Genomic DNA, 70,199 nt, shown 5'->3' on the forward strand with positions numbered 1-70,199 from the left:
TGCCACCAAAACCTGACAAGGAAATTATAAGAATGGAAAAGAACAGGCCATGCTAATTAACAAGCACAGAAGCCAAAAATTCTAAATGAAGTATTAACAAAGTGGTTAATATCTACAAAGGATAACATGATCAAAGCTTTATCTTAGAAACCAAGGTTGATTTAACATTCCAAGTTCAATTGGAATAAGCTACCTCATTCACTGAATAAAGAAGAAAAACAACATTATCATCTCAACAGATGCAGAAAAAGCTTTTGATAAAATTCAGTACCTGTTTTAATGAATTTTTTTTTTAAAATCTCAGTGAATTAGGAGTGAAAAAAATTATTTAATATAATAAGGGGTACTTACCCTAAACTTATATTCAGCATGTCACTAGAGGTCTTTGCCACAGTGATATGGCATGGAGAGGAAAAAAAGTTTATAAATATTAAAAAGGAAGGGGGAAACTGGCATTCTTTGAAGATGACATAACTAAGTACCTAAAAAATCAAAAAGAATCTACAAAATATTAGAATGAATAAGTGATCTTGGCCAAATTGTTGGTTATGATGTCAATATATGAGAATCAATAATATTTCTATATACTGACAACAAATGGAAATAGGAATTTTTTTAAACTATAGCAACACATAGGAATAAACTTAGTGACAGAAGTACAAGACCCTGAAGCCACAAAACACTACTAAGAGAAAGTAAATAGAGAGATATACCATATTCATGGAATGGAAGAATCAATATTGTTAAAACTGACCTATAGATTCAACATAATCCCCCCAAAACCCCAGCAGGCCTATTTTTGTTGAAAATCAGCATACTGTTTTTATTGTTCTTAGTATTCCTTCCCTTTCCTTTGTAATATAAATTTTATTGAGGTTTAATTTACACACCCAATCTGAGGGTTTGGTCCAGTCGGTCTTGAAGACCTACACATCCTTATCAGGATAGAGGACATTTCCATCACCCCCAAAACTCCCTCAGACCCTCGCCTTGGGCAACCACTTACCTGTTTCCTGTCCCTGTAGTTCAGTTTTACCTGGTTTTAGAGTTTCATTTAAGTAGAATCATACGGTATATATGATCTTGAATCTGGCTTCTTTAAATCAAAACAATGTTGTTTGGAATTCATCGTGTTCTCTCACGAGACAGAAGCATTTTGTTGCTATTGACAAGGGTTACTCGTGGACCAAAGATGCCATAACTTACGTAGGCATTCAGCAGTGGGTGGATTTCTGGATTCCTTCTAGTTTGGGTCTACTGTGAATAAGTAGTAGTGTGGGCCATCGTGGCCATTCACATAAAGTCTTCATGTGGTCCCACCTTTTCACCTCCCCTTGGTAGATAGCTAAATTTGTAGGTTTGTCACGGAGCAAATGTATGTGGAACTGTATGAGGAACTGTCCAAACGTTTTCCAAAATGCTGGGACAATGCCTAAGAGCTCCAAGCATTCCACGGCCTTGTCAAAATGTAGTCTTGTCGATCTCTCCAACTTTTGCTCTTCTGGTAAGCGTGTTGGAGCTCTGAAATGCAAACCCCATGTGGGAACGGGGCTGGGGGATGCCATACCCCAGCACCCTGCAAAGAGAATTCTGAAAAACCAACATCTCATGCAAACAGGATATTAGCTATTGTCAGAAAGATCAAAAGGGCTTGAGGTTTTTCTTCACACTCTCAGGAAGCCTTGCCTGTCTCACTCTCTCTGGCTTTATCTATTCATTTCTGTCCGCAGGCAGGAAGAGATGGCAGCTGCGGAGACTCAGCTCTACGCCAAGGTCTCCAACAAGCACAAGGGCCGCGGCACCACCTCACTCCTGGACCCCCTCCTGGGAATGGGCTTCCCGGCACACACAGCGTGAGTACTGTCCCGGGGCCGCAGGCCCCAGGGGGTGTGTCCTAGGCCCCCAACCCTTCTGGCCTTTGTCACACAACTGCAGGGAGCTCAGGGTGCTTGCTTCCTGCCCAAAGAGTGCACCTTGCAGGGCAAGATACTGTCTCGAAATAGGGCCCTTTTCTGCTTCTTCTAAACGACATGATCTGGACCTTTACAGACAAGCTCTGCTGGCTGGCATGTCGAAGGACCCTGAAATATAAAAAAATTAGGAGTCATGTATTACTGGGGCACCTCCATTTTTCCGGGTTTGGAGGAGTGTGGGCCTAGTTGTGCCCTCTCTGAGATGACACTACAAGTGTTTCTGACTCCCCATTGAAGGGGGCTGTTGAGAGAACCCCCAACAAGGACATATTGCTAAACGGTGCAGGGCAACCTTCATCTACAGGGAAAAATCTCTTCAATGTCTCTGATCAGTGAAAGAGATGGTTAGAAAGTGAAGAAACAGCATTGACTCGATGCTGCTTACCCAAGGAGAAGGTCCCCACATGGAACATTTTAACCTTAAGAGCCACCCTGTCAGATAGAGAAGTGCCTAAAAGCAATGAGCTATGATAAGGGCCTGGGGTACTAAGTTTTTACAGGCTTATTCACATGGGGAAATGCATCAGAAGACCCGTTAAGGGGCACTAGACTAAGCGTCTAGTCTTCAGCTCAGGTTATGATCCTGGGGTCCTGGGACTGGGCTCCTTGCCCCGCGGGGGGCCTACTTCTCCCTCTCTCTCTGCCACTCCCCCTATTTCTGCTCTCTCTGTCTCTCTGTCAAAGGAATAAATAAATTCTCAAAAAAAAATTTAAAAAACTAAAAAAAAAAAAAAAAAAAAAGTACCTGTAAGTAACTTTGGATTGGGGAGGGGACCAAAGGCTCCTTAAACATTAAAACAAAGCCTGAGCAAATTGGCCAAAATCACTTGGGAGCTACACTCCTTGCTTTTCTAACCTAAATCAGAACTTTGTTGCCTTTATGCTAATGATAAACCAGGGATCTTTGACATAAGCCGTGGAACCATGCGCCAGCCCCAGCCTGGGCATCTTCCCTCGGGTTCAGCCGGGGACATGGAGACCCAAGAGCACAGGCAGTGGGGGGAGGCAGGACCCCACTCTCAGCCCCTCTAAAGCCCGTGCTTTACTATGCTACTGTAGCTGGAGGCAGACTCAGAATCCCTCGAACTGAAACCAAAGTCATCGCCGTCCGTGTCCACCAGCAGCAGCATGGGGCCTTGCCATGTTGCTTTGCTCATTGACTCCAGAGACTTCCCGGCTCTGTTCCCGAGTGAGCTGCCTTAGTGAGCCGGCGTCCGTTCTGTCCAATTGGTCCCATTCAGCTAAACTTAATTCAGCACGTGTACGTCCTGGGTAACCGTGATGGGCACAGCTCTGCTGGGCCTCGGGGACCGTGCGGGCTGGTGGAGGGACAAACAGACACAGGTCTGTAGAGTTGAACCACGGGGCCCGGACGTGCAGTGGGGAAACAGGATGGGCTGCCCCGTCCACCTCCCTGGCAGGTTTGGGGAAGTTATCCCGGAGGAAGGACGTCTGAGCCAGCTTGGGAGGATCCGTGCCATTTCTCTAGGGGTGTGTTGGCACATGGCTGCCTTTTGTCAAGGAGGTACGTGTGCAAGCCGGGGATGCAGCCCCGCACGGCCACCTTCTGGACCCGAGAGTGGGTTCACCTGGCTTCGGGGTGGGGTGCAGGGGCTGGCCAAGGAGGCAGGATTGCCAGCAAGGTTGGCAGTGGTGCCCAGAACCGAAGGCGGGAGCGCCTGAGTGAGGAGGAATGAGCAGGTGTGCATTTTCAGAAACCACAGTGATGCCACACGGAGACAGAGGCCCGGGCAGGGCATCCAGCTGCAAAGTCCAGCCGTCCGGGCCCTCATGGGGGCCACCCCAAAGGTCCCCTGTGCTGCGGGGCCACCCCAAAGGTCCCCTGTGCTGCAGGGCCTCCCCTGCCTCTCCCCTGCTTTCCCAAAGAATGGAAGGCAGATCTCTGAATGCTCCTCTCATCTCCTGCAGGCTGAAGGCGTTGGCAGCTACGGGAAGAAAGACAGCGGAGGAGGCATGTGATTGGTGAGTAGGGCTGTCTCTGCAGACCCGCGGAGTACTTGGCTTTGAAAGCTCTGTAGGGTGGACACGGGGAAGTGCCCCACACATGCCAGGTGGCCAGGGACGGAGTCCCTGCTTATCCACCCAGAGCCAGAGAAAAGGAGAAAAGAATCAGCGTTTAAAATGGCAAACAGTGGAGAGAGATTGAAATTTGAACAAGCCTTTCTTCACCTTAAAATTCGAGTTTACCCAAATGTGACGATCAAAAAAGAAAGACGTCCACGTAATCTGTTGAGTAAATAGGGAAGATACAAAATAGAGGTCCCCACTCTCTCAGGCCACCTCTGATGGGGAGAGAGTTTGCTGCTGGTCCTGGATGCCCCCTGAGGCATCAGGGGCCAGGGAGTGGGGCCTGGGGGAGGAACTCGGGGTTCCAGGGGGCTCTGCCGTCAACCAGTTACGCACTCGGAAAGCCACCCACTGCTTCAGGCCTCGGCTTTCTGCTCTGGGAGAACAGGTGCCCTGTTCTCTAGCACCCAGCCTCCTCTGAATGTGCCACGATGCTCTCATTCGGCCCCAAGGCGGGAAGTCCCCTCACGCTCTGTTCTGGAAAATCTCAGTAAAAATCAAGCAGTAAATAACAGGTCTCTGCTAGCTGGGTGCCCTCCCAGAGCAGGACGGCAAATGCCGACAGTGGGTCTCTGAGTGGCCAGTATGTCCTCACCGGGAGACCCCCTTGTCCCCCCAAGATTCTACACCAAGGGCAAATGATGTAACCCCTTTGCCAGACAAAGGGAAGCACCCAGGGTCCTCTGGGCTAGGCTAACTCTAAAGTCGGGTGTTACATTTGAATTTCAAACGAAACTGACTGCCTCAAGGGCCATGGTGACTTCCGGCAACTTGCAACTCAGCCAAGAGGACCGCAAGTCCCACTGAGACTTGGGGAGACAGTGGGGTCCCCTAGGCTCTACTGGCGTGGGCCGACCTTAGCTGACCCGGGAAGTGCCGTTTCAGATACCATTAAAAATGAAAGGCAGCTTCAAGGGTCCGCATGGGTGAGCAGAAGGGGGGTCTCTCCTTGTGCGGCTGCGGGCTCGGGGTGCACCAACGTTGCTGCCCACCATGGACTTCCACGTCCATGTCCGTGTCCAGGCTCACATCCGTGTCCACGTCCATGCCTTGGAAACATAGAAAGGGCCCAAGAAACATGAACAAAGATCTTGATTCCTGTGAAATGAAACTGTTCACCGAGAAGCCAGCGGAGGCGTCCAGGAGTGGAACGGAAGAGGGAAACACCACCGGCGTGACGAGTGTGCACGGGCCTCGGAAGGGTCGTACTGACACGCCCAACCCTGCGCCTGCCCACGGACGGGGATAAATCACAATAACACGGTGTGGACTAAAAACAACGCGACCCGCAGAATAATTTAAACCGTCACTTATGATTACAAAAAACACACGCGCATGTTGTCTGCATGTTGGTTACTTAAGTTTCTGGAAGGAAAAGTGAACAGTGAAGGAGGCATCTGCGCAGGACAGGGGGGCGGAGCGTCCCCGTTGGTGTTTTGCTCCTAAGGAGACCCCATGGGTGCCTGGCGCCTGTTTCCACAGGGGCCACGTCCCGCCCACTGAACTCAATATTGCGTCTCGGGCCTTTCTCTGCATCACGAGAAATTCTTTAAAACCGTGACTCCCGATGAATAACCCCAACATAAAATACCTCGCCCGGGCGGTGTGAGTTTCTTTCCCCTTCAGAGAAGTTTCTGGAAGTAGAATTGTCAGCTCAAATGGGATGGGCCTTTGAAGGCTCTTGGGGCGGCCTGACAGTCTGATTTTTACAGACGTTCCACAGAGCCACTGCCCCTTTGACACGGGGAGCAGAACCTTCTTCCCTACAAAAATGTGTTAATTTGACAGATGAGGAAGCAGCGCCTTGTGGTTGTCTTAATTCTTGTTTCTGTTATCGGTGAGAATGAACTTGAATTTGGGGTTGTATATCATTTCTCCTTGTCCTTAAAATAACCTTCCGAATTCAAAGAAAGTATAGAATAGCCACCTACATTTTGTCTAGTTGTGTTCTGGTGGGGGGTTTGGTGGTTTTGACTTTTATACTCAATTTGAAGTCAGATGGAATGAAATGTGAATGTTTTCTACAAGTTTCCTGGCCCCCAGAACTGAAGACCAGGCCAACTTCTCTCAGTCTTGGTCTTTGGCCAGGAATCAGACCAACGTGGGGCAGAGCCAGGGGTGAGGGGACCTGGTGCCACTCTGCGGCCACACCAGCCCTGGGCGCCCTGAGCCTCGCCGAGAGGGGCTGGCGGTGACTTTGTGCAGCGTGGACGTGGCTGGCACTGAGTGGCCGCGCTCCCCACGTGGGGCGATCGTCCCGCCGTCACGGCAGCGGGCGTGAGCTCCTTGCTCTCTTGCAGGCTACGTTGTCATCGCAACGACCCATCTCTGGACGACCCCATCCCCCAGGAGTACGCCCTCTTCCTCTGCCCCACGGGATCCCTGCTGGAAAAGCTGCAGGAGTTCTGGAGGGAGAGCAAGCGTCAGTGCACGAAGAACCGAGCCCACGAGGTCTTCCCTCACATAACGCTCTGTGACTTCTTCACGGTGAGTCGGCCCCACATGCCTTCAATGCCCCTTAACACGCCGCTGGGGGCAGCTCCCTGTGACATCTAGGTGCTGCTGGAAGTCACTGAGGGCAGCCCCATGATCTGTTTCCACGGGGTGGCCCGCAGCTGTCACACTTACTGGCCCCTTCGTGTGGGACACCCTCCACTCTTCTCATCTGGGCAACTCCTACGCATTCCTCAAAGTCCCGCTCACTTAGCCCCTCCCTCTGTTGAGTCTTGTCCTGCTCCCCAGGCAGAAGGGGCCACCACCCTCTGTGAACCCACCATCGTGTTGTTTGTGTCTCTAGTGGCACTGTCCACGTGCTGTGACAATGTGTCTGGTGCTACCCTGCACCCCATATGAGACTGAATCCCTCAAGAGAAGGTAGATGCCTCCCTCCTCTTTGTACCCCGAGCCTAGCACAGTGCCTCAGAGCAGGTGTTTCGGAGATGTGTGATAATGACCTGAAGAATAGTGCTGCTGGCCCGTCCCAAAGGTCACAAACACGGGACTCTTCCCTGCTTCAGGGACCAGCCCTGGTCGAGAAGTCAGTCAAACAGGCAGCCTCACAGGGTCCAGGGAATGTGAGGAGGACCGGGGCCCGCTCAGAAGAGAAGAAGCAGGCGGGAGATGGAGGGAGGCAGGGAGGGACAGGCAGCCACTTCCTCTGCAGCTCCCCACCGGAGGAACGTGGGGACACTCCGTGGCCGGCCCCCCTCTGCTGTCAGGCAGCTCCACCCATTTCAGGGGTCCCACCAGGACCTGAAGAGTGCCCCGTCCCCAACTCCACAGCGTGCATGGGAAGGGGGCCACAAGCCTCTGCAGGAGACCTTCCCAGCAGGTGCCCCGGGAGCCTGTGCGCCATCCCCATCTGCCAGGGGCTGCAGGGAGGGGGTCCCAAGGCACAGAACTTCTGGAGCTAAAACCAGGAAAGTCTTGGGCAAACCGGCGTGAACTGATCTCCCTCCTTTGCCAGTGACAGCGTTTGTGACGGTCAGAGTCCTTCCTGGCATGTCCTGGGTAGCTCGTCAGGGAAAGGGAGGCAGCCCAGCCGGTGATGAAAGTAACCTTAGAAACGGGCGCGCTTCATCACGGCAGCCAGGGGTCTTCCCAACCCCCGGGGCCGCGTGCCCAACACGCACATATCCACACAGACACTCAGAGACACACATACTACGTGACACACACAGACACAGACTTAGATACACACGCATGCCCCTTCCTTCTCCTGTGTCAGCCGCCCCGCTGACCCCCAGCCTGGGCTGGCCAAGCCCCCTTTCTGGCAGAAGAGCGGCAGAGGGACTGAGTGTCTCCCTCCGGTGCCGTAAAAGGACAATGTTCAGCCTCACTGGCTGATGTCCCGCCGCAGCTCTGCTTGTACCAACTCTGGGCTTCCAGACCACTTACCGGAGACCCAGAGACGCAAGGTGGACGGACAGTGACTTATTCACAGTTACGCCTCCCGGGTGTCACGCACTTTCCCAGGGCCTGCAAGGGCCTCAAAGATGCGACAGACAGACGAACAGAGTGAGCTGCTAGTCAGAAGGGGACATAAAAATGCATATTACACTCTATGCATATTAATGCATATAATGCATCTTGAAACCATAATGCGGTTGGGTCCTCGGAGGAGGAAAGGGGCTGTGAGAAATTCGGAGGGAGCCCGCTGCTGGGAAGAGCAGAGCTCAGGCTGATTTCCTGTGGGGAGGGGCAGGGGGGCAGGCAGGGGAAGGGTCTGGGTTTCACCGTGGTTTCACTGTGGTCCCATGTGACCGTGTGGCTCTTCCCCACGGAGGAAGGTCTTCAAGCCCAGGAAGTGGCTTGGGCAGCGCTGAGCCCCGGAACCAGGAGGGCGAGAGGGTGTGAGTGGGGAAGCGCACCGAGGGCACCAACTGTGTCCACGGCCCTGCAGGCAGGCTGAGCAGTGTAGATAGCCCTCTGCAGGCAACAGGGGAGCGCCTGCTGCCTCGGGGCGGAGGGTGGCACGGCATTAGGTAACATGGTCAGGCAGAAGTGCGTGCAGGGAACTGGGGGGCAGTGGGGAGACTGGGTCGGAGCCCATGTTAGTCACGGCCCCCCAAGAAGCAGACCCCAAGGTGGAATTAGAAGTGCAAGAGGTTTATTTGGGAGAAACACCTGTGAATGGCAAAGAAGAAAGGGACAGGCAGGAGAAGGGAGGGGGACTGGGCGGCTCCAAGAAGGACAGCGGGCCGACAGGGAGCCTGGGAGCTCGGACCACTTCCAAGGAAACTACATCAGGGGCAGTGACTGGCTTTGTCACGGTGGGACTGTGGCCACACGCCAGGGACTTTGGCCACCGTCCTCCGCACTGTGAGCTCTGGGCAGTGCATGAGTACGGCTGCCTCAGAGTCTATGGGAAACCTCCAGAAGCTGAATGATGCAGCGCTGACCACAGCTGGGGGTTGAGTTGACATTACATGGAGGAACGGGAGGTAGCTATGGTGACAAGGGACTTCCAACCCAGACACTTAAAAGATACTCCATTCCGAAAGGAATTTTACCTGCGATCTCTAAGAAACTGAGGGCCAGGTAATAGAACAAATCCATAACCCCAGTCCGTAACGTGATGAGAGAACTGAGTCCAGCATCGCCCCCAGAAACAGGCTTGGTTGGCTGCACGATTTTTCTTAACCAAGTTCATAGTTGACCTTCTAACAAGAGGCGAGAAAACACACCCTCTGTCTCCTCTCCCTCAGTGCGAAGACCACAAGGTCGAGTGTCTGTATGAGGCTCTGAAGAGAGCTGGGGACAGGATCCTGGGTTCCTTCCCCTCGGTGGTCCCTCTGGTCCTGCACTCTTCCGTCAGCTATCTGGGCTTCTTCGTGAACGACAGCCCCGCAGACGTCATCCGGGAACTCGCCCTGACGTTCGCCACGGAAGCCTCTGTCTTAGCAGGTAGGCGGTCCTAGCCAGTTGCCCACGAAGGGCGCGGATAATAGGGACTGACCGCTCTGTGTCTGGGGCCGCGCTTGCTCCTGGGGTACGGTGGATCGGCCGCGCAGAGCGGGGTGCAGGCTGCTCCTTACTTACTTTAGAGAGCAGACCCTGAGGACCCGCGGTCCCTTTTTTCTCTAGGTGGGAATACCTTTGTTTGCATCGATGTGGTTTCTCTGAGCACTTGGCGCGTTCCAGCTGCCCGGGGAAACGGTCCCAGGAGGGGACGTTGCATGGCCGCATGAAGGCCGTGGGTTACAGGCTGGTGCCCATGTTGGGGGAGGGGGCTACCCAGCTGTAGGCCCACTTTGGGCAGATCCCCTCCTGGGGTCAGCGCTGTGTCTAAAACCAAGTCCTAGCTGGGTTTTGTTGCTGTTTTAGGAAGGAGCATACCCTTCTCTTGTTGGCCTCTCGGGGAAGGACTGTCTGGACTCCCTCTGAGCGTCTGCAAATCTCCCTTCCCCCCAGCACCTGCGCTGATCTGGAGATGGGCTCCAGCTGGGGTCGGTGGGAGGGACTCTGGACTTCGTCCCGGGTCTCTGGTCGGCGCTGGGCCTTCATCGAGCTTCATCAGCTCCATGGCTTGTTCTTGTTTCCCTGCAAATTGGTGAGGGCTCTGACCCTTCCAGCAACAAGCCCGTTTCTGTGGCCCTTCCCCATCGGTCCTGGCATGGGGAAGGCACTCAGGGCTGTGACTCCAAGGACCCTGGCAGGGAGACCCCACACTGCCCTCTGCAAGCGTCCAGCGGCCCCGTTCTCAGATGCACCTGGTCACGGATCTGGCCACATCGGGAGGTCACTGAACCCCAGCTTTCCGCTTGGAGGCTGGCCTCTGGCCTCTGGGGTCCTACTTCCTGGGTGATAATTGGCTTACCGTGTGTCTTTGCAGATCGGTGACCTTTATACGAACAGGAGTCGAGCGGTGGCTCTTTAATCTCCTTGCTCCCAAAGGACAACGTGGTCTCCTCGTGTCCTGTCGGCCCCTGGCCACAGAGCGGGCACGCCACCTCTCTTGATGCCTCGCACCCCCCCCAACAGGTCTCATGGGCCCTGTTTTAAAAGTGAAGACACAGAGGCCTGTGAAGAGTAGCCTGCCCAAAGTCACTGTCATGGAGTGAAAGGGACCCTAAAGTTCCCATCCCCCCAGAACCGTAGAGAAGGACTTTATTGGGCAATGGGGTCTCTGCAGATGCAATTAGTTAAGAAGAGGCCAGACTGGACTCAGGTAGGCCCCCCCGCTTCAGTGACCGGTGTCCCTCTAAGAGAGGACAGGATACCCAGAGACGTGGGAGGAGGCCGTGGGCGAGGAAGGCAGAGATGTGGGGACACAGCCACAAGCCAAGGAGTGCCAGGAGCCCTGGGAACGCGACGCGGCAGAGGGACCCTGCCCAGAGCCTTCAGAGGGAGGGCAGGGCTGCCCACCCCTGGGTTTCAGACTTCTGGACTCCAGGCTGTGAAAGAGCATGTTTCTGTTGGTTCAAACCCCGCAGCCCGAGGCCATTTGTGAAAACAGGCCCAGGGGACCGTGTCCCCTAAGCAGGGGTCAGAGCTGGAACGTGGGTCCAGCCCTGTCTCGCTCGGCCCACCTGGGTTCCGGCTGACCCAACCTGAGCTCCCACGGAGTGGCTGCATGGCCCCGTCTCTTGCCCAGGCTCTCCACACCTGTGCCCTGGGCTGGACCCCGCGGGGTGGGGAGCAGCCATCACCTCCAGCGTGTCCTGCCTCCCTCTAAGGCAAGTGTGTCCTCCCCCGCCACCGCGCCGTCGCCAGTGAAATGCCCCCACAGGCAGGGCCTGCAGAGAGCAGACCAGACAAGGCCCCATTCAGAAGTCGTGCGTGATTCACCGATCACTCGGAGGACAAGCCTGGGTCTTTCCCAGGCCACGCCGACTCACGTGGCAAGGTCATCCTCCCCCCAGTGCTGAAACACCTCAGGAAGGAATTTCCCTACCACCCACCCACGACCTCAGTCTTGGCTTTTCTCCCCAACAGTTTCTCGTTTGCCGCTAAAGGCTCATGTAGGGGTGGGAGGCATCGGCGGGGTCACCGGTCTGGGTCCAGGAAGCGACGGCACCAGCGGTGACATTTTCCAGGGGAGATCAGAGCCTGTCTGCTGCTGTGGGTTGCCCAGGGGAGGGGCGCCAGGGGACCAGTATTTACTAAAAGACTCCCAGAGACGGGAATGAAGAGCAGGTTTCAGGGCAGCCCCAGCCGGTGGTGGCCCCTGTCCCCAACTGTTGCTGTCAACGAAAGCTGAGTCAGGCCAGGATGCTCCCAGGGTCACCCACCATCAGTCTACCTGATGCCAAGTCTGCGTGCTCCGTTGGTCTCTGCCTCGCGGGAACGTACAGTCCTTTGTGGCACGGCAGAAAGCAGATCCTGGGCAACAGCAGGGCCCTCGGGCAGCGGGGAGGAGCTGGGGCCCCCAGAATGACCCGGGGCTGGCTACTCCGAGGGCTTCCTGCTTCACCAAAGGGACGGAAATCGTAGCGATCCTGCCATGTTCGACATAGCTGAGTTGCCTGTGATGTTTTCTTCCTGAGATTCCGCAGCCGAACCAAACCCCACTGAGCTACAGCACCAGCCTGTCGGACCTGGCTGCTGCGTAACGTGCCCATCACGGGGAACGAAGGAGACGCTGTTCACTGTGTCTGCTTTGGTCAACTGTTTGGGCACCGAGCCGGCAAATCCCCAGGCTCCAAACACCCCCCAACCCATATCTCTACCCCTTCCCTGCCGCTTGTCAGATCTGCAGTACCCAACCATGCCCTCCGTAAGCTGAACTCAGCGGATGGCACATGGGGGGGTTGGGGGTGGTCCTTGCCTTACCAAGAAAGCCCCAGTGCCTGGGGGAGGGAGTGGGCAGAGGCAGGAGGCATCATGCGGAAAGGCTTTGCACCAGCATCCTGGGTGCATGGCCCTCGTGGGTGCGTGGCCACCGTGGGAAGGCAGTGCCCGCGGTGTGGGTTAAAGCGCCCACCACCCTTGTGTTTACACGATCTCCCAGACTGCACTGTGAAGCCTTGCACCAAGCAGCTGCATCTGACCTTGGCCCACAAGTTCTACCCCCACCACCAGAGGACGCTGGAGGAGCTGGCCAGAGCCATCCACCCGGGTCACAGCTGCCAGTGGACCGCCGCGCTCTACTCCCGAGATATGCGCTTTGTACACTACCAGGTGAGCAAACCCCGGCCTGGGGGCCTCGGCCAGAGCAGCCCCGGTCGGGCAGTCCTCTCGGGCTGGATCCTCCGTGGAACAAGTGGCCGGTGAAGCCGGCGGAGCACTGACCCCCGAGAGTCCTCCTCTGGAGGTATTTCAGGAAAAGGAAAACCGTCTATTGTTTTTGTCTTCCTTTTTTTTTCTTAATCATGTCCCCTTTTGTGCAATGTGGAACTCGCATTCTTTTATATCATTGCAAGACCCCAAGTTGAGTGGCTGACATGGAAAGGAGGCAGTGCTCCGTTTCAGACCCAGGGAATTAGCGTGAATGAACCCAGCACGTTCTCTGTGGGGTGAGAAGCTACAAGTAATCCTGCCGAGGAAGGTAGATGTGAAAGTCGAATTATGCTCTGAGCTCTTTCATATTAGAGATCAGTAGATAGTGATATGAGACAGATAGATGATAGACAGACAGACACCAGAATGCATGTCCGAACCTACCCAAGAATTCTGTGCCACCTTTTAGTGTAAGTTTTATCTGTCATCGAAAGCCTTGGTGTGCCTTCAAGTTCTTGGCTGAGACGGGAAAACACTTGGTCTTTTCCAGACCCTCAGGGCCCTCTTCCAGTACAAACCTCAGAACGTGGACGAGCTGACACTAAGCCCCGGCGACTACATCTTCGTGGACCCCACTCAGCAGGAGGAAGCCAGCGAGGGCTGGGTGATTGGGATCTCCCAGCGGACGGGCTGCCAGGGCTTCCTGCCTGAGAACTACACAGAGCCAGCCAGCGAGTCTGACACCTGGGTTAAGCACAGGTGAGTGCTACCTGTGGCGGCCGCCCCGACGTCTCTCTCTGAGGTAGTGTCTGAGACTGTCCCTCCCAAAACACGGGCTGCCATATGTGTATGCTTCTGGACCATTCCATCTCTGGTAAAAATTGCCTTCTCCAAGCTGGCAACATTATCCCTGCAGGTAAACAGTTACTATTTTGGCCGATTCACGGTTTTCTGCGGATCGTGTTCGGAAAACATGAATTACTCTATTTGGCTTCTGAGATCATAATCCCAAAACGACTATAAAAGTCACCTCCTTATTATGGACATAAGAGATCACAGAGATCCTAAGCTTGGCTTTATTTATCATTCTGCTCGATGTGTCAGCTGTAAAGTACTAAAATACGTGGCTGGTCTTCCGTTGGTCTAGGGCAGATGACCGTGCACTTCCCAGCTAAAGCAACGCACATTCGTTTTCTCCTCGTTTTCATGCATCAGGAGTCTGGGCATGGCTTAGCTCTGGGTCTCACAAGGCTGCAGTCAGGTCTGGGCCAGGGCTGGGGTCTCATCTAAGCTCAGGGCCCTCTCCCAAGTTCATGTGGTGTTGGCAGAACTCGTTTCCTAGAAGCCGCAGGGCTCCTGGTGGCTCGCTTCTTCGAGTTCAGCTGGAAAATCGCTTCACTCGAGCTTTTTAGCGTCGTCTAGAGAAGCTGAGTTTGCTCAGAATCGCCAGGTCCTGGTTCCTTTTGTTCAATTTTCTCACATGTGTTACTATGAGCAATAAGAGGAAAACAGGTTATGACTTTAGTGCTGTGCTTGGAAACATTCCTAGCCACAGGACCAACCTCACTGCTGAAAGGTTCTGCTTTCCACCCACAAACTCACTAAAGTTTTCCCCACTATATGGTAAGGTCCCCCTTCCTCTGACTCCCTGTAATATATTCTCCCCAGCACCCACGTTACTTCGAACAGTCGGTCCGAGCCAGTTCCTGTATCGAGTGTCTCAAAATTCTCCCCACCTCCACCCACTGCTCAGTCCCAGAATGGCTCCCATGTTTTAGGGATCCCAGCAACACCCCACACCCAATACCAGACTCAGGGCCAGTTAAGGTTTACCCAGAGAAGCAGAACAGCAGAATAGTAATTTATATATATATATATATGTACAAATTTATATATATTATTGTACATATTTTATACATATAGATACATGTATAATATGAATACATCTCTAAAATATATACTATTTTATAGTTAATATACAAAAATGATTTCTTAGTAATACAATAGTTTCCATTCATGTCATGTTACTTATATGGTGATACATGTGTATGTTACACACCACGTGTATATGCATCCACTCAAGGATTTATTACAAGGAATTGCCGTGTGTGACAGCGGGGACAAGCAGGGAGGGAGGGAGGGGACCCAATGGGTGGAAACCATGATGGTAGAAGAGCTTGTCTCCGCGTGACAGTCGGAAGGGACTCCCCAGGCAGACGGGAGAGCAGATGCAGACACACCAGCTACTTGGAAACTCTGAGGTCAGGGAAGCCCTAAGCCTGTTTTAAGGACCTTCCAACTGGGTAAGTCAGGCCACAGGCAATAACCTTGGGATTAACGTGATCGCCGGCTGGGACTTTAAGGACATGCTCTGCAGCAGGCAGCTTAGGGATCGGTTGGACGGCCGGGGAAGGGTGTGCACGCTTCCCACCGTGACCTAAAAGTTCTGTAAAAGAGACCGAGAAATTATGAAATAATGTATTAGGGAAATAAGTTAGGATACATCCATACAATGGGGTACTCACCCGTGTTTAAAAACGGTCACGAGGAAGTAATTTATGTGCTGATATGAAAAAATCCAAGACAGGTTACAGAACGCCATGGCGAGCACAGGACTGTTGGGGGGAAGGGGGAAGTGGAACACAATCGACTATACGTGTATGTGTGTGATGTGTATTTATATGCATGCCTGTCCCTGAAAGTTCCCCGGAAAGGAGCATCTCTAGAAACTTCCAAAAGTGTGCCCAGGGGAGGCGGGGGGCGGCGTCCAGGAGTGGAAGAGAAATTGGAAAGGAGACTGCTCTCTGCGGTCCATGATTTGTCAATATTTGAGCCCTATATATTCATTACTTTTTCAAAATATAGATTCACCCCATCTCAAATTTAAGGAAAAGACTGTGAGGACATCAGGTCAAAGAGAATAAACGGGACAAGTCAGACAATCCGGAGCTGGGGTTGCACACATCATGCAGGCTGGGAGGGGACCGCCTTCCCACACCTGATGCAGAAAGGGACACGGTTTCCACAAAATGATCACAGCCATCCCAGGTGTGGAAGACCAGAGGGGACATCTCTGAGCTTGTAGCCGTGCTGTTCTGCTCGGGTGCTGTGACATCCGTCGACCATCAGCCCACCTCCAACTCAACTTCAGCCTTTTTGCAATGGTTCCAGGAGTCTTTGGATTCACTACATGACAAAATCACACCCCAAAATCTGTCTGTGACCTTGAAGAAGATGAGAGGTGACCAGCAGTGTACAAGGGGGGCGTGTCTTCATGAATCTTAGTGGCTTTCAATGCTCCACATAGAAGAACACATGTAGCATGATCTAGAACAAAGAGTGGAGAGGCCATGTGTGTTACAGCTTAGAAAACAGTCTGTCTTCTGGCCAAGTTGAGAAACTTTCAACACTGAAGCCACACCCATCTAGTAATTTCCAAAACCACAGAGTGAGTTGGTGGCAAGTATCTCAGTTGTAAAAAGATGCTGTCAGAGGCTGAATATTCGATCTGCCTCAGATTCCTGTGTTGAAGTCCTGGCTGCCAGCACCCCAGAATGTGACTGTAGAGATGGGATCTCTATGGAGGGGATTAAGGAAGAATGAGGTCACTAGAGGGGCCCCCAGGCAGTCTGACCCATGTCCTGATGATAGGAGATCAGCACACAGACACGCACAGAGGGAAACCACCTAAGCACCCAGGGAGAAGATGGCATCCACACACTACCCATTAGAGGGACTTCCAGAGAAGCCAGCCCTGTCCAAGCGTGGATCTCGGAACTTGAACTCGAATGGAGACAATAGATGTCTACTGGATCAGCCGGCCGGTCTCTGTTACCATCTTATGTCTGCCCAGGAATCTAATATGAGGATGTGGTCTGTAAAACCCCATAGACGGTAGCTACACCCCTTCTAAAAGCCAGGGAGAATTTGAATCCATCTACTCTGTGTTGTAAGTGGACCCTTAAGTCATTCTCCTGAGAAAAAATGAGAAATAGTTAAATGTTAAGTTCTTTCCTTTCTCCTCTCATTGTAATCTTGATTATATTTCATTTGAAAGACAAGCAAAAAAACAATTTGGTTTTCTCTCCAACTGTAGTTTTCACAGATGCTATTTATAGATAAGGAGGCTCTGTTGTGTGCACGGCAAGGCTTGAGCGGGGTAGCCGCCCGCCCCATCCTCAGGAAGAGGAAACCCACCGACGTTTCCTTTGACAGCAGGAGACTGTAAATAGGGCCTATGCTCCGGGAGGAGGGAGATGTCAATGGTTTGGACGTGGACGCCAGAGTTCTCAGAGCCCTGCAGCTCTCGGGACCTGGCCTCGGACACTGAGAGTAGGTGAGCAAAGGAAATCCACGTGAGCTAGATCTCGCTATGGAGAGTTTCCAGCACAACATGGGGGTAGGCGACAACCTGACTAGAGAAGGTACAATTTGCAGACAGTTTGAGAATGCGTTCACCAAATTCACCACATGGGCATGAGTGGTCCGCGGCATGAGGTGGTGGTGGTAGAGGTGGAGGTGGCAGTGGAAGGCTGGTGGCCAGAGGCTGGGGTGCAGGGCAAACGCTCCCGAGGAGCCCCAGGCTCTGGCCCTGGTCAGGTCTCAACATGGGTGTATCGGGACTAGCAGTGGTTCAGGAGAATCTGAGACATGAAGTATTTATGGGAGAAACACTAACATTCCCACATGGAAGGAAGATGTAGACTCACACCACATTCGTGGTTGAGGAAGATCAACTGGGAATGTATCAGTTCCTCCTGGATTCACTGAATCTTCAGGTTTAACGAAATTCCAGGAATAATCTCAATGGGATCATTTGCTGGAACTTCCCTGAATGGTTGAAAAGTGTATCTGGCAAAATAAATGGAAGAAGAGCTGAGAAAACGTTGAAAAATAAACATGATGAGAAGAGATAGTTACTTTACACATATTAAAAACCTATTATAAACTGAGGATTGAGTCCTGGCTTGAGGGAAGGAGGAAAAGCAGATCCGTGGAGCAGAACACATACCAGAGCGGAGGCCGGGCCTGTTCACAGCTGCTGGAGCATCAGAAAGAGAAATGGGTATAAAATGAACGGTATTTTATGTGGTCTCCCCTCATACACAGAACTCAAAGCCAAGAATTAAATGGAAACAGAAAATCATATAAAGTAGAAGGCACTTCAAGTGAATTTATTTCTGATTTCTGGACTGAGGAGAGCATTGAAAGCATGGAAGCGGCAGAAGGAGTCTTCGTCAGACACCTGGCAATCGATGTTTAATAGTGACTATTAAGTGCTTAGAATGTAAGGCTTCTGGGTGCAGAAAACCATGCGGCAGACTCTAGTTGGAAGAGCAAGAGGAGACGATGCTCTTCAGAACACAGGAGGGAGGGCAGTGCATCCTTCCCAACCATCCCAGTGCGTGTGAGCCCATTACCTCCCCCCACAGTTCCTCTGTAGCCATGTCAGCTGTGGCCAGGCACTTCTGTCCTCCAGTGGATTTGTCTCTGAAGTTTTCACGTCACCAAGAGGCCACCTACTGGATTCTCCACTTCTGGCCACTGTGGCAGGTGAATAGTCAGAAGTGTACACCAGCTCTGGCCACCAGGCCGCCCACATGCAGCTTAGGCCCACGTGCCTTTCTCCCTCATCAGACTGTGCTATGCAGTCTGAGCTCCTGCCCAGGGGTGCCAACCCACCGTGCCCCGTGCCCCACACCCCATCCCTCTGGGCATCCCAGGCCCTGCAAGGGCACCACGCCAGCACCACCTACCATTCCCAAGACTCTCATTCCCACCAGCAAACAAACACACATGTACCTTAAAAACAAACTGAAACATAAACCCTTTTTTGTTTCCCTTTCTAATTACTGCTCTTTTTGTCTATTCTGATGTAGATTTTAAGTTTTTTGTGTATTTTTTATCATGGTAACTGTACTCTTTAATCCCCATCCCCCATTTAATGCATCCCCTTACCCACTTCCCCTTTGGTGACCATGGGTTTCTTCTCTGTAGTTAGGAGTCTGTTTCTTGGTTTCTCTCTCTCTCTCTTTCTTTTCCTCTTGCTTCTTTGTTTTGTTTCTTAAATTCCACACATGACTGAGATCATATGGTATTTGTCTTTCTCTGACTGACTTATTTCATTCAGAATAATACTCTGTAGTTCCACCCATGTCATTGGAAATGGCAAGATTTTGTTCTTTTTTACGACTGAGTAATATTCCACTGTGTATAAATACCACATCTTCTTTATCCATTCATCAGCAGATGGACACTTCGGTTGTTTTCATATCTTGGCTACTGTAAATACTTCTGCTATAACCATCAGGGTGCATGGGCCCTTTGAATCAGAATTTTTGTATCCTTTGGTTAAATACTTAGTAGTATAATTGCTAGATGGTAGGGTAGTTTAATTTTTAACTTCTTGAGGAACCTCCATACTGTTCTCCAGACTGGCTACACCAGTTTGCATTCCCACCGACAGTGCACAAGGGTTCCCCTTTCTCTACACCCTCATCAACACTTGTTTCTTGTGTTTGATTTTTAGCGATCTTGACAAGTGTGAGGCGGAATCTCATTGTAGTTTGGATTTGCATTCCCCTGATGATGAGTGATGTTGAACATCTTTTCATATGTCTGTTGGCCATCTGGATGTCTTCTTTGCAGAAATGTCTGCTCATGTCTTCTGCCCATTTTTCATTGGATTATTTGTGTTTTGGGTGTTGATTGTAGATTATTTTAAAATAGAATCTATAAAGATGATCTCCCCTTTTATAAAATGAGTTTCCCCTGGGGAACTTGGCCATTTGCTTATTCTTAGAGGATGTAAGTGACCGTTCACTCTCCTCCTCTGGCCCTTCCCCCATTCCTTCCAGACACACTCGACCCCCCTCATGTCCCGGAGTTCACATGACTCTGCTTAGCTGTCATCTTCTCCCTCTATCCCCCCCAATCCCCCCAAATGTGTGCCCACCATATGGCATCTTCCTTGGTTCCTTGGACAAGTGGCAATTTCCTCACCACCCTCTACTCCTCGGGTCCTGTTTTACCCACCACCCCCCTAAATCACCCACTCCTTTCCTATGTGTTTCCCTAGATCTTAATGTGTCTCTGACTGCTCATTCATTCCTGTATCCCTGCCACACCTGTCTTCACACCTTTGCTATTTTAGAAGGTGAATCTATACGGATGGTGCCCTGGTTTTCCTGGGCCACATGCCACATCTGCCAGCCTGGGGACTTAAACAACAGACGTTTCTCCTCTCACGGTTGCAGGCTGCAAGTCCAAGGTCAGGGTGTGGGCAGGGCTAGTTTCTCCAGAGGCCTCTATCCTTGGCGTAGAGACGGCCACCTTCCTGATGCCTCTTCATGGTCTTTCCTCTGGGCCAGCATCCTTGGTGTTTCTCCATACTCCCTTGTCTCCTCTTATAAGATAGAATTGGGCTACCCTACTTGGCCTCATTTTACCTTATTTACTTCTTTAAAAACCCTGTTTCCAATAGAGTCATACTCTGAGATGCGGGGGGTCAGGACCGTAAATGTCGAGGGGACACAGTTCAGCCCATAAGGGGATTTACTCAGGATTTGTTATGTGCTGAGCCCTGGGCTCTTTGAACACCCAGTTGTGTTTCATCCTTGACCTTCCCTGCCCATCCTGTCTTGCACGTCCCCACGCATGTGCATGACCAGATGCAGACAGCTGCTTCCCCGTGTCTGCACGGCAAGAGCACACCTGTTCCTTCTCCCGCAGGACTTACACCTTCAGCCTGGCCATGGACCTGATGTCCAGAAAGGACGGTGAGGCCAGCAGCCGGCAAAACGGGGAACCCCACCCTTCACAGACATCAAGGGACATTAGCAGCATCCAGGCTTTACAGGTGACAGAACTCTCTGTTTTATAAGATGAGCGAAGGGAAGCCACACTTTCTATCAACTCCATGGTAGTCTTGGGCCCTCGGTACAGCTACAGACCCAGGTGTCTCTGCGACACACTCTGCCCTGTAGTGCAGAGACATTGACCCTGCTGCTCCATCCACCCCAGGGCAGAGGGGTGGACCCCCCATAACTGTGAGCCAGGCTATGAGCTCCTGAAGGCAGCCTTCTGGATGTCACAGGAACACGCAACACATGTCTGTAACGCAGTGGATCATGGCGCCAGAGCAAGGGGCAGGGAAGATGTGGGGACACAGCCCTGCCCAGAATCCCAGACTCTTATGTCAATTGTTTCATCAGCACGCTGTGTGGCCCTGAAGAAATCACCTGCCCCAGGGCCCCAAAGATGGGGGTCTTCCAAGTCGGCATGGGGGGAGAAAAGGGGGCTGGTCCTTGGTAACTCGGAAGGCCGGCAGCCACATGGCCAGGCTCTGGGGCACAGCAGGGACACGTGAGCCCTGCCACCTGTGTGGGGCATGTCCAGGAGGAAAGGCTGCCTGCAGGGCCTCCATGAAGCAGACAGCCCCTCCCCCAAAGCAAACAAGTGACATGGTGTCCCTGGCGCCATCTGGGTATGGGCAGCCTGGCCCTCAGGTTCCTTATGCAGGAACCCCCAGGGGGCAGGGCAACTCCTGCAACTAGCCCTTGACCCCTTCCCACCTCAGGGGAGATGCCTCTCTGACCACGTCGTTTCCGAAGGGGTCCCTCCACGTCCTGGGTCCCGTGCCCCCACAGCACATTAGGATTTCGGCGTAGCCACCTCCAACCGCATGGGAGGTGTTAGTCCCCATTTCACAGACGGAAGACTGAGACTCATGGAGGGTAGGAAGCTTGCAGGGCATAATCAGGCACCTAAGCATCCCGGAACTTGGTTGTTTGGGAGGATCACACGGGACAAGGTACCCACCGCAGGCCAGGCCCTCGGTGCTGAGAGTCTGTCCCTCCGCAGAGGGCAGGGCCATGATGTCTGGCTCATCCCTGTGTCCTCAGCACCTGCTCGGGGCCTGGCTTGCAAGTCTCATTGGGTGAATCACAGAATGACCTACAGAACTCATGATCCAATCGCCCTAAATCCAAAGCTCACCCTCCTTCCCCAAGAAGCCACCCGCCCTCCAGGCTGGGGTGCACTGGGTCCAGACGAGGGCTGAGCACCAGACGCTGGCCCCGGGAAGGCCACAGAGCGTCCCCATCAGACGGGTCTTCAGTTGGAGGCAACACCGCAGGCCGAGCGGCTGCCAGGCAGAAGCCAGAGACAGACAAAAACAGGGCTCCCCTGCCCAGACTGCCCAGACTCTGGAAGGCACAGCAGAGGCTGGACTGGGCCCCTTAGTGGGGTGCAGGAGAGCAGGCACGGACTGGGATGGGGTTCCCTGAGGCCATGTCCCCCTTTCCAGATGGAGGACAGGAAGCTAGAATGGAAGGGTCAGCTCATAGCTCGGCCTACATCCGAACTCACTGCAACTTTAAATGAGTGAAAACCTCACAGATCTCCCCCTGCGAGCCTGCCCCTTCTCGCCTGGTCTGAGCTCACCCGTCCATGTAGAGGAAAAAAAGATTGTGGTACCAGCTTCAATACGCAGACACTAGTGGGCTGAAAACTGGCCCCAAAGATAGGAGGCCCCGGTTCCTGGAACTTGTGAGTGTTCTTTTATGAGGAAGAAGCATCTTTGCCCAAAGGCTGAGCTAAGGGTCTTGATGGAGAATATCCCATGTGCCCTCAATCCAATCACAGCTACCTCTAGGAGAGACAAACATGGTGTCTGATCCACAGGGAAGAGGAGAGACCAGAGACACACAGAGGAGGAGGCCCCGTGAGTGTCAGGGCAGGCTGGAGTGTCTCCGCCAAGGTCAAGGACTGCTGGGGCCCCGGGAGCTGAGAGAAACAGGAAGGATCCCTCCCTCAAAGCTCAGAGGCAGCGGCCCTGCTGACACCATGATTTTGGAATCCTAGCCTCCAAACTCCATGACTGCATGGCTTTTGCTTGAAGTCCCAGGTGGTGATGCTTTGCTACAGGAGCCTGGGGACCTCTCACATTTAAAGAGGCAATGCGGTCCTGGTGTCCCCTAGGCCCCAGGAGCGAGGCCTTTCCAGTCCCCGAGGACCTTGCCTTTTATCTCAATATTTCTGTCTCAAAGCTCTGCATTTCAAAGTTCAAATGCTCTCAGCTCCTCAGGGAAGAGAATGCTCTAAGTTCAGAACCTCCACCCAGTGCATCAGTACTGACAATGGAAATCGTCAGGAAGCAGACTCAAGCTGGGAGCCCACGTGTGTCCTGCAATCTGCCTGCAAGGCAGCCCTTGACAGGGGCAGGGGCTGAGCTATGGTAAAATTCATTCCCCTGGGGAAAGGCAACCTGGCGCCCGGAGGCATTAGCCGCCCTTCACGACTGCAAGACAATGAGACAAACTTCCCTTTGGGGCTCTGTCCGGCAAGGTGCATTCGTCCCCAGCACCACCGAGGTGCACACTGTAGGAAGAGACCATCATAATCTTTCCTTTGCCTTGATCCTATGTCCATTGCGGAGAATTGGCCCCAAGGCACCAAGAATCTGCACGTGGAGATTTGGAAGTTTCCACAGGCTCACACATACTTTCGTGCACACATCTGAGTGCAGTCAGACCGTCTACATCGCCTAGAGGGCTGTGGACTCCTCAAGAGACGGGAGGGTCTGGCAGGAGCTACCTGGAATGCTGGCCCCACAAACCCTGGGAGGCAGGTGACCTTGCTGCCCACCCTCCTTCTCAGCCATTTCCTCACTGCTTCCCAACACATGGTCCCACTTCAACCTGCCAACAAGCTCAGAGAAGTATTGGAGGAAGCAGGCGGCAGGGGCAGGCCCTCCCGGCTCCGCCCTGTGAGCAGAATCAAATCCGAAAGGGAATGGTCAGGAGCACTGGCTGGGTCCGGAGGTCTTACTGCCCCCACAGGGGTCTGGGGGGCCAACATATCTGCATTTTCCTCTCTAGATTTTAGGGAAAGTCAGAGCGGGTCTGGGGCTCACGATGGGACTCCACGCTGAGGAAGGCCACATCTTACCACCTCCCTTCCTTACGCCACTCAGTGGCAAAAACACACAAAGTACCAGCTTTTCACTTTCACCCTAAGCCCAGCCTCAAAGAGCTGTGAGGCCAAAGACAGGGAGAGGGAGAAAAGGCTCTACTTAGGGAAAAGGAGCTGGGCAAGGACGAGCAGACTGGCAGTTAGAGCTGCCTCCTACCCGGATGCCCTTCCCATTCCAACCATCCATGATGAGGTTGGCCTAGCCATCCCTGATTACCATAACCCATCCATGCCGGTGACCTTGGCCTGTCCGTCTTGGTGACCTTGGCCCGTCCATCCCTGTGACCTTGGCTCCAGGGATGACCAAGTCCCATGTCCAAACTGAAGTCCCCCCAGCCCACCTCCCGTGGCACATACAGTCAGCTCTGTATCCCAACATCTTCTATGACTCGTCTTTCCATGTTTGTCCCTTGGTACCAAGCTCCCTTGCTGGGGAGTCTGTGAACTGAAGCTTGCATCCCAAGGTCAGACAGGCATGTTGCCAGTATGCTGGGCCCCCAGGATACTAACAGTAGTATCTATATAGAAAGAAAATATGTAATATCTATTATATGATAATGTGTGGATATAGAAAATGTCCTAAGAAGTAACTATGGAGGGATGCTCTGGTCTGAATGTTTGTGTCCCCCCAAAATTCATGTTGAAATCCCAAGCACCAGTGTACTAGCATTAAGAGGTGGGGGCTCTGAGAGGTGGTTAGGTCAGGAGGGTGGAATCCCCATGATGGGATTAGTGCCCTTCTGCAAAGGACCCTACAGATTCCCATGCCCCTTCTACCCTATGAGGACCCAACAAGAATTTGGCCAAGAAGAGGGCCCTCACCCAATCATGCAGGTACCCCGATCTCAGATTTCCAGGCTTCAGAACTGTAAGAAATAGATGTCTGTTGGTTATGAGCCCCCAGGCTGTGGCGTCCTGTTATAGCTGCCCAGAGGGACTAGGACAGGAGTAAGGACTTGGAAGAAATGGAAAGGTAGGAAAGGTGATGTGCTTTCTATGGTATGGGCTGTTCCTATTGCTTTTCATCTCCTTGGTAGTGTTATAATGCCCAGGAAATAAAAAGTTGCTAGAAATTGAAGAGATTTCCACCTGCAATTCCTAACCTCCTTTCGTTGCAATGATTTTGGTGAAATGGGCTGTAGCCACTGAGGCAGGAAGAAAGAGATCCGTTTTCTAGGCCACCGTGGGATGGCAGGAGGAGGTGCCCATTGAGAAAGTCTAAGAATGCAGATGTAAAAATGCATGTGTCTTTCCTTCCATCATCTCAGGCCACGATAGCGAGAAGGAGTGTTTTGGTGGTGCGCCATGGGGAGAGAGTGGACCAAATCTTCGGGAAGTCGTGGCTACAGCAGTGCTCTACTCCGGATGGTAGGTAGCATCCTGACAGAATTGAAGCCCAGAAAGAAGGTAGATCTAACAAATGGCATCCCTCCTCGACCTCCTGAGCCCGCTCTCCTGTGGTACCGTTCTTGAGAGTGACTGTGTAGAGATAGTACGTGTGGGAGGGGTGCCCCCTCCATCTTTCTTGGTGGGACATATACTCATACCCTGAGTGTGCTCGCTGTCTGGGAGTATCTTACCTCACATGCTGTGTGGGAGGTGGAGGAATGGCTGCCAACAGTAAGCAATCTGCTGGTGTGACCCACGGATGGTCGTCTTTCTTCTGGACGCTCACATGGTAGTTGGCTGGTGAGCAGCATTGACTCAAGATGATTGAGGTCTCTGTGCCATGTGGTCTCTGAACCCTCAGCTGCTGGCACAACCCTATCTCGCAGGCTCATTGCTGTATCTCTCTGAGTGACTCTTCACTGCTGTGGTCATTTCCCTACAATGTTTAACTGTGCTGCTCAACGGGCAGACGTATTTCGAACATGCATCTTGCGTACCCCAAGGTCACCCCCCTGGAATGCCAAGAACTAAGGACAGGGCTTGTAAATACAGCCCACCCACTAACAGTCTCTACTAGTGACCCACATCTGTACCAATGCACACCCCTTAATGGAAAGCCCAGCACGTCACGATTTCAAAGCCACAGATAACTGTATAAATGAAGATATTGAATGAATATAGGTTCACAGTACCTGGGCTAGCTAAGCTCTTTTGGAATTCCTCCCGGAGCCCTGCAGGCTGAGAAGAGGGGGAAATGCTTGGGGAAAACCGTTGGTAGATGACCAGCTCACACCGGGAAAATTCTGAGCAGATTACATCATGACCGAACATACCTGCAGGACCCGCGGAAGGGATGCGGTGGTTGTCTCTATAAAACAAGATCAATCAGAGACCCCGGAGAGAAACCACGGGATGCTCAGTGGCTGTGGTTGGACTGGCATTCACACCAGCAGTTAGAAGAAACGTTCTTGTAAGACAACAATGACTGAGACCACGGACTGAAATGGCCCCTGATGTCAGTGTGCGAGTGGCGGTGTTGGTGTGAGGACCAGCCCAAGCCAACCAGCTCCAAAACCAGGGATGGGACATCATGAAAAGAGGAAGGATATTGGTCATCCAAACAAAAGCCCAGGTCACCTACAGGGGAAAGGACTTTAAAGGTGCTGGAGAGCCCCAGCTTGAAGGAGGCTCCTGGTGGTTCTTTGCACTAGGCAGAGTGGCCTGCAGTGAATACTGATGGTCTTATTTGTCCGAATTCTGCATATCGTGTTACAATGGGGTGGTTGGGGGAATGAGCTGTCAGCCTCTCCTCTGACCCTTCTCATTCAGCTCACTTCTGGGTCAAATTCCCACACCTCATGCAGCCCCTCGTTTCTCAATGCTGTTGGCCAGGTCACCCCCACGTCTGAAAGGTTCTTCAGCACCAGAACCTAACGTTGCACCAGAGCCTTGTCTTCTCCTGAGCTCTGCTCCCCACCTCGCACAGACAGAGCATCAACAAGGACAAGGGACCGTCGCGGAAGCAGGTCGACCTTTTGTGATCATAGATGCCTTTGAGAAGACAACACAGTCAGTGGATCTTCTCTTGGAAAAAACAAAAACCAAAAAAAACAAATTCCACTTTTCCCAGGGAACACAACATGTATTTTGGTATTTAAAGGCCTTTCTTCAAACAATGTCTCTGCCAGTGGATATTCCAGGGAGGGAACTTTCAGGAGAATCGTGCACGGAACTGGAAAACCAAGGCATTGAAAGTAGCAGGCTGCCTCCCTTGCTTGTGAAGGGCGGGAGGCTGTGAGCAGGGCTGGGCTGGCGAACTCCCGCAGGGCATGTAACAGGCCCTGCCCCCCAGGCACAACAGGTTTCAGGAAAGGCAGCTTGGCTGTGAGAACCTGCTGGCAGCCGGGAGGTTTGAGGCTGCTTGAGAGAACGTGAGGGCTGGACATGGCGCCATGCGCTCTGCAGGGATGATGGATAATTCGGTACGAGATGCAGCCCGCCACTTGGACCCTTACCCTGAGCCAGGCCCTGGGACCCGAGCGATATCGCGGAGACTCACTGTAACAGCTCTATCATTTCCCCCTTTTACTGATAAGGCAGATTAAGTCCATTGCCTCTCATCACACAGTTAGCAACCCGTGGGGGCAGGATTTGCACCAGACTGTCAGGTCGTAGAGCTCAAGGTCAAACTCTTCACAGTCTCTACATGGAGGGTGGGGGGAGTCCCCGCGGGTCCTCCTGATTTCCAGGTGCAACCCAGCAATCGGCTGAATAATGCAAAATGCAGGAGCACTTAGCCGTGGGTCCTCCATCCCCGGAGACAACATGGCACACTGCCAGCTATAGGGACACGCAGAATCTCACCTCTGTAATTGGTGCCAACTTGGGATTCCCATCAAGTTAAGCTCAGCCAGGAATGGAGACACTCCATTCTTAGTCAGGAAAATTGCATAACTGAACCTTTGTGAGAGGTCATCAGGGGACAAAGAGGGTCTCACGTTTCCTGAGGTGAAAACCTGTGTTTTCTGTATTTGAGGAAATGCGTGCAGCAACTTCTCTCCAATGGAATCCACATCACAGAGCACATTCCAGAAAAGACACAGCTGGTGACAATTTAAGGGATAACCCTGCTTCCGATACGGGTCTCTCTCTTGGGGGTTTTAAAGATGCGCTAAGTTGGGAACCTGAACGCCTGGTGTTTATTTATGCTTTAGGGAAATACTACCGGCCAGACCTCAACTTCCCTTACAGTCTGCCCAGAAGGAGAAACGGAATCAAAGACTTTGAGAACGACCCACCCTTATCATCTTGCGGAATATTCCAGTCCAGGATGGCAGGTACGTGTGGGGACAGTTACCGTGATCACAGCAGTGGTTATCACTGAGCCCTCGCTACACGCCCACTCTGCTGAGGAGGACACTGAGGCAGGGCTCCGTAGGCCACATAACCAAGTGCTAATACGGAGTGACTTCTCCAACAGGGACGCGTTCTCTCTCGGTTCTGGAAGCCAGAAGTCCGAGTTCCTCCTGTGGCCATGAAGGCATCTGCTCCGGGCCCCTCCCCGTGGCGCATAGACACGTCCCTCTGTCCCCACTGTCTCTGTGTCCAAACTCCCCCTTTTACAAGGACACCGGTCAGAATGAACTAGACCCCCCACCACGGCGATCCATCATAATTTGGCCATGGTTATGAAGGCACCGTGCCCGAGGAAGGTCACACTCAAGGACCTGGGGGTCCTTGATTTGGGGGACACAGTCCAGCCTGTGACACCTTCCTCTGTAGCCTCACTGGCCTTGGCACTGTGCATATATCCTACTGAAAAGACCCCTTCATTCCCAAGGACCAGGCTGTCTAGTTTTTTGAGAGGCAACATGACTCCCAGGCTTGTCCTCCCAGAAACCTCGGGTAGCCTTGAGTTCCCCGTTGCTGCAGCAACGCGACCTTGAAACCACACCCTTCTGCCAGCTCACGGTTCCCTGAGGCCGAAGCTCCGGCTCGGCGAGCCTGGGTTCTCTGCTCAGGATCTCACAGCCCGAAAGCCAGGTGTCCGCCAGGATAAGTGCCCATTGGGGGCCTCTCGGAAGCAGTTCCAGTTTCTCCCAAAAGGCTGTTGGGGGGATTCTGTTCCCTGCGGTTGGAGAACTGAAGCCCTCATTCCCTTGCTGGCTATCTGCAAAGGTCCGTGCTCGGCTCCCATGCCCCCCACATTCCCTGCCACATGGTCCCCTCCATCTCTGAAGCCAGCAGTAGGAATCTCTTGCATGTCGAATTCCAGGACTCTTTTGAGAGAGAAAGAGAGAGAGAGAGAGCAGGAGGGGAAGTGGGGACAGAGGGAGAGAGAGAGGGAAAATCTTCAGCAGGCTCCGTGTTCAGTGCGGAGCCCGACGTGGGTGGGGATCGATCTCACAACCCCGAGATCACCACCTGAGCCGAAACCAAGAGTCAGACCTTAACCGACTGAGCCCCTCAGGCAATCGAATCCCCGTCCCTCTGAATCTCTCTTACTTCTTTTCTCCGACAGCTGGAGAAAAATCTCTGCTTTTAAAGGGCTCACCTGAATAGGTCAGGCCCACCTGCCCCCCTTCTGCCATGTGACACAGCACAGTCCCAGGAGGGCCACTTCATGTCCCCACGGCTTCCAGCCACACTCAAGGGAGTGATACAGGCGTGTGCCCCAGGGGTGGGGATCTCGGGGCCCCTGAAGACCCTGCCTCCCTCAGGTACTGGGCCACCCATCGGAGGCCACGGTTACGAGGAGGCGTTTCTGCACCTGCTCTTTTCCAGGGGAAGCGCTACTGGACAGTGGCATCAGAGTCACCTCCGTCTTCACCTCCCCGGCCCTCCGCTGTGTGCAGACAGCCAGACACATCCTGGAAGGTCGGTGAGAACCGCAGGGAGGTGCTCTTATAGCCCTGCCCTTAGGGCTGTTCTCCAAGGGGAGAGGGAAGTGGGCGGGGCAAGAATTGGGTGAGGGGCAGTGAATGGCCACGGAAGTCCTAAGACGGTCATGGAGCAGCCCTCTAAGAGGCATTAACACACACACTGAGCCCCCCACATTTCTGGAATGTCAGGATTGTAATTGAGTGCCAGGAGCCTGTCATCACACTGTCCACCTTCAGCCTACGTCCACCGCATGTAAAAAAAAAAAAAAAAAAGTCTGAGGAGGGGCATTCAGAAACCCAGAGAGCTGAGAATGGCAGTGGTCCCTTCTGAGCCCCAAGCCCGGGACGCTTGCCAGGGCAAGGGGATGGGCTCCTGGGAGCTGTCCAGCACCATCGAAGGCTGATGTCTCTCAGGAAGCCACGGGCAGGCCTTTTGCAGCTTCTGCCGAAGAAGGGCAGCCTGTGTGGGGACCTTGGTTCTGCATCTCCTGCTGGACCCCTGCCCTCCTTGTGTGGGGTGGGGGGCGTGTGGTGTAGGTCGTGGTGCAGGAGCACAGGTCGAGCACAGCGATCGGATGGAGGGCAGAGCACGTGGACACAGACGCAGCAGGGTGCCAAGGCAGGGGAGGGCTTGCCTCCACGTTCTCAGAGACAGAGGGCCACCAGCTGAAAGTGAGAAAGGGAAGGCCTCCTGGAGGTCTGGGGACACACGGAAGGTATGACACGCCCATCAGAGAGAGGGGCCAGGTCACGGCGGGGAGATGGAGGATGGCCGCTGGGCAGCATGGAGAGCCCACCGAGGCCCACGGAGGCCGAGAGCATGAGTTTACACTGAGACCCGCCCCGACTGGGCCCAGGGCTTTCCTGCAGGTGCAGACGCGGAGGAGCAGGGGAACAGCTCGCTCTCACGACGGGCGGGCTTGATAAGCGGGATAAAAAGTTCTCCAAAATGGTCCCTAGTGGGGGTAACAGCAGTGTCTGCCATGTGGTCTCTGGGGGACTTGTGGTCTACGCACAGAACATCCTTACTCTTATCGTGATGCCTGATAAAGGCACCAGTTCACACACCCTGGGTCCCTTCAGAGAAAAGGAGGGCACTCGGCCTTCGTCCTGGGTCCTGGAACATGACCGATCTGTTTCCCAACAAACATCTGAGATGCCAACCTGCTACCCTTAACTTCAACGCCGTGTCAGTGGCTGTCTGGAGGGACCATTTCCTAAAGGGTGACCCACAAAGCCGTGGCTGCCCAATAGCTCCACAGACGGAGTGGCCAAGCCCACTGAGGCACTTCTACTGCTCCTTCACATGACCTGCACACAGTGGACACGGGCCCTCCACGGGCTGGCGAGAGGCTGTAAGCCGGGTTAGACCCTGTAACTCCCTTTTCTCCACGGGCTTTGGCACAGGGACCGGTTCCACAGACCTGGAATGCGTTTTGGGAACTGATTTTATTTCGAGCATTTGAGCTGAATGACCTTTGCTCCCTTTCAAACAAAAACACGCAGGAATGGCCTTCTGCCGCAGGTGTCCTCTTAGCTGAGGGACACAGTGCTTGGGAAGGCTAGCTGGGGAAGTCCGGGTGTTCCAAGAGACAGCTTCCTCTGCCTTCGCCTTCTGCTCCGTCTGGGGTGTATGTCGGGATGGGGCCTTAGCGGGACCAGTGTGCTCCTCCACCGGCCGTGTCTTCCCGGGACCATCGGGTTGGCCAGTGGGGTGCGCTCTCGCTCTTGACCAAGGACCAGACCCGGAGCTGGTCTGGCTGCAGAGCTGTGTTGGACCATCAGAGTGAGTGCCGGGGAGAACCCGCTGCTGGTGGAGCCCCCCAGCCCCAGTCCCTTCCCAACGGACGGCCATCACCGCGCCTCAGTCACCTCCCAAACACCCAGTGGTTTTTGACTCAGAAAAAGCACAGCTATGAGTAATCACAGAACAGTATTTGCAAAGGGGAAAAAAATTTTAAGGATGTTTTCTGAGGATGACAAAGGCTTGTGTTCCGATTCAGAGCTCAAACTGGAGAAAAGAATCAAGATAAGAGTGGAACCCGGGATCTTCGAGTGGACGAAGTGGGAGTCCGGCAAAACCACCCCGGCTCTCATGACCCCAGACGAGCTGAAAGAGGCGAATTTCAACGTCAGCACGGAGTACAGGTACGCCCGTCCTCGCGCTCTGCCGGGCCCGGCGCTTCTCTCGTTCCTGCTCAAGAAGAAGTGTTCCCGACACCTGTTAAAGACAGTAAGCAAGACGGATTTGGGGAGACTGCTGCACTGGGGGTTGTCACAGGGGAACAGGACAGGACTCCACTCCGACACAGCGAGGACCAGTGGGGGAGCAGTGAGGGGTGGAAAGTGGCGAGGAGGGTGGGCAATTCTCCATAAACTGTCCTGGCAGCGGCTGCTGAAGGCAGGCCAGAGTGACCGGACATCACCTGGGGGAATGGGACATGCGGGGGTCACTCAGCTATCATGGGGGAGCCCACGTCACCGTTTTAGTAAGAGTCTTGCTAAAATTGACTCTGCACAGTTGGACACGGATGCCCAGTGGTCGGCCTCGAGAGCTGGAGGAGCCTGGCTAGGGTGCGTGGTCAAGGAGACAGGTTTTGTCATTCTCTGCCCGTGGCCGACTCTTCACCATCACAAAACCCTCTGGTGTTCAGTGAGGGCACTTGCCGGAGATTAGATGTCAGCCTTTCGCTTGTTGGGGACCATGAGCAGCCTTGAGGCAGGGCTGTCCTGGAAGGGCCCCTTCTTCTCCCGCTGACCACACAGCGAGCGGGCCAGCGTGGCAGGGTCCTCTCTCCTATCCTTAGGCCTGCGTTTCCCCTCGCCTCCCTCCTGCCGGCCGAGAGTTACGACGAGTACGTGGAAAGGTGTGCGGTGAGCGTGGGACGGATTATTAGCGCCTGCCCGCGGGATGGTAAGTGCCTCCCCTGCCCCCTTCCTCCATTCTGGGGGATGGGCAGCCCCCCGGGGGTTGGGGTCTTACCCCTGGGGTGGAGACTGGCCAATATCGTGAACCTAAGAACACCCCCACCTCCTCCACCCCCCACCCCAACCAGCATGTCATATGGCAGCATCTACAGGAATGGGGTGCATAACCACATCTCCCCTGGGTCCCCAATTCTGAGACTGAGAGCCGATGGGGCCCAGGACAGCAGGTCACCACAGGCCATGCACGTCTGCTTCCTGGGAAACAAGAGACCAAGGATGAAGGACCAGAGGTCAGGCCACATTTGAATGCCGATCGGCACAAACATCTCTATACGGAGACGGCTGATACCCTTAGAAAAGTCCGAATGTGGGAATGCCTGAGAGATTGAGTAGGTCTCATCAGGTGGGACAGGGGCAGGTTCGGTGTGGGAGGGTGGGAAGTCCTCACGGGCAGGGGCCGCCCTGGGTAGAGCCTGAAATACCGTGACATCAGGGACAGGGGGGAGGGCAGGAGAGAGTTTCAGCGGCGCACAAAGCACAAATGTCAGGCCGTTGGGGCTCCGGGAGGCATGAGGCCCACCTTGGGGCCTCTTTGGGCTTCTCTGAACATGTCTGCAGTAAAAAGTTAAAAACTAAGCATTTAAATAGATAGCTTAGCAAGGGTGCATGGAACACCGTGCAGTGTCAGACACCAAGTGAGACACCGCGGGGGAGATCTACGTGAGGAAGGCGTGGTCTACCCTCAAGGGGTTTGAGTGCTGCTGGGGAAGGTGTGCAGCATCTGGAGTATTAGGGGTTTTGAATTACACCAAGAAGAGTCCCGGAGGTGTTAAGGGACCAGCAGACCCCCTCCCTGGCCAGGGTCCTTTCGTCCTTCATCCCAGAGACCTGGGATGGAGATGTATGCGGGCGGGGGACGACCATCTCTGCTCTCAGGGAAGAGCTGAGCTGCTGGCCTCCCCGAGAGTCCCTGGTGCACAAGGGGACACACTCCCAAGCGTCCTGCAGGAAGAGCCCCAACCTTGCCTCCCAGCCCCCCAGACACGGCTGGCACGAAGCTGCTTTACGTTGCCTATTCCGACCGGCCGGTCTCCTGGGAAGCTACTTTTGCAAACCGCACCTTAGTGACATTTAATCAATGACCAAAGCCCTGTCCTCACATTGACTACCACAGAGCACCGAAGGACGGAAGATGACTTCAGAGCCTTCCACTGCACACCAGGTCCCTCCTCAGCCCGCCACTTTCCAGCCGTTCATGTCAAGCCTCTGTTCTGAGCTGAAATTCAGAGGCCGTGGGAGGCTCTGCCCTTCTAAGGAGCCCCTACAGGGGTGAGGCCTTTGGGAATGGGGATGGAGATCTGCTTTATCAGCTCCCGCTCCCACTGAGCACCATCTATGCGCTGTTCACTGCAAGGAACACAGCCCGTCGTCCACAGGGCCACACGTGTGGCAGAGACTGAGTCATGGGACAAGCAGGGTTTGGAAGGCAAACAGTGCCCCAGAGGCAGAGTGTGAGCAAGGCAGGAGGGTGGCCTGTGTGGCAAGCCACGGAGGAGGAATGAGAAATCCAGGTGGGCTGGAGGGTGAAAGCCAACACCTACCGGTCCCCGGGCAGGGAGCCCTCCAGGGACGTCATCTGTTAACTGCTCACCTTCCTGTGCGGTCTGTGACGTCACCGCCACGTACCGCTCATGACACTGAAGCTCCGAGGGCTGGATCGCGCGTGCCCAAGTCGCCCGCGTGCTGAGAGCACAGGCCGAGTCCGAGCTGCGCGTGCACCTCCTGGACGGCACCTGGCCGCCACACCGTGACTTGGGAAACCAAAGATGCGCGAGTGGAATGAACAGGAAATAACACAGGAGGATTCCGTCAGGGCCTCGGTCCTGCTGGAGAATGACAGTCGTGTTAGGAGGCAGTGCGAACGGATCGTTCTGTGTCAGCCGTAGCCCTCCGGGGAAGCCCACCACCAGCCTCCCTCCTGCAGGTGGGTCTGGGGGGGGTCCGGCCAGGGCACCTCCCAGACTCGCCCAGCTGGGCCAGCTCTCCCCTGCTGTGCTTCTTCCTTGAGTCAGTCATGCTGCTGGCAGAAGACATGCCGCACCTGTGGACTCAGAAGGTTCCTATCGAAGCAAGAGGCATCAGCGGGCTCATGGTGGCCAAGCGGCTGATGATTCTCTAGCTAAGAGACCCAGCCTGGGCAGTAGCTGCCACAACATCCTGCAAGAAGTGGGGGCCTGGATCGCGGCACAGTCCCATCCCCGAAGCTCGCGGCAGGTGCCACCCCAGATTGTGGATGTGATGCCCCATGGACGAGGCACACGTGGCTACCTGCCACGCCACTTCCTCCCTGGGCTCTCTCAGGCTGCATGCACCTCGAGGTGGCTTCCCCTGGTAACGCTGGGGACACTCATTCTAGTCGAAGGCACTCTCCGTGCCCTCTCTGACCCTGCGTGTGCTTTTCCCTACAGCGGGCGTCATCCTGATTGTGAGCCACAGCTCGGCACTGGACTCCTGCACACGCCCGCTCCTTGGGCTGCCGCCCCGGGACAGTGGAGACTTCGCCCAGTTAGTGAGAAAGGTATGTGCCTGCCCCTTTCTCTTTGGGCCATGAAGTCAAGCCCCCGGAGCCCACAGGCTCATCACACTTCCTTCTCAGAATGGAAACAGGTGTCCAGGCCACCCAGGACAGCAGGGACCACCCTGCCCACCCGTTCTCCTGAGGATGGGCACACCTGCTCTTCTGCACAGGGCAGCCCTGGGCGGGGACTGATGGGAGCAGTTTACCATCTTTATCATCACTATGACAACTTTGGCCATTTGCTGCCCACATTACTATCATTATATATTATTATTATTACAAAAACTAAGATACGGTAATGCCATGCAGCTCAGTAGTGGGGACAAATGGTCCAGCGGGGAGTAAGCCATGTGGACACCAAGAGAAAGAACGAAGGCTGGCCTGGCTTGTTCTGGGAGCCAAGGGGTGGGGGGCAGGAGGACAGAAAGGAATCCCACCCTCTTCCTTTGGAGTCAGCCTGCCATAGACCCCACAGGACACTCTGTAGCCCGAGTGCCTGGGGCTGGGCTGGGGCTCTGCAAACACTTGCAGGTAACCAACATGTAGAGAAGGACCGTGGGTACTGGGGCTGGGCTGGGGCTCTGCAAACACTTGCAGGTAACCAACATGTAGAGAAGGACCGTGGGTACGGGAAAACCGTTGGTAGATGACCAGCTCACACCGGGAAAATTCTGAGCAGATTACATCATGACCGAACATACCTGCAGGACCCGCGGAAGGGATGCGGTGGTTTTCTCTATAAAACAAGATCAATCAGAGACCCCGGAGAGAAACCACGGGATGCTCAGTGGCTGTGGATGGACTGGCATTCACACCAGCAGTTAGAAGAAACGTTCTTGTAAGACAACAATGACTGAGACCACGGACTGAAATGGCCCCTGATGTCAGTGTGCGAGTGGCGGTGTTGGTGTGAGGACCAGCCCAAGCCAACCAGCTCCAAAACCAGGGATGGGACATCATGAAAAGAGGAAGGATATTGGTCATCCAAACAAAAGCCCAGGTCACCTACAGGGGAAAGGACTTTAAAGGTGCTGGAGAGCCCCAGCTTGAAGGAGGCTCCTGGTGGTTCTTTGCACTAGGCAGAGTGGCCTGCAGTGAATACTGATGGTCTTATTTGTCCGAATTCTGCATATCGTGTTACAATGGGGTGGTTGGGGGAATGAGCTGTCAGCCTCTCCTCTGACCCTTCTCATTCAGCTCACTTCTGGGTCAAATTCCCACACCTCATGCAGCCCCTCGTTTCTCAATGCTGTTGGCCAGGTCACCCCCACGTCTGAAAGGTTCTTCAGCACCAGAACCTAACGTTGCACCAGAGCCTTGTCTTCTCCTGAGCTCTGCTCCCCACCTCGCACAGACAGAGCATCAACAAGGACAAGGGACCGTCGCGGAAGCAGGTCGACCTTTTGTGATCATAGATGCCTTTGAGAAGACAACACAGTCAGTGGATCTTCTCTTGGAAAAAACAAAAACCAAAAAAAACAAATTCCACTTTTCCCAGGGAACACAACATGTATTTTGGTATTTAAAGGCCTTTCTTCAAACAATGTCTCTGCCAGTGGATATTCCAGGGAGGGAACTTTCAGGAGAATCGTGCACGGAACTGGAAAACCAAGGCATTGAAAGTAGCAGGCTGCCTCCCTTGCTTGTGAAGGGCGGGAGGCTGTGAGCAGGGCTGGGCTGGCGAACTCCCGCAGGGCATGTAACAGGCCCTGCCCCCCAGGCACAACAGGTTTCAGGAAAGGCAGCTTGGCTGTGAGAACCTGCTGGCAGCCGGGAGGTTTGAGGCTGCTTGAGAGAACGTGAGGGCTGGACATGGCGCCATGCGCTCTGCAGGGATGATGGATAATTCGGTACGAGATGCAGCCCGCCACTTGGACCCTTACCCTGAGCCAGGCCCTGGGACCCGAGCGATATCGCGGAGACTCACTGTAACAGCTCTATCATTTCCCCCTTTTACTGATAAGGCAGATTAAGTCCATTGCCTCTCATCACACAGTTAGCAACCCGTGGGGGCAGGATTTGCACCAGACTGTCAGGTCGTAGAGCTCAAGGTCAAACTCTTCACAGTCTCTACATGGAGGGTGGGGGGAGTCCCCGCGGGTCCTCCTGATTTCCAGGTGCAACCCAGCAATCGGCTGAATAATGCAAAATGCAGGAGCACTTAGCCGTGGGTCCTCCATCCCCGGAGACAACATGGCACACTGCCAGCTATAGGGACACGCAGAATCTCACCTCTGTAATTGGTGCCAACTTGGGATTCCCATCAAGTTAAGCTCAGCCAGGAATGGAGACACTCCATTCTTCGTCAGGAAAATTGCATAACTGAACCTTTGTGAGAGGTCATCAGGGGACAAAGAGGGTCTCACGTTTCCTGAGGTGAAAACCTGTGTTTTCTGTATTTGAGGAAATGCGTGCAGCAACTTCTCTCCAATGGAATCCACATCACAGAGCACATTCCAGAAAAGACACAGCTGGTGACAATTTAAGGGATAACCCTGCTTCCGATACGGGTCTCTCTCTTGGGGGTTTTAAAGATGCGCTAAGTTGGGAACCTGAACGCCTGGTGTTTATTTATGCTTTAGGGAAATACTACCGGCCAGACCTCAACTTCCCTTACAGTCTGCCCAGAAGGAGAAACGGAATCAAAGACTTTGAGAACGACCCACCCTTATCATCTTGCGGAATATTCCAGTCCAGGATGGCAGGTACGTGTGGGGACAGTTACCGTGATCACAGCAGTGGTTATCACTGAGCCCTCGCTACACGCCCACTCTGCTGAGGAGGACACTGAGGCAGGGCTCCGTAGGCCACATAACCAAGTGCTAATACGGAGTGACTTCTCCAACAGGGACGCGTTCTCTCTCGGTTCTGGAAGCCAGAAGTCCGAGTTCCTCCTGTGGCCATGAAGGCATCTGCTCCGGGCCCCTCCCCGTGGCGCATAGACACGTCCCTCTGTCCCCACTGTCTCTGTGTCCAAACTCCCCCTTTTACAAGGACACCGGTCAGAATGAACTAGACCCCCCACCACGGCGATCCATCATAATTTGGCCATGGTTATGAAGGCACCGTGCCCGAGGAAGGTCACACTCAAGGACCTGGGGGTCCTTGATTTGGGGGACACAGTCCAGCCTGTGACACCTTCCTCTGTAGCCTCACTGGCCTTGGCACTGTGCATATATCCTACTGAAAAGACCCCTTCATTCCCAAGGACCAGGCTGTCTAGTTTTTTGAGAGGCAACATGACTCCCAGGCTTGTCCTCCCAGAAACCTCGGGTAGCCTTGAGTTCCCCGTTGCTGCAGCAACGCGACCTTGAAACCACACCCTTCTGCCAGCTCACGGTTCCCTGAGGCCGAAGCTCCGGCTCGGCGAGCCTGGGTTCTCTGCTCAGGATCTCACAGCCCGAAAGCCAGGTGTCCGCCAGGATAAGTGCCCATTGGGGGCCTCTCGGAAGCAGTTCCAGTTTCTCCCAAAAGGCTGTTGGGGGGATTCTGTTCCCTGCGGTTGGAGAACTGAAGCCCTCATTCCCTTGCTGGCTATCTGCAAAGGTCCGTGCTCGGCTCCCATGCCCCCCACATTCCCTGCCACATGGTCCCCTCCATCTCTGAAGCCAGCAGTAGGAATCTCTTGCATGTCGAATTCCAGGACTCTTTTGAGAGAGAAAGAGAGAGAGAGAGAGCAGGAGGGGAAGTGGGGACAGAGGGAGAGAGAGAGGGAAAATCTTCAGCAGGCTCCGTGTTCAGTGCGGAGCCCGACGTGGGTGGGGATCGATCTCACAACCCCGAGATCACCACCTGAGCCGAAACCAAGAGTCAGACCTTAACCGACTGAGCCCCTCAGGCAATCGAATCCCCGTCCCTCTGAATCTCTCTTACTTCTTTTCTCCGACAGCTGGAGAAAAATCTCTGCTTTTAAAGGGCTCACCTGAATAGGTCAGGCCCACCTGCCCCCCTTCTGCCATGTGACACAGCACAGTCCCAGGAGGGCCACTTCATGTCCCCACGGCTTCCAGCCACACTCAAGGGAGTGATACAGGCGTGTGCCCCAGGGGTGGGGATCTCGGGGCCCCTGAAGACCCTGCCTCCCTCAGGTACTGGGCCACCCATCGGAGGCCACGGTTACGAGGAGGCGTTTCTGCACCTGTTCTTTTCCAGGGGAAGCGCTACTGGACAGTGGCATCAGAGTCACCTCCGTCTTCACCTCCCCGGCCCTCCGCTGTGTGCAGACAGCCAGACACATCCTGGAAGGTCGGTGAGAACCGCAGGGAGGTGCTCTTATAGCCCTGCCCTTAGGGCTGTTCTCCAAGGGGAGAGGGAAGTGGGCGGGGCAAGAATTGGGTGAGGGGCAGTGAATGGCCACGGAAGTCCTAAGACGGTCATGGAGCAGCCCTCTAAGAGGCATTAACACACACACTGAGCCCCCCACATTTCTGGAATGTCAGGATTGTAATTGAGTGCCAGGAGCCTGTCATCACACTGTCCACCTTCAGCCTACGTCCACCGCATGTAAAAAAAAAAAAAAAAAAAGTCTGAGGAGGGGCATTCAGAAACCCAGAGAGCTGAGAATGGCAGTGGTCCCTTCTGAGCCCCAAGCCCGGGACGCTTGCCAGGGCAAGGGGATGGGCTCCTGGGAGCTGTCCAGCACCATCGAAGGCTGATGTCTCTCAGGAAGCCACGGGCAGGCCTTTTGCAGCTTCTGCCGAAGAAGGGCAGCCTGTGTGGGGACCTTGGTTCTGCATCTCCTGCTGGACCCCTGCCCTCCTTGTGTGGGGTGGGGGGCGTGTGGTGTAGGTCGTGGTGCAGGAGCACAGGTCGAGCACAGCGATCGGATGGAGGGCAGAGCACGTGGACACAGACGCAGCAGGGTGCCAAGGCGGGGGAGGGCTTGCCTCCACGTTCTCAGAGACAGAGGGCCACCAGCTGAAAGTGAGAAAGGGAAGGCCTCCTGGAGGTCTGGGGACACACGGAAGGTATGACACGCCCATCAGAGAGAGGGGCCAGGTCACGGCGGGGAGATGGAGGATGGCCGCTGGGCAGCATGGAGAGCCCACCGAGGCCCACGGAGGCCGAGAGCATGAGTTTACACTGAGACCCGCCCCGACTGGGCCCAGGGCTTTCCTGCAGGTGCAGACGCGGAGGAGCAGGGGAACAGCTCGCTCTCACGACGGGCGGGCTTGATAAGCGGGATAAAAAGTTCTCCAAAATGGTCCCTAGTGGGGGTAACAGCAGTGTCTGCCATGTGGTCTCTGGGGGACTTGTGGTCTACGCACAGAACATCCTTACTCTTATCGTGATGCCTGATAAAGGCACCAGTTCACACACCCTGGGTCCCTTCAGAGAAAAGGAGGGCACTCGGCCTTCGTCCTGGGTCCTGGAACATGACCGATCTGTTTCCCAACAAACATCTGAGATGCCAACCTGCTACCCTTAACTTCAACGCCGTGTCAGTGGCTGTCTGGAGGGACCATTTCCTAAAGGGTGACCCACAAAGCCGTGGCTGCCCAATAGCTCCACAGACGGAGTGGCCAAGCCCACTGAGGCACTTCTACTGCTCCTTCACATGACCTGCACACAGTGGACACGGGCCCTCCACGGGCTGGCGAGAGGCTGTAAGCCGGGTTAGACCCTGTAACTCCCTTTTCTCCACGGGCTTTGGCACAGGGACCGGTTCCACAGACCTGGAATGCGTTTTGGGAACTGATTTTATTTCGAGCATTTGAGCTGAATGACCTTTGCTCCCTTTCAAACAAAAACACGCAGGAATGGCCTTCTGCCGCAGGTGTCCTCTTAGCTGAGGGACACAGTGCTTGGGAAGGCTAGCTGGGGAAGTCCGGGTGTTCCAAGAGACAGCTTCCTCTGCCTTCGCCTTCTGCTCCGTCTGGGGTGTATGTCGGGATGGGGCCTTAGCGGGACCAGTGTGCTCCTCCACCGGCCGTGTCTTCCCGGGACCATCGGGTTGGCCAGTGGGGTGCGCTCTCGCTCTTGACCAAGGACCAGACCCGGAGCTGGTCTGGCTGCAGAGCTGTGTTGGACCATCAGAGTGAGTGCCGGGGAGAACCCGCTGCTGGTGGAGCCCCCCAGCCCCAGTCCCTTCCCAACGGACGGCCATCACCGCGCCTCAGTCACCTCCCAAACACCCAGTGGTTTTTGACTCAGAAAAAGCACAGCTATGAGTAATCACAGAACAGTATTTGCAAAGGGGAAAAAAATTTTAAGGATGTTTTCTGAGGATGACAAAGGCTTGTGTTCCGATTCAGAGCTCAAACTGGAGAAAAGAATCAAGATAAGAGTGGAACCCGGGATCTTCGAGTGGACGAAGTGGGAGTCCGGCAAAACCACCCCGGCTCTCATGACCCCAGACGAGCTGAAAGAGGCGAATTTCAACGTCAGCACGGAGTACAGGTACGCCCGTCCTCGCGCTCTGCCGGGCCCGGCGCTTCTCTCGTTCCTGCTCAAGAAGAAGTGTTCCCGACACCTGTTAAAGACAGTAAGCAAGACGGATTTGGGGAGACTGCTGCACTGGGGGTTGTCACAGGGGAACAGGACAGGACTCCACTCCGACACAGCGAGGACCAGTGGGGGAGCAGTGAGGGGTGGAAAGTGGCGAGGAGGGTGGGCAATTCTCCATAAACTGTCCTGGCAGCGGCTGCTGAAGGCAGGCCAGAGTGACCGGACATCACCTGGGGGAATGGGACATGCGGGGGTCACTCAGCTATCATGGGGGAGCCCACGTCACCGTTTTAGTAAGAGTCTTGCTAAAATTGACTCTGCACAGTTGGACACGGATGCCCAGTGGTCGGCCTCGAGAGCTGGAGGAGCCTGGCTAGGGTGCGTGGTCAAGGAGACAGGTTTTGTCATTCTCTGCCCGTGGCCGACTCTTCACCATCACAAAACCCTCTGGTGTTCAGTGAGGGCACTTGCCGGAGATTAGATGTCAGCCTTTCGCTTGTTGGGGACCATGAGCAGCCTTGAGGCAGGGCTGTCCTGGAAGGGCCCCTTCTTCTCCCGCTGACCACACAGCGAGCGGGCCAGCGTGGCAGGGTCCTCTCTCCTATCCTTAGGCCTGCGTTTCCCCTCGCCTCCCTCCTGCCGGCCGAGAGTTACGACGAGTACGTGGAAAGGTGTGCGGTGAGCGTGGGACGGATTATTAGCGCCTGCCCGCGGGATGGTAAGTGCCTCCCCTGCCCCCTTCCTCCATTCTGGGGGATGGGCAGCCCCCCGGGGGTTGGGGTCTTACCCCTGGGGTGGAGACTGGCCAATATCGTGAACCTAAGAACACCCCCACCTCCTCCACCCCCCACCCCAACCAGCATGTCATATGGCAGCATCTACAGGAATGGGGTGCATAACCACATCTCCCCTGGGTCCCCAATTCTGAGACTGAGAGCCGATGGGGCCCAGGACAGCAGGTCACCACAGGCCATGCACGTCTGCTTCCTGGGAAACAAGAGACCAAGGATGAAGGACCAGAGGTCAGGCCACATTTGAATGCCGATCGGCACAAACATCTCTATACGGAGACGGCTGATACCCTTAGAAAAGTCCGAATGTGGGAATGCCTGAGAGATTGAGTAGGTCTCATCAGGTGGGACAGGGGCAGGTTCGGTGTGGGAGGGTGGGAAGTCCTCACGGGCAGGGGCCGCCCTGGGTAGAGCCTGAAATACCGTGACATCAGGGACAGGGGGGAGGGCAGGAGAGAGTTTCAGCGGCGCACAAAGCACAAATGTCAGGCCGTTGGGGCTCCGGGAGGCATGAGGCCCACCTTGGGGCCTCTTTGGGCTTCTCTGAACATGTCTGCAGTAAAAAGTTAAAAACTAAGCATTTAAATAGATAGCTTAGCAAGGGTGCATGGAACACCGTGCAGTGTCAGACACCAAGTGAGACACCGCGGGGGAGATCTACGTGAGGAAGGCGTGGTCTACCCTCAAGGGGTTTGAGTGCTGCTGGGGAAGGTGTGCAGCATCTGGAGTATTAGGGGTTTTGAATTACACCAAGAAGAGTCCCGGAGGTGTTAAGGGACCAGCAGACCCCCTCCCTGGCCAGGGTCCTTTCGTCCTTCATCCCAGAGACCTGGGATGGAGATGTATGCGGGCGGGGGACGACCATCTCTGCTCTCAGGGAAGAGCTGAGCTGCTGGCCTCCCCGAGAGTCCCTGGTGCACAAGGGGACACACTCCCAAGCGTCCTGCAGGAAGAGCCCCAACCTTGCCTCCCAGCCCCCCAGACACGGCTGGCACGAAGCTGCTTTACGTTGCCTATTCCGACCGGCCGGTCTCCTGGGAAGCTACTTTTGCAAACCGCACCTTAGTGACATTTAATCAATGACCAAAGCCCTGTCCTCACATTGACTACCACAGAGCACCGAAGGACGGAAGATGACTTCAGAGCCTTCCACTGCACACCAGGTCCCTCCTCAGCCCGCCACTTTCCAGCCGTTCATGTCAAGCCTCTGTTCTGAGCTGAAATTCAGAGGCCGTGGGAGGCTCTGCCCTTCTAAGGAGCCCCTACAGGGGTGAGGCCTTTGGGAATGGGGATGGAGATCTGCTTTATCAGCTCCCGCTCCCACTGAGCACCATCTATGCGCTGTTCACTGCAAGGAACACAGCCCGTCGTCCACAGGGCCACACGTGTGGCAGAGACTGAGTCATGGGACAAGCAGGGTTTGGAAGGCAAACAGTGCCCCAGAGGCAGAGTGTGAGCAAGGCAGGAGGGTGGCCTGTGTGGCAAGCCACGGAGGAGGAATGAGAAATCCAGGTGGGCTGGAGGGTGAAAGCCAACACCTACCGGTCCCCGGGCAGGGAGCCCTCCAGGGACGTCATCTGTTAACTGCTCACCTTCCTGTGCGGTCTGTGACGTCACCGCCACGTACCGCTCATGACACTGAAGCTCCGAGGGCTGGATCGCGCGTGCCCAAGTCGCCCGCGTGCTGAGAGCACAGGCCGAGTCCGAGCTGCGCGTGCACCTCCTGGACGGCACCTGGCCGCCACACCGTGACTTGGGAAACCAAAGATGCGCGAGTGGAATGAACAGGAAATAACACAGGAGGATTCCGTCAGGGCCTCGGTCCTGCTGGAGAATGACAGTCGTGTTAGGAGGCAGTGCGAACGGATCGTTCTGTGTCAGCCGTAGCCCTCCGGGGAAGCCCACCACCAGCCTCCCTCCTGCAGGTGGGTCTGGGGGGGGGTCCGGCCAGGGCACCTCCCAGACTCGCCCAGCTGGGCCAGCTCTCCCCTGCTGTGCTTCTTCCTTGAGTCAGTCATGCTGCTGGCAGAAGACATGCCGCACCTGTGGACTCAGAAGGTTCCTATCGAAGCAAGAGGCATCAGCGGGCTCATGGTGGCCAAGCGGCTGATGATTCTCTAGCTAAGAGACCCAGCCTGGGCAGTAGCTGCCACAACATCCTGCAAGAAGTGGGGGCCTGGATCGCGGCACAGTCCCATCCCCGAAGCTCGCGGCAGGTGCCACCCCAGATTGTGGATGTGATGCCCCATGGACGAGGCACACGTGGCTACCTGCCACGCCACTTCCTCCCTGGGCTCTCTCAGGCTGCATGCACCTCGAGGTGGCTTCCCCTGGTAACGCTGGGGACACTCATTCTAGTCGAAGGCACTCTCCGTGCCCTCTCTGACCCTGCGTGTGCTTTTCCCTACAGCGGGCGTCATCCTGATTGTGAGCCACAGCTCGGCACTGGACTCCTGCACACGCCCGCTCCTTGGGCTGCCGCCCCGGGACAGTGGAGACTTCGCCCAGTTAGTGAGAAAGGTATGTGCCTGCCCCTTTCTCTTTGGGCCATGAAGTCAAGCCCCCGGAGCCCACAGGCTCATCACACTTCCTTCTCAGAATGGAAACAGGTGTCCAGGCCACCCAGGACAGCAGGGACCACCCTGCCCACCCGTTCTCCTGAGGATGGGCACACCTGCTCTTCTGCACAGGGCAGCCCTGGGCGGGGACTGATGGGAGCAGTTTACCATCTTTATCATCACTATGACAACTTTGGCCATTTGCTGCCCACATTACTATCATTATATATTATTATTATTACAAAAACTAAGATACGGTAATGCCATGCAGCTCAGTAGTGGGGACAAATGGTCCAGCGGGGAGTAAGCCATGTGGACACCAAGAGAAAGAACGAAGGCTGGCCTGGCTTGTTCTGGGAGCCAAGGGGTGGGGGGCAGGAGGACAGAAAGGAATCCCACCCTCTTCCTTTGGAGTCAGCCTGCCATAGACCCCACAGGACACTCTGTAGCCCGAGTGCCTGGGGCTGGGCTGGGGCTCTGCAAACACTTGCAGGTAACCAACATGTAGAGAAGGACCGTGGGTACTGGGGCTGGGCTGGGGCTCTGCAAACACTTGCAGGTAACCAACATGTAGAGAAGGACCGTGGGTACCCTTGCACCCGCCTGTTGACCATCACCCGGCAATGCAGAGGCAGCTTTATCCATTGGTGAGATGAACCCAGGCAGGCAAACTGGGGGCTTAAACCCACCCCTGCTCTGGCCCAGAAGATCTACTCAGGGCCAGACTTGCCCCCCGTCCATGGCCTTTGCATCAAATGAATCAGTTGACCAATGACCTTGAGGCTAGGAGTGCAGTGTGTGGACAATACCTGTGATGGGAGATGGGTCCCTGAGCCGGTTCCTTGGTGCGAAATTGTCACAGGACCGTGAGCGGCCACAGCTTGGCCACAGAGGAGCAGACCCCAGGACCCCCCTGTCAGCACCAGCTCTGAGCCTGTGCAAAGTCCCTGGCTTTCAGAGCCCGCCCTGCCCGCCTGGGAAAGCCCGGTCAAGCCGGGTCCTCCCTTGCGGTGGGGTGGTCGGAGAGCTCTACCTGCATGCCCCTTCTCTCTTCTCATTCAGTTTCCTCTGGACCCGCATGAACGCATGCGTCCTCTCCAAAGTGTCTCCAAGGTGGGGTTTCCCAACAGTGACCCAGACATCCCCAAGCCCTCTGGGTCCTGGGCCCCTGGTGGACTGCTTGAGCCTGCACGCCATGCTGGATGACGAAGGAGTTTCCTGGGGCTTCTCCTGGTGGCCCCTGCACCCCCTTTCCCTAAGCATTGCTCTTGCAGATGTCACCATCTCCCTCCCCTGTCCTCCTGTGCTGCGCGCTCCCGATCCTACACCCTTCCCAGGCTGTCCTGGGGCTCCCGGCCCCCCACACAACAGCCGGTAGCTGACAGAGCCGCAGGTTTGGTGCTGTTCCAAAACCCCACTGTCTCCGCGGCCAGATTCCCACCCACTCCCCTGAGCCTCAGCCTCCCCTTCTCAAGACACTAGCCTTGAACTTCCAAATTCCCATGACCTTCTCATCCTGACACTTTGGTGTCCGCCCCACTCCCTCCCCAACGGCTGGACTTGCCTGCACGTATCAGACATTTACCAAGGGCCTCTGGGGACCACAGGCCTTCAGGTCAAGGACAGGTGGAAGCAGGCTGTTCACAACCCTCCTCTCACCCAGGGCACTGTGCTGCCCCACATGTACACTCACATGTGCACATATGTACACACTCACATATATGCCCGCGTGCACATATGTGCACTGAGTGCATGCGCCCGCGGACCCACATGCGCGCGCACACACGTGCACACGCCAGGTCTAACCAGGACAGAGTTGTCCTGTGTCAACACCAGCCTCCATGGGGATCCCCCCGCGTGTTGGCATTTCTGCAGACTTTCTCTCATGGAGGAATTTCTAAGCATCCAAAGGGAGGGGAAAGAGGAAAGCAAAACATGCAAACAAACCCAAAAAAAGCCTTAAAGCCAAAAATCTACACAAACGCTTTGCGGAAGAAGATGTTGAGGTCTAATTCACTTCACTGGGCTCTGAAAACTATGCCAGTATCTTCTCGTGACGCTGAATTTCAGAATGCCAGTCAGTCCCCAAGCAGTCGCTGGGGCTTCTCAGCCTGGACACTGCGAAGCTCCAGGGCAAGGTGCTTCCGTGGTGGGGGGGCCCCAGGCCCCTGTGCCCATAGGACATTAGTAGGGTCCCGGCCTCTGCCCCTGCCCACAGGACCCCCATCCTGACAGCCAATAACGTCCGCAGGCATTTTCCTCGTGCATGGGGGTGGGGGGCACGGTGCCCACCCAGGACGGCTGTGTGAGACGTGGGCGCTGTGTTTGGGGCAGTGACGCCAGTGTGGGCCCATCGCGCCCGCCTCCCCGGCCCAGCAGGACCTGTCGGTTGGGTTTAGAGCGAGCGTGAATGCCATTGACCTGGTGTAAAACATTCATAAGCAATCGGAAACCCCGTCCTAGGTTCCTTCCCTGGGCATGTGCTTCTGTGAGGAGAACCGAGAGGAAGGCAAGTGGGAACTGGTGAGCCCTCCCGTGAAGACGCTGACCCACGGCTCAAACTCGGCATTTAACTGGCGGAACTGGCTCCCAGGCAGCTAGGAGCCACGCTCCCGTGTCCTCCGTGCCCCCCATGGGAGGTGTAGATGCACGAGATGCACTTTTGGACCCCTGGATGTTGGCCATCTGCTGTCGCCTGTGCAGCGGCCACCGGTGGACCATTACCCCACCCATGCAGCCCTAGTAACATGTGAACCCACCGCGTGGCCCGGATGGAAGGAGCCATGGGGACCCACCATGGAGCACTGGAAGGATGCACCCACTTTGTTTCCTGTGTTCTGATGCGTCGGGTTCCCCGCCCTGTTCCTAGTTCCATCCCAGTCACTTTGTGGCTCTGTCCACACAGGCCGAATGGGGTCTAATATTCAATAAAATGGAACAGGAAACCACCCGCCAGCTTGAAGGCCGGAGCCGCGGCTCGGCGTCCCCTCCCCAGGTACGAGTTTCCCATATCACCACGGAGTGGCAGTTGGGGACGACACAAATTTTTGATCACACGTGCACAGATTAGTTCTGTTACAGCTCTGGGGGTCAGGATTTCTGAGACAGGTCAGCGGGCGGCATTCCTCCCAGAGGCTCTTGTGGAGGCCTCAGAGGTGGGGGGTGTCCCCTTGCCTTTTCCCGCAGCAGAGGCACCTGCTGTCCCTGCCTCCTGAGATCTACAGACAGCCTCGTCTTCAAGCCCCGCCCCCCACCCCACCCCTCCACTTCCACTGCCACTTGCCCTTCTGCCTCGGACCTGTCCCAGTTTTATAAGGTCCCTTGGGATTACAGAGGGCCAGCCCGATAGTCCAGGATGGTCTTCCCTCTCAGGATCCACAACTTACACCGTCTGCAGGGTCCCCTTTGCCCTGGAAGGAACAAGGTCACAAATCTGGGATTTGGATGTTGATGGTTTTGGGGACACTCTCCACCCTCCCTCCACACCCCACACATCCGGCTGCTTGTCCCGGGGCCCCAGTACGAGGATGTGAGATGCCCTCTCAATTGAGACCTTCCCCAGATTCCCCTTTTCTCTGTTTTTGTCAAGAGGAAGGGGAGGTGGCTTTGCAAACAGGGACCCTGTCCCGCCCTGACTCACAGGAGAGACCCACCACCACCACGGGGACCCCTGCCCGGAAGCTACCAATCCAGTGATGCCTCTGACTGTCTGGCCGGTGGCCCAGGTGGGTGATGGGCGTCCCTCCCATGGTGTCCTCTCCCCCATCCCCCATGGGTCACACCTGTCCCCACCACCAATGCATTCAGTGTCCCAAACGAAGTCCCACCGTGGCACCGTGACCCCGACTGGCCTTCCTCCTTTCCCACTGTGTTCCAGTTCCGGTGTTTGGGACCATTGTTGACCCATGCCTGGCCTTTCACAAAGCAAAGAGGGAGGCTGGCGGGATGTGCCAGCCCTGTCCCCGGCTCTCCCCTGCGGTCTCCCAGGCGAGGCTGGGGGGCATGCAGTCCGTGGAGCTCTTGAGGAATAGAGAGGGTGGCCCCGGGACCCGGACGGGGAAGCAGCCACGTCACAAAGAACACACAGGCCACACTAAAGGTTCTTCGCTTTACGGTCCTGCCGTATCTCCCGAGAAACACATCAAAATGTTTGTCCCTTGTTTTACTTCACTTGTGATGTTGTTTTCCTGTCTCCAACATGAAGATGTTTGCAGCTGGCCAAGGGCAGAGGGCAGCCCGCTCACGGGCTGCTGCCACCCCTAGCCTCCAGCACCAGGGTCTTGGGGGGAAACCCTGCACGCCTCCCAGCGGGCACCGACCAAAAAGCCAACGGGCCCCCGGGACGGGGAGGGCAGCACCTGCCGCAAAGTCCTTGCCTGCCTGGACAGCTGCCCACGGTCGGGAGGAAGTCTTCCCTGGTCCTCCCCCAAGATAGCCTGATGCCGCCCCGTGAGAATGACCAAAACCTTCACAAATCAAGCAAGCGGCCCCTTCTTTGGGGTGGTCCCACGGTGTCTGGGTTCAAGCCATGGGGGATGAGACTGCTGGGCCGCCCGGCCCTGGGTAACGAGAGGGAGGACCGTCCTCCTTGCCGGGCGGCGAGTGGGGGTTTGCAGGGACCACGAGATGGGCTTGGAGCTCAGACTCCAAGGTCAAAAGAGCAAGAAACCCCGCTTTCTTTCCTTTCTTTTCTTTTCTTTTTTTTTTTTTAAGATTTTTATTTATGTGAGAGAGAGACAGGCAGAGATGGTGACAGAACGTGCAGGGAGGAGAGGGAGAAGCGGGCTCCCCACTGAGCAGGGAAACTCCATTTTCTTTAAGTTCTGTCATTCTTGTTCTCCCCAGTCCCCCATCCTGATGCAATGGCAGGAAAGCCCGGTTCCGTCCCTTTGCGCTTCCAGAATGGCCTGGTGGTGAGGACGGGGCCCGAGAACAGAGCGGCTCGGGAGGAAGGGAGGGCGGACGTCATCTCCGCGCAGGTTTGCAGTTAGACCGGCGAGGGAGACGCAGGACGCAGATCCCGGCGCCCTCCGCGGGGCGGCCCCGTGCGTCCGTAGCCTACACTGACCCCTGCTGGCGGCCTCTGGGAATGGCCTCCGCTGCAGCAGGCCCCGCGGGGCCCACCCGGGGCATCCCCAGGGCATCCCGCGATGCGGCCGCGTTCCTGTGAACACACGAGCCTGTGGCGCCGGGAGGAGAGCCTCTCCCCGACCCACCACGAGCTTTCAAAAGATGAAAGGTGCTGAGGGGCCGGATGGCCTCAGGGCCAGGTGGCCAAGGACCGGGGAGCCTGAGTCTGCTCTGACCAGGGACCTAGAGCCTCCGAGGGTCACGTGCGTGGTGACAGGTCTGGGGCCACGGCCAACACCTTCTGTGTTATCCATAGTAATTCCCCACGGGAGCAAGTCTTTTAGAACCAAATTTGAGATATTTTTTTTTTGGACGTGGTCATGTTGGTGAATTTCATGGGCTAAATTGCGCGCCTCCCGCAAATCCTTAAGTTGAGGTCCAGACCCCCAGCACCTCAGAATGTAGCCTCATTTGGTGGTCAGGTCTCTAAGGAGGTTAAGTAAGATCACGTGAGGTCCCCAGGGTGGCCGTGATGCGATGTGACCTGTGTTCCTGTGAGATCAGGACACAGACACGCACACAGGGAAACCACGTGAGGACACAGAGGAGAAGAAACACTTCTGTCACCTTTGTCACCTTTGTCACGGCAGCCCTAGGACAACACGGTGCATAAAAATCTTGGGTGTAAACACCAAAACATACAAACCCCTGAACGGCTGAGCACCAGCCACATCGTGTAGCTCGGCACAAGGCGTGTGGCAAACGGCACCGTCAGCCGATCCCGTTACACACCCGCCGCCATGCACCTCCTCTCCTGACCTTCTTTTTTTCCTTTATTGTACTTATTTTTAAGTGTTAAACATCAAAGTCTGACTCCCTGTGGGCTGGTTAGATGGTGTGAGGGACAAAGGTAAGAACACGGGTCATCCAGCTGCCCCGCGCTCGCGGCCTGGGGGAAGAACACGGCTTCTACATTCCTGGGCTCCCCTCACCCTGCCCAGGTGTTCCGGGAGGCCCCAGGGGCTCACAGGGGCTCAGGAAGGAGTCTGTGTGACACGGCCCCAAGCTTCCCCGCAGAGCCCACAGCCCTTCTCAGCCCTCGAGTGAGGAGGCTTACTGGTGGCTTTGCCAACATGCCCATCGGAAGGAAGACCAGGTCCCCACCTGGGGTCACCACCCAGTGCTCCCAGAGCCTCCTCTGCAGACCCAAGAATCTTCTCCACCCTGAACCACCGTGTCGCCCGGTCTCAGGGGCTCAAAAAACCCCACAGACAGCCGTAGCCGGAACCTCCATCCTTCAGGCCCCCAGATCAGTCCAGGGAGCCACGGAGGCTAGAGGTGGGGGCACGGGCTCCACTCGTCCCCACGCAGAGCCCCCTCCCTCCGCTGGCACGCTGAAAGTGGGTGGCGAGTGCTCACAGATGCCCGGACCACAGGCCTGGAGCCCCAAGAAAATCAACCAAGGTTCTAGGACCACCAGAGGAGAATTCAGTAAGTGCCTGAGCTCAAAGGTAAAGGTCAGACGTCGACAGATCTCGTGTATGCCAACGTCATCGGGAGATGCGACGGAAAACATTATCAATGACAGCAGAACAGAAGATGCCCAGGGCGATGCTTAGAAGAAAGCCGAGAACCTGAGCGTACCAAAGCAGGCCCGGAAGAGCACGGTCTGGGTCGACAGGCACGCTGCGTCCTTGCACAGGAAGGCCCGGCACTGTGAGGCTGACCCCTCCCCACATTAACCGTGAAGTGCTCTGGAGCTCCCTGGGGACCCAGCACCTGGGATCACGGCTCACTGCACAGCTGTGCGCCCCGGGTTCAAACCCTCAGCACCGCTGACATCTGGGGATGGGAGCTCTTTGCTGAGGGAGGTGGAGGGGGCTGTGCTGCCCACTGTGGAGTGTTCAGCCACACGTCTGGGCTTGACCCGGGAAGACGCCAGTAGCACGCCCCTTTGACAGTCACACTCACCGAACACGTCTCCTGATCTTGCCAAATACGTCCTGGGGAGCAAAACTCTTCCCCATTGAGAAGCCCAGATGTGTTCCCTGAGCCCTGGTCCCAGGCGGTGTGTCACCGGCCTTGGGCACCCATGATAGCCCAGGTGTGCGGAGGACCCTGGCATAGTAGCCATTTCACGCCCTCGCGGAGTAGACGCACAATTACAGAGAAGAACATCAGGAAAACATGCGTCCGTCTTGAGTTGAGCAGCGTGGGGCACCCTGAAGGGTGGGGTCCTCTGACGTGAGGACCAAGGACATCCAGGCATGAACCGGGCTCCCCTCCCACCCAGATTCCAGACCTGGAAAGTGTGCCACGAATGTTAGAAGGCTCCAGGGTCCTTGGGTCCGGGGCCGGATCCCGGCACAGCAGGGCCAAAGAGTCCCTTCTCATACCCGCCCCCGACGTGCGCCCCCACAGACGATCCACACACACACGGATCCTTGGAATTGCCAGAAATGGTTTCCAATGATAAAGGAGACATTCATCGGACCGTTGTACGAAAGACTGCTCTGGGTGTCAGGAGACTTGGGGTTGTGCCCTGTTCTGTCTCCTGCCTGCTGTGACCTTGGGCGCGATCTTGGTGTGGCTTGGGCACAGGCTGCCAGTGGGCTGAGCCCGTCCCAGCCCCCAGCCTCTGTCCCCGAGGGAGGGCTGTCTTCCGAGCAGTGAGCAGCGGTGGGCTCAGCTGGAGCATTTGCGGGGTCTGCCGGTTTCCAGGGTGTAAATTCTCCCACCACGGCCGATTCTGAGCCACCTGTGTCTTCATCGCCGATTTATAAAATGCCTGAAAATGTAGAAATCAGCCGTCGTGAGCTGATGAGCCGTCTTCAGTCCACTGCTGACAGGGGGCCTGAACGCTGTTCTCTGTGTGAGGCGAGGTCACCTTTAGTGACAAGACGCTAGGACAGGCCTGCCAGGGACCACCCCAGTAGGCACGGCGGGCTCTGCCGGCCTCCTGCAAAGCTGGGGAGGAGGGAACAAGATCTGGGCTTCGGCAGCGTCAGGAGGGGGAGACGACGACCCTGGAGCCCATAGGGAAGCAGAGCTGGGGGGCAGCCGGGGAAGGGCTAGGACCTGGACAGACAGTTCGATTCCAGGGTCCCTGCGAGGCTGCATCTCTTCTGCGCCCCCCGCCCGGCCGGCAATTCCGGTGCCTGGAGGGAGCCCCCGCCTTGTCTCCCCAGCCTCCCTGTTCAACAGGATGCTCTGCCTCTCCTGGCCCCATTGGCTCAGCCACACCAGGAAGCCACACGGAGTCGCTGAAAGCAAACTGGCAGGTGGGTGTCCAGCTCTTAAGCCGGGCAGAATTTTGAGAGACTGAGGGGATCTTAGAGATGCCCCATCACGACTACAACCAGAATCCCGCCATGTCAAAAGGCATCCGCAAGTTGCTGGGGAACATTCCAGAGTCATCCGCTTCTCACCCCGGTGGCTTCCAAGCAAATGCCACTTCCAACTGCTGAGGACCATTTGCCCCTAAAACTTAAGCTAAAAATCACACACACGCATGCACGCACACACATACACACACACTCACACACACACACACTCACACGTGCATGCGCGCTCACAGCACACACACCGTCTTCTTAGTGAAGGCTGCAAGCCAAGACGTTCCCTAAGACGTCATTCAGGAAGTGGGTGATCTGGAAATATCAGACTTCTCCTGCTCTCTGCAAAAGTGTACTTCTCTCAGGGTGCCTGGGTGGCTCCGTGGGTTAAGCCTTTGCCTTCGGCTCAGGTCATGATCTCAGGGTCCTGGGATCGAGCCCCGCATCGGGCTCTCTGCTCAGCAGGGAGCCTGCTTCCTCCTCTCTCTCTGCCTGCCTCTCTGCCGACTTGTGATCTCTGTCTGTCAAATAAATAAATGAAATCTTTAAAAAAAAAAAAGTGTATTTCTCTCCCCCAGGAACTCAGTGTCTTGCGCTGTGTGCCGTCCGTAAGGAGGTAGAAATTCCTTAGCGCAATAAAGCAAAGCATGACCCAAACAAGCTACGACACAAAACCCGCACAAACCCCGAAGGAGAAAGGCCGTGAAGAGCTCACCTCCCGGAAGGACGACGGCACCGCTGAGCTTAGCGACGGATTCTGGAAAACACGCGTTTTATTTGCCCCCAGGGGTCCTTGGACCGCTTTGCCGTCCTTGGCCTGGGCACTGCTCGAAGGGGCTGAGTGTGTGCCCGACTTCACTTCATGGTCCAACAGCAGGACCCCCGGAGCGCTCTACCCGGAGAATTGTAAGCAGCCTTGAGGAGAGGTGAGGAGACGCCGAATAAGTCATTTCCTATCCGCTTCTCTAATGCGTGGTCCCTGGGGCATCCCCAGGAGCTTGTTAGCAATGCAGAGGCTCAGCAGAGCCCTGGTCCCGCCCCCACGCAGCTCCCGGGACCCCATCCTCAGGCGGCCCTCTGGGAGTTTGGGGCTGAGACCTTCTGAGCCTAAGTCTTTGCTGCCCAAATCCAGATGTGGGAGGAAACCATGTCATTTCCCCGCAGGTAACAGGGGAGCTGCAGCAGCCGCGTGGCGTGGGCCCCTCTGTCCACGGTGACCTGCTCTGTTTTCATGTGACCGTGACGGAAGTTGTCGTGGTCTTGGGGGCAGGCCACCTGGACGGGATGTGGGGCTGCCTGGGTGGGACCCTGAGCAAACCAGGGCATTCCCTTTGGTTGGACCCTCGGTAAAATCCAAGCATTCTCATCTCCTCCTCCCGATGGCCAGAAAAGAGGACCACAGGACAGAAGGACGTGCACCGGGGGGGGCTCAGGAACAGAGAGGCTCTCCAGGAGGGGTGCACAGCCCGCCTCAGGCTTGAAGCTGAGCTGTGCGGGAAGCCCAGGTGAGCTCACAAGGCTGGCAACCCTTCCCCAGACCCTCCCTCCCCGGAATGTTCTTCAGCATTCCTTGTTGAGTGTCTGCACTGGACCAAGAGCTGTGTATGCTGTGGCTGAGCTGGACGGCTTCCGGGTCCCTCTCTGTCCCCAGGCTCAGCCGTGCAGACCTAACACCCAGGCTCCCACACCCTGGGGCCAGTGGGGAGCCCAGGGGGGAACGGCATGAAGGAGGACGGTGGCACTGGGGTATCTCTTTCCACAGCTCACTCCCTTGCAAGCTTCCCCTCATCTTGTGACTAGTTCTTTTCAAACTACCCTCACCTGGGGCGGGGCGGGGGGTGCTCTTTCCCGCCACAGGCTTGTCATCAGCACAGAGCAGCTCAAGGACCACGTCCTCCCATTACGATCCCGGGGTACTCACGTGTGCGGCGGGCACGTGGTGGCCTCCTCGCCGGTCGGGAGAGGGCATGGGTGGCCCACGGCGGGCACGAGCGTCCTTATTGCCCACATTCGCACTGGTGATGGCAAGGGCTGGGGGCACCCCCAGCCTCCGCTCTCTGTCCCCATAGCAACTGTCATGTCACAGATTTCACATCCCCTGGCCGCTCGGCGCCCTGGGGACACACCCCCGGGGAAGAGAAACGCTGTGGACAGATGAGCAAGACCAAGCTGAGGAGCCAACATGAGTCTCCTCGTAAGGGAGGAAGAGCCGAGGGCTGGTTCAGTGCTCAACCCTGGCAGATCCCTTCCAGGAGCGGATGCTGGAGGCAGGGAGTGAGGCGTGGAGAGACCCGCCGGGGAGACAATTGGGCAGAAATGGATGAGAGGCTGAAGACTCAGAACCCCCACTGTGTGCAGAGGAGACTCCTCTCCCCTCCCTCCTCTCCCCTCCTTTCCCTCTCCTCCTCTGCCCCCTCCCTTTCTCCTCCACTCCTCCCCCCTGCCCTCCCCCAAGGAAGGGAACCAACCTTTCTCTGCTACCAAAGCCTTCCCACACCTGCCCCTGGGCGCGATGCCTCAGATCCGAAGCCAGTTCTCCGGACACCTGCTGCCTCTCGTTGCTCCAGACCCGAGAAGAGATGAGATAACAGAGCCCAGGTCGGGGGTCCCAGATCTTTCCAGGACGGGGCTGCCTGCCCAGGGGAGGACTGCGGGTCCCCCAGTGGGCCAGCAGGAACCCGGGAGCAGATGCCAGACCTAATGGGAGATTCACCCAAGTGTTTGCCGCAGCTGCACTGACCTGGGACTTCCCCGTTGACTTAAGCCCTGAAGGTGCCGTTGCTAAGTCAGTAGGTTGACTTTTGAAGCCTGGACAAGGGCGGTGTGGAACCAAAGAGGTTGAACTGTTCGAGGTCCCAGCCTACTGACCAGGACAGAAGTCACAGGCTAGGGACACAAAGTGTAGAAATGGAGCTGGTCTTTGCGAGTGACACAGCCACTCCCTTGTCATAGTCTCTCCCCTGCAGGGGCTTGGAGGACACAGAGACCGCACGGGAGTCCTGACGGAGCCCTGGGGGGGCTGTGCTCTGTAGCCTGGAGGGGAGGCTGGGGGCGCAGAGCTGGCACTGAATTCCGATCTCAGCAGGGACAGTGGGGTCGCAGAGTGGGAGCAGGGACCCGGCGGGCCCCAGCGCCCCAAGGAGGCACGTGGAGAGCAAGGCCACAGTGTCCTGGCAGGCGTGCTGCTGGCTCCTTGCTCACGGGGTCCCCAGACACAAAGGAGATGCGTGCAGAGCGCTGTGTGACACGTTCAGGTATGAGCAGCCCTGGTCCGCTCACGAGGAACCTCACGCGCGGCTCCCTCCCAGACCCCAGACGGAGCCAGTTTTCCACACCCAGTCCTCACGTCTCCAGACGGATGCTGTACGGTGTGCCCCCTTGAACTGCCCTGTTTTGAGAGTGTCCCCCGTGTCCTGCCAGGGTCCCAATCTCAGAGGACAACGCGTCTGAGGGCCTTCTGTTCCGGTGGGGGGACCGGTCATTACACAGGCCATTATGAAAATACATGGGGAAGCCCTGCTTGGCCGCGGACAGGGGACAGAGAAAAGCCACCCAAAAACAGCCCGGGGAAAACAGAAACCCAAAATCAAAGTACGCAGTGAAAACTTCAGCTCGATTAGACACAGTCTCGACAAAATAAAAATTAGGAGCACAGGGAACCTTTCCCCTGTATTTACCAAGGTGCAAATTACGCAAAATTGTAGCTGCGCCTCTGCCAAGACTTCATACCAAATGGGGCAGAGTCGCGGCCTTCCCCAGCAGTGGGATTTCCAACCCCAGCTGGAATTCCCTCGTGGGCACGGCCGGTGGCCGGCAGGATGAGCCCCCTGCCCTCCTTGCCTGAAACCACTCTTCTTCATCTTGCCAGTAATTGCCTTGTCCTGGCCATTTCCGCCTACAAAAGCCTTCCATTTCGTGCAACACCCCCCCACCCCGGAGCTCCCTTCCGTCTGTCCGGCAGAATGCTGCCCCATCGTGCATCCTACCACAGGCCGGTTAGAACTTTCCATTTACTCAGTTGAGGTTTTGTTCTCGATCATCCTGAAACCCTTGTCCTTCCTTAGATGTTAAGAGAAATTTGGTGTTCGACCCTGGTTCCTGACCCCAAGGTCCTAACTCCCGTGGGATTTCCTGGGGGGTAGAAGTGTCTCTTGTTCGAACAAGGTGACTCGGGATGGCTCCCAGATGGCCCTACTTGCCCACCCAAACCGAATCAGCAGCAGGAAGTGGCCCTGGTGGACACGGCAGGAGAGTGTGTCCTGAGAGGGTGGCCCCCAGCTGGGGGGGGCACAGACAGGCTCCGGGCCACCCCTTTGCGTTGAACGGGCAGGTGGAGGAGCTTGTCTGAGATGGACCCCAAGAACCTCACCCTGAAGGCAATCATGGAAGAAAGAATGTAGCCCCCAGGACGGCTCCGTGGAGGGCCGAGGCCAGGGAGACAAAGCCACATGGCCAGGGGACAGCCCTGGCATTAGACATCCAGGAAAAGGAACCAGTTCCATCTTGAGGTCGAGAGGAACGTCGTAATTGTTCCATTCACGATAAAGACTTTTGGGAACAGAACTCTGCTCTCCCCAGCATTACACAGGGTGGGTTCTACCCCCCCCCCCCCGGAGCTCCTTCCCCACCCAGGCGTCCAGCAGATAACAGCATGTACTCTGTGCAAGTTACAACACAAGGCCCGGATGCCAGGGGAGAGGGACTCAGAGCAGCCAGCTTCTAGAAGAGAGCCACAGCTGCAGGGAAAGGCCGTCACCAGGACGTCCATTCCTGCGGCTTCAGCCTGCGTCCGCGGCAACCACACAGAGTGACCTCAGCCCCGATGGCCCCTGCCTGGCCTGAAGGGCAGAGGACTGGGTTCGGGGCAGACACAGCCTCAGAAAGTGAGTGGAGAATCCAGGAGCAGAAAAAGCCAGGAAGGGGGACACTCAAATCCCGTGGCTACATCCACCCGACCAGATTCACCAGCCCGCGGAGTTCTGCTCCTCCAGGACTCTGTCAAGAAAACAAAGAGGCCAGCTGTGGACTGACGGACAACATGCATCTGGGGAGGGGTCCGTGTCCAGAATAAAGGTCTTTACAACCCCAAAAATAAGACAAGCCATTTAAAAACGAGAAAAGTATTTGAACTGATGTTTCACAAAGGCTGGCACATAATCATCCAAAAAGCACGGGCGCAAACACTTGGTATCACCTACCTCAGCTGGAAGAGCGATACGGACACAACGGACTGGACGTGACGTGCGGATCAGGGGGTTCTAGCAAGTCCTGTCAGCATGAGATTTCGTGGTTTTGCTGATCACACAGTGGTTCCATAGGAGAATGTCCTTGTTTTTATAAAGTATACTCTGAAATATTTAGGTGTATCTTACACTCAAATGATTCTGAAAAAAGTAGCTACTGACTTACCATAGCCCGCCCCATCTGTGGTTCCACTCTCTACGGTACAGCTACCACAGCTGAGAGAAAACCCTCCAAAGGTCCGAGCTACCTCAGTCCAGATTCTGTCTAAGTCGGCATGACCGTACGTACACTTTGTTCAAACCCAAAACCCGCCTTACGGCCCCACCCCCCACGCATCGTGCACCTGCTTTGTGAACGAGTGAGCTGAAGGGAAGCCATCTTGCCAACGCCCCTGCTCCCCGCGTTCCTTTATGGCAAAACTCCTGATTCCTGCCGATATGCTAATCTGTAATCTCCTGGGCTTTCACAAGATGCAAAACAAAAAGAAAAAAAGAAAAAAGTATATAACCATAAAAACTGTTCATTCTCCGGAGTACTTTCTTCCCTATGAAGAGCAAGTTTCCCGGATGGCTGCCCTAACTGGGCTTGAAGAAAACTGTTTCTTTCTTTGAGAGATTCTGAAAGATTTGTTCGTTTTGTGTCGACACAGACAACTGACAACCACCATCCAGAAGCCGGTGATGTCGCGCGGAAGGTCAGAAGGAGCCTCACCCTAGGTCACGAGATCTCTGTCACTCACCTCACTTGGCCTCGTCCCGCGAGCATCTTTTATCTCCCGTCGTCGCCAGAAGGGTGAGCTCAGGGCAGTGAGATGCTGCGTGAGACGGAGACCTCACTCCTGGAACTCCCATCACGGCATTTGTTAGAATTGTTCCATGTTACTATTAGTTACTGTTGCCAATCCCTTACCGCTCCTGATTCGTAAATTAAACTTTATTATATGTATGTATGCATAGAAGGACACGTAGTCTGGACAGAGTTCTGTACTACCCGTGGTTTCAGGCATCCCCAGAGTCTGGGAACATACAGCCCGTGGATAAGAGTCACTACAGACCAGCGTATATACACTTACACACAAATTCTGTTCTTTCTCTCCCTTTCACACTCTCTTTCCAAAGCAAATAGAGCAAGATAGAAATGATTCCGAGTCTGGGAAAGAACATACAAGTTCCTTTTACTGTTCTTGCAACTTTTCTGTGAGATCGAAATTATATAAAAATGAATTACAAAACATCAAAACCACTGGGAAAAGGTAATGAAATTTTCAAGGACTGATGGGATTATGTCAAAAGGACCGGAAGCAAGTAGGAGGAGTTCCAGTGGCCGGAGCTGTCCCTTTCAGCATGATAAAGCCGGATCACAGAAAGAAACACATTGAACGGATGAAAATCCGTGAGGCCATGAGCACCGGCCATAAAAGAGAGATCCAGGACAGACCAACGTGCCACCATTTGGAGCGTCCATTAAACTAACATCCTGCTTTTAAAATTATTCAAGAGAAGGAAAGAAATTTATCCCGTCTTCCCTGGAGGACCGTATTTCATGGGAACCAAATCAGTCCACACTTTCCTACCTAACAAACATAGAAGGGACAGTAGACTTAGAAAAACCATTGTTTAACCATAATCATAACTATTACATTTATGGTCCCAAAGATTTCAGGTCCTAATCCCTGGAATCTGTCAATCTTGCTTATTCAGAAAAAGGGTCTTCGCAGGTGCGATTAAACCAAGGGTCCTGAGATGGGGAGATGGATTGTCCAATCTCCAGGGCCTTTATGAGAGAGGCAGAAAGGAGGTGTGGTGACACAGCAGAAGAGGCATCAGGTGGTCACTGAGGCCACCAGAAGCTGCAGGGACAGGTCCTCCCTCCAGCTCCTGGGCTCACACAGCCCTACATAGCCTCCAGTTTGGGCTTCAGCCTCCAGAACGAGTCGCTCCGTTTATAGTATCTCACGACAGCAGCCCCAGGAAACTGACACCGCAATGAAATGGACTCAGACTCCACGTGGCCAGGAGGCACGGGGGTCAGTGTGGATGGGAGTTCGGAGGCTTGTACAGCGGCAAGGCAGCGTACACGCCACTTTTAGTCGCGCGGGACACATGCAGCCCAGACATGCTGCTGCTCCTGATCTGATCCAGTAGGAAGTACACAGCGCGCAATACGGAGAATTCAGTCAGCCGTTCACAAATGGGGATTCCACCAAGCCTCTCAGCGTGACTTCCAGAAACAGGAAATATAGGGGATAGCGGGACAACCTGAGACAGCCCGGACCATCCAGGAGCTGTGACATTCTGCGGGCCATGGCTCGCTCTTGCAAACCAGCCACGAGGGAGGGAATCCTCCCGATAAAGGGCGTGAAGCCCCCCCAGCCCGAGGCCCTTCCACACCCGGACCGTGTGCCTCACACAGCGTGCTTCAGCGTAACCACCACGGTCCCCTGTCCCTTCTCCCTCTGAGGCACTGGCACACCTGTCCCCTTGTGATGCTGGGCCCCGGAGCCAACACGGGCACTCTCACAGCACACTAAGGGAGCGCCAAGTAAGTTGCATTGGGGACGGTTTCGGCAGTGTGGGTTTCTGGGAAATGTGCAGCTTCCTGATTCGTCATCATTTCCACAGGTCGTTCGGTTCTTGTTAGCTGCTCTGGAAGAGCGTCCAGAAATACGCCCGCAACCCATTTTGGTGACTTGCCCAGCACTCCGGCACCCAGGTATGGGGTCTGTGGGTCAGATCTCCACCTGCCCTTGTCTCGCAGCTCAAACACCACATCTGCGGGCCTAGAGGGACGAGGTTTGAGCAGCACAGCGCCAGGCTCTTGTCTGTGGACACTACTTCAATCACCAGACACATGGGGTTGGACTCTCCTGTCAGGATCCACCAAGGGTCCATTGAGTACAATATCGGACGCAAATCACGCGCAGTAGGATTTTGCCAGATGGCACGCTGGGAGCGCACAACCCCGACGCAGTTTCGTGAACCCCAAGATGTGGGGTGTGAAGGTCAATGTTCTGTCCCCTCAGTGGCCAGTGGTTATAAGCCGCAGTAAAGGAACAACTGTGAGGACTTCCCCAAAACTCCCTGCAGGAGGTCGTGCAAAATTATTATCGTAAGGAGAGGCAGGCAAAGAGTGTGTGGCCAAAAGCAATGTCGGAGCCGTGTTAGATCATCAGCGATCTGGTAGTTACCTAGATGTGCTCTTTGTGGATTCGCCAGCTCTGTGGTTTGGAATTGTATTTGGAATTTCTTATTCTAAAATAGTATCCGCCTTAATGCGATTTCATATTCATGGTGTCCTGTGTGCTTTTGTAAACAGGTCCGGACACCATGTTCACGATGTGATGTTCTTAAAAAGGCCCCATGTTTTGGGACCTCGTGACCATAGACACAGCACGTGACGCTGGACACGCCAACTACAGAGACCGTTCTGGGCTGAACTGAAGACACCGACCTCCAAGCGACTCTGGGGATAGAGGAGGATGGGGGACGTGAAGCTGGGGAGATGGGAGACGGGGGGAGGGGCTCCTCCAGAGCCGCGAGTCTTCAGGGTGGTGCAGGGCCACCGAGGAGGGGCCTGGACAGCGTTAGCCCCTCCCGCCACCCCCCACAGGAGGACCTGAAGAAGGTGCACCACTGACAAGGTCAGAGCCATGTCTGTGGGCAGCCCTGCCCTCAACCATCCGCAGGGACCCCCGAAATCCACGCTGGGAGGCTGAAGCCGTAGAACAGGCAGGAGGGCCCCCTCCAACAGCAGCTGGTGGTTACTTGCCTGAGCCCAAAGTTTATTTTTTTAAGACTTTAGTTATTTATTTGAGAGAGAGAGCCCTTGTGCCAGGGTGGGGGGCAGGGGGGGAGGGAGGAGCAGAGGGATAAACAGACTCTACACTGAGCATAGAGCCCAACTCAGGGCTGAACCCCACAACCCCAAGGTCGCGACTGGAGCTGAAATCAAGAGTCAGATGCCCGACCCGCGGCGCACCCCCTCCCTGCGCCCCACCCTAAGTCTATTCACCGCGGCGTTTTGGGCACAGGATTGCTTTCTAGGTGTCTCCGTGGCTCTCCCGAGGGAGGTTAGAGAGAGCAGCTTTGGCGAGTAGTCACTGTACGTGCTCAGCCAGAAGTCCACCTCCGTGAACCGCCTTCTGCGGAGTCAGGGGCGTGTGACCCCGTCCTTTATCCCAGGAGAAAACAGGGCTGCACCACCGCAGCCCGGTAACCCAGAGAGGCCCAGCTTAAAGACCCCGCAGAGGCTCATCCTTAAACAAAGGAGAAGGGAGACATTTATTCGTACCGTGCACTACTTAACAACTGATAAGAAAAGATTAATAACAGATTAGCATCAGAGGGCCCTATAACAGAGCGTTTCTGTGACACAATCTCCTATCCTTCCCGCTCGCTTCCGCTCACTCCGGTGGCTCTGACTGTTTATTTTCTTCTTCTTCAAAACTAACAATTCCTGCGGGGAGAAAAGAAGCACGAGTATAGTCCACACTCCTTTTTTCTATGCTGAAATGCTGTGCTAACAGATCTTTTGCAATGAATAATATTATAAATATTAAGCTTTTATCAGGCAAAAAAATACCATGTTAAATTTTATCTTATACCGACTTTCATGGTTTTTCTTTGGTACCAGTGTTAGGAGTGAGTTGGCCAGTTAGGGAATCGGGGCCAGGGTCCCCAGCAAGAAAATACGGAGTCAGGACGGCCAAGATCACACGGCACTGACACCCCGTTTTGCAGCTTAGACAGGACCAGACATTCTGCTTCGTGGCCTCTGCTGAAGTGATTTTGGCAAAATGTCCTGAAATAAGACCGTTAACCCCAAAGCATTTGTCAATATCACAGGCAAGGGGCAGCGAAAACCTAAAACCCCAAATGTCAGCAAAAAAAAGATCAACACGCAGATATCATCCTAATAGTCGGACAGATACGCAACCAGAGCCCTGACGGGCACGACTCAGCTCACCCTGATTGCTTAAGATCATTCCGCAAAAGAGTGCCCCAAAACCCCTAGACTTAGAAACTCCCAGGGCGACTCTGCCGGGCCCCTCCCTCTCCGAGAGATTTATACTCTCGCTCGATAAACTTTGCTTGCTGCCCCCACTGCTCCGTCCGGTCGACCCTTTCATCCTTCGAGGCAGCGTGACCAAGAACCACAGACGCTAAGGGGATAAAAAAAATCCTGTGACACCAGCAATAAACGGAGCAGAAGATAAACCCAAAGTCGAGGCTGAGAATATTCCGGTGAGGGTGAGCTCAGGAACCATCCCTGCCAGCACACGCGGTCCAAACACGACCAGCTCTGCGAACGTGGGGCTTCGCGGCTCGGCCCTCACATCCGTACAAAGGAAGGCAAGGACTTGCTACCTTCTAGGAAGGTGCTCCCTTAAAAGCGCCATGGAATTGAGAGCTATTTTTTGTTGTAAGTAAGCGCTATAACCCTCGCTGCGGGCGATGAAAAGAGGTTGGTAGGCTGACCCTCCACCGTGATGCAGGAATCGGGTTAGATCTTAAGTTTTTGTCACTGGCATGAAATATTTGCCTACGAGGCCCATTGCTTACCGCAGCCCGTTGCTCGTTTAAGGCGCTCTGACATTTTGGCATCTACCCGGGAAGGTGTGGGTAGCACCGTCCCTCCCCTCCCCTCTCTGCCCTGCTCTCAGGAATACTGACGCTGCCGTACTTGCTCCGTGCACGTTCTGTGCACAGCAGTCAGCGGTGGTCACACGGTTCCCTCTGCAGGCACACGGCAGGCCCACGGCTGTCATTCTGCAGACACACGGCGGTCACACGAGTGGGCACACGGCGGGCACATGGTGGGCACACGAGTGGGCACACAGCAGGCACACAGCAGTCAAGCGAACGATTCTCCACACACTGTCAGGCCCTAGGTCTCGCCCAGGGCCCCCTGGTGGGGCAAGCACAGTGTCCCCCCACCACCAGACGTGCTCAGGATTAGCCACAGCCTCCCCGCACGGGGCATCCCCATGCCATTTCCGTGCTCGGCAGATGAGGGCCTCCTCCAACCTCACAAACCTCAGGACCCTGGGCACAAATGCAGGATGCGGGGGGTACAAGCAGGAGGCCCCCCGGCTGCCAACGGGCATGCCTGGCGTAGGCCTCCCGCGCTCTAAGCCACAGGCTGCCCCCAGCCGCAAGCACGGGCTTCTCTGGTGCACTACAGTGGTGGTTCGTCTCACTTGCCAACCAAAGCCTGACCCTATGTGCACCCAACCCATGGGGATGGAAACCTGTTTTACCAGGAGTTCATTATTACAGAGATTGTCTTCAAAAAAAATAAATAAATGGGGAGTACAGGTCTTCCCAAAAAAAGGCATTTGCTCTATATTTGCGATAGAGACAAACGAACCTGCATGGGGTCCCTGGCCCAGCAACCACCATCTGGAGCCAGCGGTTCCCAGACCACTGGGTCCTGCACCACTGAGATGCCCGCCTTAAACCAGACACAAGGAACTGAGTTCCAAGAAGAAAGCCCTCTCTGAACTTCTGGGGCTGCCCACAGCACCTTGTCAAAGGCTCTAGGAACCTGAAGCCCCAACAGCCTGACAGTCACATCCCTGGCCTGTGACCTGCGGACACAGAAGCTTCGAGATTAACGGTCCCTTCAAACCCATTTGAAAGGGGCTGATTCCCAGCACCACTGGCCACTGATCAGACTGCTGGGATCCCACCATGGTAAAAATCAGGTAAAAAGAAAAAGAAAAAAAGGAAGCAGCATTCTAAATCTCTAGAAAGACCCTTCAGCCTGAGGCTGCTCTTTTGGTAAAAATGGAGAAAATTAGCTCACGACGGACAGCGAGAGACCCCACAGGGCTGCAGGCTGTCCCCGCCACCGACAGGGGGTTGGTCGGGGCGCCTGAGAGTGGGACATCCCACGGCCCCGCAGGAGTCCTCAGCCGGCCCCTGAGATCTCATCCCAGTCCCCGGGGCAGCCCACGGAGGCCAAGGTCAAAGACAGGAGAACCCGAGAGCCCTTCCCAGGGTGCGCCCTCCTCCTCCCTGGGCCCGAGAGCGTGCTCACCCTGGTCAACGGTGTCATAGCGGAAGTCCTCTCGGCCCTCCTCCCTGCTGCCTTCTCCATCGTCCTCCCCAGGCCTCATGGAGTCGGTCTCCCCCTCGGAACCATCGGCCAGAGCCTGGCCCTCCTCCGAGGGCTCCCCGCCGCCTGAGATGAAGCCACAGGAAACACTGCCACGTGGCCTGCGGGCCTGGGTCTCAGGCAGCTGCTTCCTCACCTGCCAGCGCCCACTCCCTCCTGCCCGCCACCCGCTCTGGGGACCCCACTCCCGCTTGACATCACCCAATCAGGTCCAGACCTGGAGCACCCATCCCCCATCTCGGCAAGGGGCTCGGTGGGGAAGGGTGGCCTACTTCCCACTGAGAAGCCACTGTCTGTTCCCCAGGGTTCCAGAGCTGACGGGGGCAATTTGATGTAGTCGACGAACATTGCTCCCCGAAGCGAAGGGGATGCCCACAAGCAGACCAGGGAGGGGAGGCCTGACCCTGCCGTGCCTGAGGCTGTCCCCTCCCTGGCTGTCCTCTCCAGCCGTCGGAACTCCAACGCATTAGGATCCGTGCCCCGTGCAAACTTCTCCAACGGCCCATGGCGCCTTGGCTACTTCTCGGGAAGAGCACGGGGAAGGGGACGGTCAGCTACTGCCACCCCCTCTTCAGGAAGGACTTGTCACCTGGCTGCTCGTGGTCCTGGCCCGAGCTCACACCCACAGCCAGTCCCAACCCAGGGCGGTGGGCTTTTGGTCCAGGCTTCCCATGGAACCAACCAGGTGGTCCGTCCAGCCAGTCATCCCACCTCCCCCCTCTCCTTCCACCCCCAGGAGGCCCCAACCCCCCAGGCTACCCCCCGACATTTTCATGCACACAAAACAGGCCCAGAGTTCCAGGCCCACAAAGGGGGTACCCAGGGCCAGCATCCCGGAGGCGCCCCGTACCTTCGGTTTCCAGAGCCTCTTCTGCACCAGGCCCGTCCGCAGGGGGCTGCTCCTCAGGGAGGGTCGGGGTCCACAGAGCCAGCTCTGTGATTTTGGTGGCTTTCCACCTCGGAACCACGGTCATCATTGTCGTCTCCTCCTCCTCTTCCTCTTCTCCTCTTTCCTGTTGGTAAGTTTAAAAACAAAATTACAGGCATGTGTGTAGACTCGGTGTGGGATGCTTACCGCGAGGGGACATTCGGCCACCGTGACAGCACGGCTCGGTGGTCAGGCCAGTGGTCAGCCGTCCCTGGTGTGATCTGGGCTCCAAGGTGGGTCTTGGAAGCACTAGGCTGAGGCACAGACAGGCATCGCCGCACGGCGCCCACCCGTGCGCTCCCGCTCTGCTGTGAATGGCTTCCAGACTTGACCTTCCCGCCTTCTGGAGCCCTCAAGAAATAACAGAGACTGGGTGTGGCTTTCAGTTTGCTCGGTCACATTTTCCCGATCACAGCTTCTTTAGTACAATAGCTAGCATCCCGTCCCTGAGAGGAAAGGACTGGGAGCATTCTAAGACGACCAGACAGCGTGGAAGGGCCTGAACACTAAGCATCTAGAACCAAGGACTATGGGGGGAAATGGAGTCCCGTGACAGCCGAGGGAGAACTGATCACCTCTACATGTGGGCTCTTCTGTAAGAGCGTAATTCCGGCCGTCCAGCAGCCGGCATATGCCCACCGGACGGAGCGTCCCAGCCTGTTCCCCGGTTTTGTATCTGTCACACATTTCCAAAGATCCGAATATCAATAAACCGGGAAGTGTCACTGTTACACAGAGGATAGTACGTATGACCACGTGGGACAGAGACCTGCCTGTCACTTCCACTGAGTCACTCAGAGCCAGATGGCTTGGTTTCCAAGTTTCCAAGCTCCATCCCCCCCGAAGGGGGACGCCAGTGCTCTAGGCCTGCACCAGAGTCCCCGGGGGGCTTGTGAAGACACGGGTGGGACCTCCTGTGTCGGGATGTCGGGGGTGGGGCCCTACCACCTGCGTTTCTAGCAGTCATTAGATCTCAGATCTCCCATCTTCCGTGCGCTGTGACACCTGGTTTCTGTGCTTATCACAGCCCCGGGTGTCATCCCAGAAAGTCCAAGTGCAGCCCTAGACCAAGGCCCCCAGGCTGTGCGTTCCTCCCCAGCCTTATTCCTGAACAGGGGCAGTTCTGGGGGCTTGTGGCAATATCTCCCCACCTTCAGTGTTAGGGTGTTCTTTCTACTTTCTCCCCAGCATCCTGAAATTCTGACTTCTAAGAACTTTTCCCCAAACAGAACAAAACTGCCCACTCCCCGAATCACAATAAGGGCTCAGTCACTGAGACAGCAAGGGACAGATTTGGGGGGCAGTTGGAGCCGTGTAATAAGTTGAGCCGGCAGGTCCCTTCAGGGGCCCGTGAGGGGTTTCCAGCCCCAGGAGAGCCCAGCAAGGACTCAGTCCATCGCTGTCCGATCTCACAATACAGCACGCAGCTCAGCTGTGCTGCAGTTCTAGACCACGCTTGCCGAGGGCACAGCGCAGACAGGGATGTGGGGAGCTGTGGCCCGCAGGGGGTGACACGTCAGATTTCTCCAGATGCCTCGGCTTCTGGGAGCCCCTTCCCTCAGTCACTGCACGTCCCGGGGTCCGGGCCGAAACGATGCTGGGGCTGGGGTTGGGCCTATTGTTAGCAACAAAATCAAGCATTTGGGACGCTTCAAACTGGGTAGTTTGCCAGGAAACTGACCCTTGCCGCAATCCGCGGCCCCTGGTCTAAAGGGATGGTAAACATGAGTAGGGAGCATGAGGCCGGGGGCCGGTCACCGTGAGCCCGCGGAGGATTCTGGCCACTGCCAAGGCCGTGGATAGTCACTCTACAGAACAAAGAGCCTCTGGCACAGTGATCTGAGGGGAGCCGGAAAAGAGGGACCGAGGGCAGGCCTGGGTGTGGGGTGTCCTGGCGGGATGTGCCTGGGGGTGACGCCAGGGAGGAAGGAGGTGCCAAGGTATTTTATGAAATCGCCTGTAGATCAGGAGATGATGACAAGAAATCCACCGGCACGTACGCACACACATGCAGGCACACACGTGCACACGCTCGCGCACACACGTGCCTAGTAGTGACAGCGTTCGCTGGCTACTTCTTGTGAACCGGGAGGCATGCAGCAGGTATTCACGACAGCGCTGAGCGCTGGAAAGGTGCAAAAAGACAAAATGGGCAGGACAAGCCGCACGTCAGAAGTGTGACGCTGGACAGACTTGGTGGCACCATGGCCACGGATGTCAGCCGTCACTCCTGCTGCCTGACGCTGCCCAGAGCCCTTGGACTCCAGGCCAGCTGCTCCTGACCCAGGCTGCATGTGGGCTTCTGCGGTAACGGTGATGTGACACGCTCAGATCCGGAAGTTCAGGTCTGGACCAAGGCATGCGCATACAGGGGGATGACAGCATGAGCGTGGCCAAGAGCTGGCATGACTTCCATGTGACCTGATGGGATCCGTGGGCTCAACAGCCCCGGGCAGCTCCTTGGCCCGCGGACAGAGGAAACCGTACGCACTCTGCCACTTACCACATCCGTCAAACGGTACTCCCCGTGCTGCTCACATCCGATATCAAACACGTACTTTCCAGGGCCGACAGGCTGCGAGCAAAGAGAGACCAAGAGGGGCTTCACACTTAGTGTTCCGTAGGAACCGGAGCACAAAATGCCACGGGGATGTCCGAAAACCAAAAACTGTCCCAAAGGTGGGGAGCGGGACAGCCGATGAGGGTTAAAGGGCTTTTGTGAACTCACGGCCAGTGGAATTGTCAGGTACAGGGCCTGTTTGGTTTCTTATCTAAACTTTAGTTTCATTGTCATAAAAGTAATGTATTTATTACAAAAATTTCATGAAGTCGACACCCACAGGCAAACAAGCTAGAGATAAAAGTGTTAATAATATTGGGACATGGTCTTGGGGTGCCCAGGTGGCTCAGCGGGTTAAGCGACTGACTCCTCATGATTTCGGCTCAGGTTGTGATCTCAGGGTCATGAGATCGAGCCCTGCCTCAGGCTCCGTGCTGGGCGTGGAGCCTGCTTCAGATTCTCTCCCTCTCTCCCTGCCCCTCCCCCTGCTGCTTTCCAATTAAATAAATCTTTAAAAATATATATTGTGATGTAATCTTTACAACCTTATTCCTTATTTCTAGTGCCTAGATTTTTCTAAATAGAAGTTTGACCGTAACTACACCCAGCGATTCATACTCTGCCATTGCTTAGAAACACGGCATAAATGAATTCCCATATTCACAAATGGCCTTCCACAATTCCAGTTGTCAACCTGGTGTTTTCTTTCATTTAAGAATTGTAATCTATTTTACCCATCTACTACTGTTAATATTTGGCGAGCCGACGCTATCCGTTGACAGAGACCGTGGCGGGAGACGTATGCAGAGTCGAATCTAATGTACACTCTTGATATTTTCCTCAGGGAAGTTTTCAGAGGTGGAATTTCTGGTACACACACACAGTGTGTACATATATATTCACAAAATATACAGACACACCTATTTTTTTTATATATTCACCAGAATGAGGCTCTAATGATCTTCCTTCCCACAACAACACTTACGAGCCCTTTGTCTTTAAACCCTTGCTTCTCCTGGGCATCAACATTTTGCTCTATCTTTACATTTTTTGAGTATATAAGTAACAGGACTCATCATTAAGTCACATCTTTAAGTTATAAGTAGGGTTGGATTTTTTCAACATTTTTGACCACTTAAAGTCCCACTGACTAATGCAAATGCTTTATGTATGC

At 55.2% G+C, this 70,199-nt stretch overlaps 2 protein-coding genes across 3 annotated transcripts in view; one reads left to right on the forward strand and one right to left on the reverse strand.

Moving 5' to 3' along the window:
- The first annotated feature begins 1,737 nt into the window (after nucleotides 1–1,737).
- LOC111155733 (ubiquitin associated and SH3 domain containing A) lies at nucleotides 1,738–47,664 on the forward strand. The gene is made up of 14 exons (XM_022516098.1): nucleotides 1,738–1,853; nucleotides 3,903–3,956; nucleotides 6,362–6,548; nucleotides 9,269–9,467; nucleotides 12,514–12,683; nucleotides 13,273–13,481; nucleotides 20,454–20,580; nucleotides 24,965–25,064; nucleotides 27,800–27,922; nucleotides 29,370–29,462; nucleotides 31,471–31,615; nucleotides 32,275–32,381; nucleotides 34,864–34,973; nucleotides 47,233–47,664. Exons 1-14 carry the CDS (start codon nucleotides 1,741–1,743, stop codon nucleotides 47,368–47,370), a joined length of 1,875 nt encoding a protein of 624 aa, XP_022371806.1. The 5' UTR covers nucleotides 1,738–1,740; the 3' UTR covers nucleotides 47,371–47,664.
- Nucleotides 47,665–62,820: 15,156 nt separating this feature from the next.
- The window catches only part of LOC111155748 (radial spoke head 1 homolog), a 19,068-nt gene continuing 11,689 nt past the window's right edge, over nucleotides 62,821–70,199 (reverse strand). For both annotated transcript variants that reach the window (XM_022516129.1, XM_022516128.1), the window contains 4 exons: nucleotides 68,969–69,040; nucleotides 66,388–66,550; nucleotides 65,460–65,603; nucleotides 62,821–62,873 (listed from right to left, as the gene is read on the reverse strand). In XM_022516129.1, coding sequence (XP_022371837.1) covers nucleotides 62,821–62,873; nucleotides 65,460–65,603; nucleotides 66,388–66,550; nucleotides 68,969–69,040 — 432 coding nt within the window. The remainder of the gene's footprint in view (nucleotides 62,874–65,459; nucleotides 65,604–66,387; nucleotides 66,551–68,968; nucleotides 69,041–70,199) is intronic.

This window comes from Enhydra lutris, unplaced genomic scaffold (genome assembly GCF_002288905.1).
Source record: "Enhydra lutris kenyoni isolate GAN:26980312 unplaced genomic scaffold, ASM228890v2 scaffoldscaffold43, whole genome shotgun sequence".
Classification (NCBI taxonomy): Eukaryota; Metazoa; Chordata; class Mammalia; order Carnivora; family Mustelidae; genus Enhydra; species Enhydra lutris.

Coding starts and splice junctions, on each gene's coding strand:
- LOC111155733 (XM_022516098.1), top strand. CDS start 1,741: ATGGCAGCTGCGGAGACTCAGCTCTACGCCAAGGTCTCCAACAAGCAC. Junction 20,581..24,964: donor GCAGCATCCAGGCTTTACAG/GTGACAGAACTC, acceptor CCATCATCTCAG/GCCACGATAGCGAGAAGGAG. Junction 25,065..27,799: donor GCAGTGCTCTACTCCGGATG/GTAGGTAGCATC, acceptor TTTATGCTTTAG/GGAAATACTACCGGCCAGAC.